Source organism: Vigna unguiculata, chromosome 2, assembly GCF_037176805.1.
Source record: "Vigna unguiculata cultivar grain cowpea cultivar isolate G323 ecotype 2 chromosome 2, ASM3717680v1, whole genome shotgun sequence".
Classification (NCBI taxonomy): domain Eukaryota; kingdom Viridiplantae; phylum Streptophyta; class Magnoliopsida; order Fabales; family Fabaceae; genus Vigna; species Vigna unguiculata.
Window position 1 is genome coordinate 10,306,204 of NC_140793.1, and position 72,089 is coordinate 10,378,292.

Genomic DNA, 72,089 nt, shown 5'->3' on the forward strand with positions numbered 1-72,089 from the left:
AATCTGGTCAATTGGTCAATGAAGCAGTCAACTTTGGTCAAACTCCGGTCAAAACTGCAAAAACGTTCAAATAAGAGGGGCAGAATTGGAAATTGGATAGAAGTTAAGTTGATAATTAATTAAAGGCTTAAATATACATTTGGTCCTTATTTTTCTTGATTTTATTCAATTTGGTCCCTATTTTCGTTTTATGTTCAATTAGGTCCTCATTTTCGTTAAATTGTGGTCAATTTGGTCCTTTTCACTAACTGTGTTTAAATAGTTAACGTTTTTTAACAGTACATGCCACGTGTCAACTCCTAGTTTTTTGATTTTTTTTAATTATTTTAAAATTTTTTAATTTCAAAAAAATGGTCCACGTGTCAAATCACAATTGTGCCACGTGTTAATGCTAGTGCCACGTGTCAGTTTGTGGTAGTATTATTTTTTTGTTCAATTTAGTTCCTATATTCGTTATTTTTGTTCAATTTAGTCCTAATTTTTGTTAAAATAAATCAATTTTGTCCCTTTCAAATTAACACTAAATTTAATATCTTTTATACAAATTATGTAACAATAAAACACATATAAATTTAAAACACATATAAATGGTTTAAAAGTTGTTAATAGAAAATAATGTTGATGGAAAAAAATTCATAAATTAACTAGTTCATGTAACAATAAAACACATATAAATTTAAAATTTGAAAACAATTTTAAGTAAAGTTAAATGTGAAACATAATTTTAAATAAACTTAGCTATGTTAAAAATATATAATAAAAATATCAGTTTGAATAAAAATATCAAATTTAATAAAAATATTTGTATAACATTTATATAAAAGTAAATTTGATTTCCATTTGGAGAGGGACAAAATTGCTAATTTTTACAAAAATTGGGACTAAATTGAGACAAATTAAAATAAAGGGACCAAATTGAGAGTAAGGAAATGACACCTGGCATAATACTGACACGTGTCACTGTCACTGCCACGTCACTATGTCACTGCCACGTGGCACGATGACAGCTTGACACGTGACAATTTTTTGATTTTTTAAAAAATTCAAAAAAAAAATAAAAAATAGAAAAAAAACTCAAAAAAAAAATAAAAAAATTCAAAAAATCGAGGAACTCACATGTGACACTCTCTCTAACAGCATCAACCTTGACTTAACGGAAAGGGCAAACGTAAAACATTTTAACAAAAAAGGGGACCATTTTGAGACTTTTAAAAATTTGGGTACCATTTTGAGATTTTGACTCCAAAATGGGGACCAAAGGCATAATTAAACCTAAATAATAAAACTACAAACTGACACGTGGTACTACCATTGACATGTGGCACAATTGTGACTTGACACGTGGACACTTTTTTTGAAATTAAAAAAATTTTAAAAAATTTAAAAAAATCAAAAAAAATCAAAAAAACCAAGAGTTGACACGTGGCATGTACTGTTCAAAAACGCTAACTATTTAAACACCGTTAGTGAAAAGGATCAAATTGACCACAATTTGACGAAAATGAGAATCTAATTGAACATAAAACGAAAATAGGGACCAAATTGAATAAAATCAATAAAAATAGGGATCAAATGTATATTTAAGCCTTAATTAAATAAAGATAAAATATTTTAGCAACCGAAAGATAAAGTCCAAGTCCAATTGAAGCCTATATAAAGAGGCCTAAGGGAGCAGAAGAAGGACACTTAGCAACTCTCTGGTTTTGGAGATACCGTCATCAACCACATATATCTATCTTCCTTTCATTTTCTTTCCTTCATCATATTATCATCTATTTCATCCAAGCCATAAAGGGCTAAGCTTTTAGAATTGATTCCACTGTAATTTCTTAACTGGATTCTGATGTTAGATGAATTAATTTATTTGTTCTTTTGATTCTTGTTGAGATTTATTTTTCATCTATGTCTTTTAGTTCTTAATCTTGTTAAAGTAATGAATTTTACATTATATCAAGTTAGCATAGTGTTAAATCTAAATAACATAACAATCATATGAATCTAAGGGTTTTTAAATTTTAATTAAGAAGTTACTTTGATTAATTTTTAGAAACTTTCAAATGATTGCATGAGTTTTTGCTAATAATTGAGAAGATATTTTGATTAGAGATAGAAACTTAGATTAAATTAATTAAGAAGTTACTTTGATTAATTAACTTTTTACTAGATATAAAAGTCTAAAAGAATAGACATGATTAAGACTAGTAATGTTTAATTGAGAAGTTACTTTAGTTAAATTTACTAGGACTAATCTACAAAGTTCTTGCTTTTAATTGAGAAATTATTTTGGTTAAAAGTAAGGACGTCAACAAATTAATTAAAAAGTTACATTGATTAATTTGAAATCTTAAACAAGAAGTCAATAACAATAATCTTTAGAAAACCAATGATGAATCTTATTTTGAAAGAGAAATGGAATTGACCTATTTACTATTATTGTGTTTACAATCTTTTATTTGTGTGTCATTTATTCTTTGCTTATCAAAACCCCATATTTTCATATTTACTAGTTTTAATTGCATTTTTATAAGAGTCATATTTGAAATCAATTTCGTATTCATTGAGAGACGACTCAGGGTTATCTTAACCCTAACTAGTTTATTAACTATTAATTTGGCAATACTGAAGTTGCTAAAATTAAGTAATGGAAATTTGATCGCGTCAACGACAACGATATCAAAGACCTATTGAGTTATGGAGAGTAGGAAACTCAACATATTATATTTCATCTCTGCATGTTGCATAAAAAACATTTATTACAATCATTATCATTTACAATATCACATGCAACTTGACAAATGTAGATCTTCTCAAAACTCATAAGAGATAGAAAACAACTTGCAACAACAATCTTTCAAGACCTAGATAAATAGAAATTATCTTGAAGAAGAAAGAACTTTTTCTCAAGAGCAAACTAACAATATTATCTCAAGTAAAAAAAAAAAAAACTTACAATTTAGCTTGTTAATAAACTACTCCAATGTTCTTTTGCAATTTAGCTTGTTGATAAACCAACATAAACCTTATATTTGTGTAAAGACATTATCCCCTTTTGATCACTTCTTTTATAATTGTTCCGACCCGATCCAAATTCGTCTAGCAGCATCGTTAGGAACAACCACTGCATTCTCAAAACTGTAATCATTATACAAACAATATTCTTAAATACATATACTTCATACACATATACCGCAATTCAATCTTTATCTAAACACAAATCAATGATAATTCAATCTGCACATACATGTTTATTAATGACAATATATAATGTTTTTCACACAAAAATTATTTATTTATTTAATATATTTTAAACTTAACACGCTACATTACATTAAACCTGTTTCTAAAAGATTTAATAATAATTCAAATTATACCTTAAAAGTTGATAATAACGTAATATTGTAAATTCAATTATTAAACTATTTATATTACTTTAAGACACACACTATAAATAGGAGTTTGAAATATAAATTTGTGCTAAAACACCACAACTTAGACACGTCAACCAGATATCCGATCATTGTATTTTTATAGAATTTATTTTTTATATTTGTTATTATTTGTTCTTATAGACCCTTTATTTATTTTTTCCTGCATTGTCTAACCTTTTTATTTTTACATTTTTATAAATAACATATCTTATGTAGTTTTATATGGAATACTTTTCACATTACTTTTATAATATTTGTACTTTACGATATTTATTCAACAATTTTTATATCATTCATTATATTATTATAGTCTATTATTTACTTTTTTAACATTGTCTGTAAGGCCCATTTATTTTCTACCTAAATCCTTAAGGGTTGCCCCAAGGTTGGTTGGGCCTAGGGCTGGCCCAAAAAGGAAACCAGATCCTAAGTCTGCCCTAGTCTAATCCATTCACTTCATTCCACAGAAAACGTAGCCGTCAAGTCCCTAACTTCTTCCCTAGAGCTCTGCTAGGGTTTAACCCCAATCTCGATCCAGTGAGCTCAGTTCATCTTCTTGATTCGTGTAAGTACTCTACGACTCATACATCCCTTTTCCGTTCGTTGTTCACTTTTCTAGCTAGGGTTTCGTTGTGAGCTTGTGTTAAGACTCGTTCCACTTTTCTGTTCCAGCTCGCTCATCCGTTCCTGGAACTGTTGTGTCCCGCTGTTGGAGTTGAACCCTCTTTCTAGCCAGTTCCAGGTAAGGGAAGTTAGGATTCATGTTTTAATTCCCTTTTTGTATGCTTTAGGTTCTGTTTCATGTTTCTGGTGATAGTGTATTGCTTATGATACTGTGAAAATGCATTGGGTGTTGTTGTGAATGAGTTCCTGGTTGAACACGCGTGGAACAGTGGGAGAGAACTGATATTCTTGCCCAAGCGAGCTCGTCTCGCCTAGGCGAGAATAGTAGGAACTTGCCCAGTTTTCTGCTCGAGCGCTCGCCCAAGCGAGGGGTTGTGTTTTTAAGCGACAAACTGTCTCGCTCAGGCGAGACAGCCTCGCCTAAGCGAGAGCTCGCGAAATCCTCTAGGGCCACTGTTGCAGTCTCGCCTAAGCGAGAGTCTGCAGATTGAGCGAGAGCACTCCTTTCGCCTGAGTGAGGGCTCCTAGCTTGAGCGAGACCTAGCTTGGGTTCTTGTTGTGCTTCGTTTCGTGAATGTTATTGGTTGTTTGATTGGCTGGTTCACTGATTTATTATATAAAGGGGGTGGATATGCATGTACTATGTATGTTATGGGTGGGAACTAATGAATTGGTAATGAGCTTGGCATGAGATATGGTTGATGGTTGGTCATTTATACTAAATGACATGTTAATGGTATGCATAGGAACTTCATGATTGGTTGATAATGTATGAGTAAGGTTTGTGTAGGACGTAATCCCATGACCTTTGTAGCGGGGGCTCGTGGTGGTGCCTCATCATATGGACATAATTTTGTGGGCCCTTCTAGGGGGAGTCCACGATGGTGCCTCAAATATTGGACCTAATTCCATGAACCTCGAGGTGAGAGTTCATGGTGGTGCCTCAAGATCAGGATGTAATTCCACGAGGGTAACGTGGTGGTGCCTCAAGGCCAGGACGTAATTCCACGAAGGCCACGTGGTGGTGCCTCATGTAAGGGTGTAATTCCGCGAAGGCCTCGTGGTGATGTCTTACTGCTAGGACATAATTTCATTGTCTCGTGGTGGTACCTCATTATGCATATACGGATAGTCTAGTCTTGAAGTTTTGAATGGTTTGGTATATCATGTGTGGTTTCCCATTATTTATGCTTGAATATGTAATTGTATGTTGAGTGTATGATATGAGGACTTTTTCACTAGCTTACCCTTTGCTTGTTTGTATGATTGTGTGTGGTTTCCTCCTTTGCGATGATCATGAATCTTATTGATGTGAGCAGATGTGAGAACCTCTGGCATTGGTAACCATAATAGAGATGTCGCAACTTGATGAATCTTGGATGAGTATCGGACTCACTTTGGTGGCCCACAGCTATTGGAGTTTTAGTAGTTTAAGTTTCTCTCGCTCTTGAGGAGACTATGTACCTTGTTTTAGGCCATGTGGAGCCTCTTCCTTTTGTTATGAATATGTTTGGGTACTGTGTACATCATATCCCAAATTTCCATACTTTCTGGATATTTATATATATGTGGCGTTTTATTAAATTGATTGTATCTATTTAATTGGAACATTACATTGTCTAACTAATGTTTCATTTAAAGTTAAAATCGAAATCCTAATTTTAATTAACTCAATCTTAATATATATTTTTTTAAATAATATATAATATATTTTTTTAAAAATATATTTATAAATAACTTAAATATATATTTTTACTATAAAAAAAAGTCAAACTATTATTGTTAAATTTTACAAAATTAAATATTTATTTTAAACTATAATTATATGTTTATAAAATTAAATTTATAATAATATATAAAGAGGATTCCCTCTTTTGTGTCTACATTTCAAAATTCCAATTTTAACCTTTAAAATATAATTATTTATTAAATTTTTTAAAATTGACCGTTACAATATAATTTTATTTTTAATAAATATAATTTTATTTTATATATTAACTTAATAACATTATAATATATGTAACATCCCAATTAAATAGATAAATCAATTTAAATGAACGCCACATATATTAAATATCCAGAGAGTGCGGAAAGACAGAATATGACGTACACAGTACCCCAACATATCCATAACAAAAGGAAGAGGCTCTATAGGCCTAAACGAGATACAGAAACTCGCCAAGAGCGAGAGAAACTACTACTACTACTAAACTCCAACGCTGAGGCCCCCATAATGAGCCTGATAGTCGTCCAAGATATCATCAAACCGTAGCATCTCTATTATTACCACTGCTAGAAGTTCTCACATCTGCTCATATCAACAAGGTTGATGATCATCGCAAAGGAAGAAACCACACACAATCATATGATACACTCAACATACAATTTCATATTCAGGCATAAATGGCAGACATCCATATATGAGGCACCAAACCATATAAGACACCAAAACTTGACTATCTGGATACGCTCAATGAGGCACCACCACGAGGCAGTGGAATTACGTCCTAGCAGTAAGGCGTCACCGCGACGCCTTCGCGGAATTATACCCTTACAAGAGGCACCACCGCGTGGCCTTTGTGGAATTACATCCTGGCCTTGAGGCACCACCATGTTACCCTCGTGGAATTACGTCCTGGTCTCGAGGCACCACCATGAACCCTCACCTCGAGGTTCATGGAATTAGGTCCTATCGCTGAGGCACCACCGAGGACTCCCCTTAGAAGGGTCCACGGAATTACGTCCATAAGATGAGGCACCACCACGAGCCCAGCTACAAGGGTCATGGAATTATGTCCTACATAAACCTTACTCATGCATTATCAATTAATCATGAAGTTCCTATGCATACTATTAACATGTCATTTAGTATGAGTGATCAACCATCAAATATATCTCATGCCAAGCTCATTTCCAATTCATTTATTCTCCCCCATACATACATAGTACATGCATATCCACCCCCTTTGTACATAATAAGTCAATGAACCAGCCAATCAAACAACCATCAACATTCATGAAACAAAGCATAGCAAAAACCCAAAAGAGGTCTCGCTCAAGCTGGAGTCCTCGCTCAGGCAAGAAGAGTGCTCTCGCTCAAGCAGCAGACTCTCGCTTAGGCGAGACTGCAACAATGGCTCCTGGAGAATTTCGCGAGCTCTCGCTTAGGCGAGATTGTCTCGCTTGAGCGAGACAGTTCGTCGCTCAAAACACAGCCCCTCGTCTGGGCGAGCGCTCGAGTAGAAAAACTGGGCGAGTTCCTATTATTCTCGCCTGGGCGAGATGAGCTCGCCTGGGCGAGTATATCAATACTCACCACTGAACCACGCATATTCAAACAGGGACTCGCTCACAACAACACCCAAAGCATTTTCCTACCATCAGAAACAACATACTATCACCAAAACACGAAACAGGACCAAAGCACACCAAACAGTGAATCAAAAGCATGAAGTCTAGCTTCCCTTACCTTGAATAGGAGCATTGAAGTTCACTGGGAAGGGGAAGGTACAGCGACCCAAACCAGCGCAGTAAAACTGGAAAATAGATGTATTACTATGCCTACTATTTTAGATTCAACCCAACAGAGACCAAGGCACGGGAATGGAAAGAGAAGGGTAAAGTCTAAGTTCAACTTACCCGAATGAGACCTTAGAGTGAAACAACGGTTGCTCGGAGAATGCCCTAGCAGAGCTCTACATTCAGCTGCAAGTGGGGGTAGGGGAACAATCTTCTCTGAAAATTAGCAGAATGAGGCGTTAGGTTTAGGTTTAGGTGTTTTGGGAACTTCTTGGGCTGGCCTTAGGCCCAACAGATTGGGGCAGTCCCTTAGTTATTAGGGCAGAGAAATAAATTGGCTTTACAATATAACCTACTAATATATTATCACGCATATTTAAAAAATGTGTATACATAGGCACTATCGCGTCTGTGTTTATGCTAGTTAATATAATAAATATATTGCAGGGAAACAAAACTGATTATATGGGAGGAAGCAACTATGATGAACAAGTTATGTTTTGAAGCTTTTGATAAAACCTTGAGAGATATTATGAGAGATAAAAATGAAGATAATGTTACCCTTTGGTGGATTGTTGTGTTGGGAGGTGATTTTAGACAAATTTTGTCTATTGTTAAAAAGGGATCAAGATTTGATATTGTGAAGACATCAATAAACTACTTTGATTTGTGACAACATTGCACAGTTCTAAATCTTTCAGAAAACATGAGATTAAGACTAAAATTTTAAATTAAAGTGCAAGAACCATAAAAGAATTTACTCATTGAAATCTAAAAATTAGAAATGGACGTATTGATTTGAGTGAAAATGGTGAAGGCAACATTTGTATAGCACCAATTCTTTTAATTCCAGATGATGAAAATCAAGAAATTCAATGTGAGTGGTTTACTTTATGGTTTCTCAATGATATTTAAATGCTCAGGGGTTTCCCATCATAGTATTAAATTGAAAGTTGGTGTACCTATCATGCTTTTAAGAAACATTAATCAAGAAAACGTATAAAGTTGGTGATAAAATAATGTTATTTCTACTACAGTAATAACAAGCAAAAATGTTGGTAATAAAATATCCATACCAATAATAAACTTGACTCCTTATTCCAGCATGCCTTTCAAGTTTCAAAGGAGACATTTCTATATGTCTATGCTTTGACATGACAACAAACAAAAGTCAAGGGCAAACTCTTTCTAAAGTTGGACTTTATATTCCTCGCTCCGTATTCATTCATGGACAACTATATGTAGCAATTTCTAGAGTAAAAACAAAAAAAAAATGATTGAAAATAATAATTTTGAATGAAGATGGAGATGTAACCACTATAACTACAAATGTGATTTACACTGAAATATTTGAAAATCTTTAATAAGAGGTGTACAAATTAATCTTACACTAATTATTTGTTAATTATTATATTGCATTCTTTTCTTTTTCAAATCCAATTTTCAATTTAATAAAATTGTATCGATTCTATATTGTAGATTATAATGACTTTCTGGACAATGAAATATGTATGGATGTGTATAATAGGTACATACATAAATCTTCAAAAAGTTCAAACTTTGTATTGGACAGAATGATGATTATTAAAACTAGTTGTACCACACCTAACCAAGCTAGACCAAACAAGTAAACAATATGCATATCAAGGCAGCCAAGTATCCAGCCTAGTCCGGCTTAGCCTAACCTACACCAACGTAAGCCATCAAGACAAATAGCCGGCCTAGACCGACCACTCCACAATATCTGCTAAGTTTAGAACCTAGGCCGACCACTCTAACGAACTCAACATAATGGAGACGTCCACTTCCAATGAACCTTAAGGGCCTGGGTTTGGGCCCTAGCCCACTCGCAAGCCCCACGTAGGGCCCAAGTCAAGGCCCAGCCCATGAAATGGTCAAACGTCATTAATGCTCTATAAATACGCGTGGACCCCATCATTTAAAGGTACGCATTCATATATCACTGATTTGACTTTAGGAGAACTTTGACTTACTTGAGCTTCGGAGACTCTTCTGCAGGTAACCCCTCCTGGGTCCAAGCTAACATGTATCGACCGGGAAGAGACCAACTGAGGAGATAGCGGACTACATGGTAAGGTGACGCTTGTGCCTAATCTATCTTATTTGTTCTCTGCAGGAACAATTGGCGCCCACCGTGGGGCACAAGACGAACACCTTTAGTACCCGTTTTTTCTCTGAAGATGGTTTTTACCCGCAACAGAGCTGGAGCGAAAAAGCAAGCGGATGTTGGTCCCTCTGGACCTCCCAGCATCACCCCTGACTTGGCCGCCATCCTAGACGGCCAAGCAAAGATGCAACAAGAACTCGCAGACTTGAAGAAGCGCAGTGCTGAAGAAATGGAGGCGCTGAGACAAGAGAACTCTCGCCTCAAGCGAAGGATCGAGGCGGATCCCAACCTGAAGGGAAAAGCCAAAGAAACCTCTGAAGCTGTGAAGTCTCCGGCTTTCCAGCCTACAGAGGAAGAAAGTGAATACAATCCCACCCCCCACACCTTCACCACCACCCCACAGACACCCGTTACCTCTACCCATCCCCATCACTTTCCATCCGGTCAACCGGGGCTCACCGCACCCCCAACTCCCGCCCCCACCATCCCCACCACCCACATCCCCTACAACATACCCACCGCCCTCCATACCACACATATCCCACCCTACAACCCACAATATCTTCCCACAACCCACATTCCTCCTCACAACATCACCTCCACCTTTCCCGCTATGATCAACCACCCACCCCCACCTCACATGCCCCCCCCTCACCAGCCCAGACGCCGCCACCCATTCACGGATTTTATCGCCAACACCCCTCTCCCGGCCTAGTGGGAACCATTCAACCTGGATCGCTATACCGGCGAAACCGACCCTGACGAACACCTGAAAGTCTACATCATCCATGTCGCCCTGTACACATCCCAAGACACAGTTTTCTGCAAAGCTTTCCCCACCACCCTCAAAGGCCCTGCCCTAGAATGGTTCACCACTCTCCCGCCCTACTCAATCGATAGTTTTGACATCCTCTCCCACATGTTTTCCACCCATTTCGCTGGAAGCCGCCCACATCAAACCACCACCATATCCCTACTGGGTATCAGACAGGAACCCAATGAACCACTCAGAGCGTTCATCGATCGCTTTAGTAAAGCCGCCCTTCGTACACCGCACCTCAACCAGGAGATGATCCTCCAATGTATGACTCTTACCCTACAACCTGGCCCCTTCGCCAACAACGTCTACCTCCACCCACCTGCCTCTATGCACGAACTCAAGCTACGTGCAGCCGACTACGTCCGCATGGAGGAAATGCAAACCCTTCACACCAAATTCTGCAACGACTATGCCGCCAACACCTCCAACCCCACCTCCAACCCCACCCTACAACCTCACCCACGCCCTGATACCCACCCACGTGAACCCCGCCAACCTCGCTTCACCAGATACGCCCCCCTCACAGTAGCCCGCTCCCGCATTCTAGACGAAGCCCTCCAAGCTGATCTCCTCCCCCCACCACGCAAGACAACCACACCTCCCAACGCTGACATGACCAAATATTGCCGGTACCATCGCAACCATGGTCACACTACGGAAGAATGCAAAGCACTCCAGGATAAAATAGAAGAATTGGTCCGTGCTGGCCACTTTCGCCGCTTCATCCATAGGGATGACCATTCCTCCTCCTCCCGATCCCGCCACCCCCCGCGACCTGACCACAGACGCCAACCAAACGACGCCCATCACAATAGCCACCCCACCTAACCCAACAATCAACAGCCAGAGCCCGCCCGCACCGACATCACCCCTATCGACCCCCCCTTACGAGGCACCATTAACACCATCTCTGGTGGCTTCGCAAGTGGAGGCTCCACCTCATCTGCCAGAAAGAGACACCTCCGCCATATACAATCCATCAACCATATCACCCATTCCCACCACAGACGCCGTATGCCCCCCATCGTATTCACAGATGACAACTTCCACGGCCTCGACTACCAACAGGATGACCCCATGGTCATCACGTTGAAATCGAAAATTATGCTGTTAAGAAAGTCCTTGTGGATCAAGGCAGCTCAGTTGACATCCTCTACTGGGCCACCTACCAAATATTACAACTTCCTGACACCGCCATGATCCCATATGATGAGCCCATATACGACTTTTCCGGCGAACAAGTATCCACCCGGGGCTACATAGACCTCCATACCGTCTTTCGGGAAGGAACCCAAACCAAAACCATCCCAATCCGCTTCCTTATAGTCGATGCGCCAACATCTTACAACATACTCCTGGGTCGTCCTTCCCTCAATACACTTGGCGCAGTCGTCTCTACCCCTCACTTAGCCATGAAGTTTCCTGCCCCATCCGGCGACATCCTAACCATACACTGTGACCAACGCTTGGCACGCAAATGCTACATGGCAAGCTTACGACCACAACTCCCAATCCAACAAACCAACCATATCGAACGACCCCCTGGTTCCCGCATAGCCCTATCCAGCGAGGACCTTGACCCCAGAATAGGCCGGGATGTCCGCCTTGAACCAGTCGAGGACACCACTCCACTGGAGCTCCCCAATGGCCACTCCATTAACTTAGGCACCGGTTTAAACTCTGATGAGCGTGCCACAATCACACCCATCCTCATCAACAACACAGATCTTTTCGCCTGGTCGGCCGCCGACCTCCCTGGGGTAGACCCCCAGGTGGCATCCCACAAGCTGTCCATATATAAAGAAGCCCGCTACGTGTCCCAGAAAAAGTGCAAGCTTGGGGAAGAACGCCGACAAGCGGCCAAGGTGGAGGCCGACAAGTTACTGAGCGCAGGATTTATAGAAGAAGCTCAATACACCACTTGGCTTTCTAACGTTGTCTTGGTAAAGAAAGCCAATGGCAAATGGCGGATGTGCGTAGACTACACAGACTTGAATAAGGCTTGCCCTCGCGACGCCTACCCTTTACCCAACATCGATCGACTCGTAGACGACGCGGCAGGAAACAAGGTACTTAGCTTTTTAGATGCATATTCAGGTTATAACCAAATCCCCATGGCCACAGCAGATATGCACAAGACCACCTTCATCACAGACGATGCCAACTACTTCTATAGGGTCATGCCCTTTGGCCTCAAAAACGCCGGGGCAACTTACCAGCGGCTAATGGACAAAGTCTTCATCCATCTAACATGACACTGTGTCGAAGTCTACGTCGATGACATGGTTGTCAAGTCCCAAGCCACCATCAACACGCTGAAGACCTGGCGGCAGTGTTCTTCACGCTGCGCCAATATAACCTCTGCCTAAATCCCGACAAATGCGTATTCGGCGTCGACTGGGGTAAATTCCTAGGTTTCATGCTAACCCAACGCGGCATAGAGGCTAACCCTGAAAAATGCAAGGTTATCATCGAAATGCGCAGCCCCACTACCGTCAAAGAAATCCAACGCCTAATCGGCCGCCTCACAGCCATCTCTCGCTTCCTACCCAAACTAGCTGAACAAACTCAACCCATAATCCAGCTCCTAAAGAAATTTGCCCGGTTCACGTGGACTGATGATTGTGAACAGATCTTCCAAAAACTCAAAACAACCCTAACCTCACCCTCCATCCTCCACAAACCAGACACCAGCCAACCCTTGTTGGTATATATCACAGCCACCGACTATACCGTCAGCGCAGCGCTTGTTCAAGAAGTAGAAGGCACACAACATCCTGTGTATTTTGTGAGCAAAACACTTCAAGATCCTGAAACCAGGTATCAGATGGTAGAAAAACTAGCCCTATCCTTGGTCCACGCAGCACGCCACCTCCGCCCATATTTCCAAAACCACACCATAACCGTCAAGACCGACTCCCCAATCCAAAATATATTACAAAAGCCAGATCTAGCCGAACGCATGTCATCATGGACTGTGGAACTGTCAGAATTCAACATCCGCTATGAACCCTACGGCCCCATCAAAGCCCAGTATCTCTTAGACTTCGTCAACGACCTACAACAAACACCCGTTGAGGACCAGTGGACGTTTCATGTAGATGGCTCCTCAAACCCAAGTGGTGCCGGCGTTGGCATCGTCTTAGAAGGCCCCAACGACATCCTCATCGAGAAATCCCTTCACTTTGCTTTCAAAACGTCAAATAACCAAGCCGAGTACGAAGCCATCCTTGCCAGCCTTTCCCTAGCCCGTGAAGTCGGCGTCAAGAAGTTAACATGCAAAACCGACTCCAAACTCACCGTAGGTCATCTAAATGATGAATTCCAAATCAAAGACCCCATCCTCCTACAGTATTACCATCTGGTCCGTGCGATTATTCAATCCGCTTTCGAACAAGTTCGTGTCGAACACATCCCGAGAACCGACAACGTCAGGGCCGACATCCTTTCCAAATTGGCCAGCACTAAACTCAGAAACCGTAATCGATCCCTACTACAGCAAACACTCTCCACACCTTCCATCACACACACTTGCCAAACATTAACCCACACCCCAGCAAGCAACGTCACCCCCTCTCAAACCCAAGACTGGACCACCCCCTACATTCAATACCTCAAAACCGGCAACCTCCCCTCGATACAGACAAAACATGGCTGGCTAAAGCCGCCAAGTACACTATGGTAGGCGATGACCTCTACAAACGCGGATACGGCCAACCCCTACTTAAATGTGTCACGGCAGAGCAAGCCCAATATATCATCAAAGAATTACACGAAGGAATTTGTGGTTATCATTCAGGCGCACGCACCATGGCTACAAGAGTTCTTAGAGCCGGATACTTCTGGCCCACTATAGAAGCAGACTGCCAGGATCATGTCAGGAAGTGCAAACCATGCCAGAAGCACGACAACCTTATTCATCAAAAACAGGAACAACTACACCACATACTATCCCCATGGCCATTCGCTAAGTGGGGAATGGACATCCTCGGCCCCTTCTCACCCGGCAAGGGGCAAGTAAAATTCCTAATCGTAGTCGTTGATTATTTTACCAAATGGATCGAGGCCAAGCCGCTAACCACCATCACGGCCCAACAAGTCCAGCAGTTCATGTGGAAGGACATTATATGCAGATATGGTGTACCACATACCATTATAACAGACAATGGCCGACAATTTATTGACAAGGAGTTAGCCAAATTCTACACCGGCCTAGGCATCAAATACATCACAAGCTCTGTAGAACATCCACAAACCAATGGGCAAGCAGAGGCAGCAAACAAAGTTATTCTCGTAGAGCTGCGCAAGAGGTTGGATACCGCCAAAGGCCGATGGCCTGAAGAGTTAATAGAAGTACTATGGGCTTACAGATGCACCCCTCAATCATCAACAAACGAATCCCCATTCAGCTTAGTCTACGGCGCAGACGCCATGATACCAGTAGAAATTGGCGAACCATCCCTGTGCCGAGAACTATACGACCCAACCCACAACCACCAAAACATGGCCTTACATCTCGACCTCATACCCGAACTCAGAGAAAAAGTCCAAATACGCAATCTAGCTGCCAAACAACGAGCTGCCAGGAAATATAATGCAAATCTACACCCACGATCATTTGTCGTCGGGGACCTAGTATGAAGAATGGCCAACAGTGCTAGAAAGAAGGATGGCAAGTTCTCCGCCAATTGGGACGGCCCGTACCGCATACGAGAAGATGCAGGAGGAGGAGCTTATCGCCTAGAGCAGTTATCTGGGGAAGAGATTCCCAACACATGGAATGTATCCCACCTCAAGTTCTACTTCAGCTAAATGTATATTGTAATTGAACCCAATACTTGTAACCCCGGGTGTACTCTTTTTCCTCACTTGGTCTTTTTTCCCTAAGGAGGGTTTTGGCCAAGGAGGTTTTAACGAGGCACCCCTATTCAATAAATAAAAAGAAGGGTTCCCTACTTTATGACTCTATGTTTTTACTTTTGGTTAATTCGTTTAAGATCCCCACCCTTACCCCAAGTAAGCGGCCTGGGTCGAACACCCTTTACTTTTGGTTAATTCGTTTAAGTTCCCCACCCTTACCCCAAGTAAGCGGTCTGGGTCGAACACCCTTTACTTTTGGTTAATTCGTTTAAGTTCCCCACCCTTACCCCAAGTAAGCGGCCTGGGTCGAACACCCTTTACTTTTGGTTAATTCGTTTAAGTTCCCCACCCTTACCCCAAGTAAGCGGCCTGGGTCGAACACCCTTTACTTTTGGTTAATTCGTTTAAGTTCCCCACCCTTACCCCAAGTAAGCGACCTGGGTCGAACACCCTTAAACATACAATCGCTTACGCCGTACATAACATACACCACAAATTGTCAAAATTCGATATACACAATGACATACAGAAACTAATCGCATTAAGCATGAACGCAAATAAATGAACCAACGAAACGAACATATTGTACCAGATAATATAGACATAGGCTCAATAATACTTTTACAAATTTAAAAAATCAGTGTCCTACTCTGCTAAATCATGGGCCACCTCTGCAGCCTCATCCGCTTTCCTCTCCCCCTCTGCCGCCTTCTCCTCCACCTCCTTAGCATCCCCCTTATCCTCCCTCACCAACTTTCCATCAACTATGTCCTTATCTACATCGAACCTTGCATCCGAGACATCTACATCTGGATAGAAGAAGGCCGCCTGCCGCAACCCCTTCTCAAACCCATTGATATGCTCCTGGATGACGCTGTTCTTCAGATCATCAAGTTCCCCAACAGCCCCATCATACTTATCCTTCAAGTCCTCATAGTCTTCCTCCAACTCCCCTATACGCTTGTTCAGTTTATCCTCAGAATCCAAGCAACGCACCTTCCATGTTGTCAGCCTTTTCCTCTCCGCTTCCCAGCCTTCTTTCTCCTTTTCTAAAGCCGCCTTCTCCTCCTCCAGCTTATCCACCTTACCCTGCAACTCCCCAACCTCCTTTACTTCCCTTCTGTAAAGAGACCCTACACGCCGGCTCAAGACTAAAGCCTTGCTCCCAAACTCTACCATGGTTCTCACAATATGATCCACGTCCATATTATCAATAGAGTTAACAACGGTATCCGGGAGGTCGATCGAGATATCCTTCCTAATGGATATCTCCGGCAACTCGATCAACCCGGCTTCAAGCCCCTTCTCCCCACTAGCCGACCCCGCCCCGCTAGTCGTTCCAAGAAGAGTCGCCCTTATCTTCTTCACATCTTTGTCCTTCCCAGGTCGAGGCGGAAGCTCAGCCTTCCTTTTCGTCCCGCCATGTACGTGCACCTCCACCACCGATTCCTACAGGTTGGGAACATCAGCTTTCCCAGCCGCCTTGGCCTTAGCGGCCATTTCTTTCCTCAATGATTGAAAGAGCGGCAGATTCTTCTTGCCAGATTGCGCCATATGCCCTGCAATAACATATCACGACTTGGATCAAAACAACTTAGCATTATTAACACAGCTTAAGTAATAAACAGATACCTTCAATATCTATTATCGGATGCACCGAATTATAAACCCTAACTAGGCCCTTAGTGGGCAACTTATCCACAAACTTCAACAACATCCCCACCACCTCCCTATCACCAGCCGACAACTCCTCCACTCTCATGTCTTTATATCGAGAAGGATTGTTGGTCCAGCTAAAGGGAAACTTGGTACTCCCATCCGCATTCAAAAAATGAGATTTACCCCCTTCCTTAACGACGACTTTGAAGTACCCGTCCTTGAAATGCTTGAAAGATTGGGAGAAGGCATCCAGTCTGCTGATGCTAGCGCGACTTATCAAGGACAGCCAAGTAACTGGCCGCCGAGGTCTAGTATCGTAGAAATACAAAAATGCGTAAGGAGTGGGCTCCAAGTATAAAGACTGGCACAGGATGTGGAAAGCCTGCAAATAAGCCCAACTGTTCGGATGCAGCTGTGTAGGTGCCACATTCAACGCCCGCAACACGCCCATGGTAAAATCGTCTAGCGGCAATCGTACATGAAGTTGAGAGAAATGGCACATGTACATGTAGAAGAACTTTTCGGTAGCCCCTTCCTGCCCGTGGCATACCCGGTCGATAGCGCTGACCCTCTCCAAAGAAACAATACCCCTACTAACACCCTTGGAGATAACAGGTGTGCAATTCAGCCAAGAGTTCAGTAAGCGGGACCACCTGAACAGAGACGACTAATCACGAACATCACTAGCCACCCACCCGTAGCCGCCTTTCACCGGCCAGTTGCTCTCCTCTAACTCTTCGGGGGGATCCTCCCGAACCTCCCTCACAACCTCTACTGGCATCTCACTGGTACCAGCCATAGAACTCGTACCCTCGTCACCAAGCAACCTATCTTTACTCCTCTCCGACTCAGTACTCTCGCTACTACTAAACGTAGACATGCTATCACTACTAGACATACCTGGTTTTGTTTTTTACGAGAAGATGTTGGTCGAAAGTGGGAACTAGTCGGACAGTATTACGTGCACAAGATCTCTGGATTCAGAATTCTCGCAAATGAAACAAGTAACCTCCCATCTGTTTTCAAATCCATATTTATAGTCCACGATCTCAAACGACGAAAATCGTCCCGCCAAAATGATACCCCAGACCAATCGACACCATCATTATGAAGGATATGACACTTCAAAACGACGGCGCCAAAACTTTTTCGATCTGACCAACTGACACCCCTTCAGCTACCTTCTGACAATTACAAATTCTTAGCCTTAACACTATTCACCACACTTAAAGACTGGGAGACTGGTGTATCACACCTAGCCGGTTCCGCTAGCATATTAACACATATCACCCTTGGCCGACAACTCATATCGGACAAGGCTGGGGGACTAGTGTACCACACCTAGCCAAGCTAGACCAAACAAGTAAACAATATGCATATCAAGGCAGCCAAGTATCTAGCCTAGTCCGGCTTAGCCTAACCTACACCAACGTAAGCCATCAAGACAAATAGCCGGCCTAGACCGACCACTCCAGCATATCCACTAAGTTTAGAACCTAGGCCGACCACTCTGACGAACTCAACATAATGGAGACGTCCACTTCCAATGAACCTTAAGGGCCTGGGTTTGGGCCCTAGCCCACTCACAAGCCCTACCTAGGGCCCAAGTCAAGGCCCAGCCCATGAAATGGTCAAAGGTCATTAATGCTCTATAAATACGCGTGGACCCCATCATTTAAAGGTACGCATTCATTAATCACTGATTTGACTTTAGGAGAACTTTGACTTACTTGAGCTTCGGAGACTCTTCTACAGGTAACCCCTCCTAGGTCCAAGCTAACATGTATCGACCGGGAAGAGGCCAACTGAGGAGATAGCGGACTACATGGTAAGGTGACGCTTGTGCCTAATCTATCTTATTTGTTCTCTGTAGGAACACTAGTGTTGCCATTATCCTCTTCAAAATTGCTACATTCACTTATCAACATGATAACATGATAAAATTAATGTCTCTTATTTTAAATCATATTTATCATCACTATTTAAAAATTAATATATATTTTTAACTTCTTATTTGTTTATACTAATTACTATAAAAAAATCATTTATCTCAAAAACATGTCAAAATATTATGTTGAACACATATATTTATATATTTTTTTAATGAAAATAAATAAGAGCAAATTAAATAAATCAATTTCTTAAGATGAACTTATATTCATAGTCTATGCACATGTAGTCACCTATCTATATATGTTTTTACAATAAAAGAAAAAATATACAAATTATTTCATATCATTCTTAAGTGGTTCTAATTGATCAAATGAAATTAAATTTATTGGGATAATTTAAAATTATAAATGTCAATAACAACTTCAAAAGGTGTGTAACAATTTAAGTTGATTTATTTCATTTTTCTATTTAAAAAACTAAAAAAAAAAATTAAAGTCATTCAATTATTAAAATTGTTTATTTATATTCCAAATACGTTTTGACAAATACAAATACTTTATTACTCAATTTGTTCAAAACGTATTTCTTATATTAAATTATAATATTTAAAAACAATTTATATTATTATAAACAAACTTACCATAACTTTTTATTATTCAATATTTTAATTAATAATTATTTTAAATAAATATCTCAATTTTATATATAATAAAATATATTATTTTAAATATTTAATAAATTTATATTTTATTAAATTCGTACGTTACACAAGCATATATATATATATATATATATATATATATATATATATATATATATATATATATATATATATATATATATATATATATTTCCAACACAACTATAAAATCACTAAAAGATTAACCTATTTCTTATATTAAATCACAATATTTAAAAAATTTATATTATTATAAAAAATTTCTCATAACATTTTATTATTCAATATTTTAATTAATAATTATTTTAAATAAATATCTCATAATTTTTCTTTTATATATAATAAAATATTATGATAAATATTCGATAAATTTATATTTTAATAAACCGTGCGTTGGACGAGTGAAAATACTTATATATATATATATATATATATATATATATATATATATATATATATATATATATATGTATGTATGTATATATCCTTACAAGAGGCACCACCACGTGTCCTTCGTGGAATTATGTCCTAACCTTGAGGCACCACCATGTTACCATCGTGGAATTACGTCCTTGTCTCGAGGCACCACCATGAACCCTCACCTCGAGGTTCATGGAATTAGGTCCTATCGTTGAGGCACCACCGGGGACTCCCCTTAGAAGGGTCCACAGAATTACGTCCATAAGATGAGGCACCACCACGAGCCCCGCTACAAGGGTCATGGAATTATGTCCTACATAAACCTTACTCATGCATTATCAATTAATCATGAAGTTCCTATGCATACTATTAACATGTCATTTAGTATGAGTGATCAACCATCAAATATATGTCATGCCAAGCTCATTTCCAATTCATTTATTCTCTCCCATACATACATAGTACATGCATATCCACCCCCTTTGTACATAATAAGTCAATGAACCAGCCAATCAAACAACCATCAACATTCATGAAACAAAGCATAGCAAAAACCCAAAAGAGGTCTCGCTCAAATTGGAATCCTCGCTCAGGCAAGAAGAGTGCTCTCGCTCAAGCAGCAGACTCTCGCTTAGGCGAGACTGCAACAATGGCTCCTGGAGAATTTCGCGAGCTCTCGCTTAGGCGAGGTTGTCTCGCTTGAGCGAGACAGTTCGTCGCTCAAAACACAGCCCCTCGTCTGGGCGAGCGCTCGAGTAGAAAAACTGGGCGAGTTCCTATTATTCTCGCCTGGGCAAGATGAGCTCGCCTGGGCAAGATGAGCTCGCCTGGGCGAGTATATCACTACTCACCACTGAACCACGCGTATTCAAACAGGGACTCGCTCACAACAACACCCAAAGCATTTTCATACTATCAGAAACAACATACTATCACAAAAACACGAAACAGGACCAAAGCACACCAAACAATGAATTAAAAGCATGAAGTCTAGCTTCCCTTACCTTGAATGGGAGCATTGAAGTTCACTGGGAAGGGGAAGGTACAGCGACCCAAACCAGCGTAGTAAAACTGGAAAACAGATGTATTATTATGCCTACTGTTTTAGATTCAACCCAATAGAGACCAAGGCACGGGAATGGAAAGAGAAGGGTAAAGTCTAAGTTCAACTTACCCGAATGAGACCTTAGAGTGAAACAACGGTTGCTCGGAGAATGCCCTAGCAGAGCTCTACGTTCAGCTGCAAGGGGGGTAGGGGAACAATCTTCTCTGAAAATTAGCAGAATGAGGCGTTAGGGTTAGGTTTAGGTGTTTTGGGCACTTCTTGGGCTGGCCTTAGGCCCAACAGATTGGGGCAGTCCCTTAGTTATTAGGGCAGAGAAATAAATTGGCTTTACAATATAACCTACTAATATAATATCACGCATATTTAAAAAATGTGTATACATAGACACTATCGCGTCTGTGTTTATGCTAGTAAATATAATAAATATATTGCATGGAAACAAAACTGATTATATGGGAGGAAGCAACTGTGATGAACAAGTTATGTTTTGAAGCTTTTGATAAAACCTTGAGAGATATTATGAGAGATAAAAATGAAGATAATGTTACCCTTTGGTGGATTGTGGTGTTGGGAGGTGATTTTAGACAAATTTTGTCTATTGTTAAAAAGGGGTCAAGATTTGATATTGTGAAGACATCAATAAACTACTTTGATTTGTGACAACATTGCACAGTTCTAAAGCTTTCAGAAAACATGAGATTAAGACTACAATTTTAAATTAAAGTGCAAGAACCATAAAAGAATTTACTCATTGAAATCTAAAAATTAGAGATGGACGTATTGATTTGAATGAAAATGGTGAAGGCAACATTTGTATAGCACCAATTCTTTTAATTCAAGATGATGAAAATCAAGAAATTCAATATGAGTGGTTTACTTTATGGTTTCTCAATGATATTTAAATGCTCAGGGGTTTCCAATCATAGTATTAAATTGAAAGTTGGTGTACCTATCATGCTTTTAAGAAACATTAATCAAGAAAACGTATAAAGTTGGTGATAAAATAATGTTATTTCTACTACAGTAATAACAAGCAAAAATGTTGGTAATAAAATATCCATACTAATAATAAACTTGACTCCTTATTCCAGCATGCCTTTCAAGTTTCAAAGGAGACATTTCTATATGCCTATGCTTTGACATGACAACAAACAAAAGTCAAGGGCAAACTCTTTCTAAAGTTGGACTTTATATTCCTCGCTCCGTATTCATTCATGGGCAACTATATGCAGCAATTTCTAGAGTAAAAACAAAAAAAAATGATTGAAAATAATAATTTTGAATGAAGATGGAGATGTAACCACTATAACTACAAATATGATTTACAAAGAAATATTTGAAAATCTTTAATAAGAGGTATACAAATTAATCTTACACTGATTATTTGTTAATTATTATATTGCATTCTTTTTCTTTTTCAAATCCAATTTTCAATTTAATAAAATTGTATCGATTCTATATTGTAGATTCTATATTGTAGATTATAATGACTTTCTGAACAATGAAATTATGTATGGATGTGTATAATAGGTGCATACATAAATCTTCAAAAAGTTCAAACTTTGTATCGGCCAGAATGAAGATTATTAAAACTAGTGATGTCATTATCCTCTTCAAAATTGCTACATTCACTTACAAACATGATAACATGATAAAATTAATGTCTCTTATTTTAAATCATATTTATCATCACTATTTAAAAATTAATATATATTTTTAACTTCTTATTTGTTTATACTAATTACTATAAAAAAATCATTTATCTCAAAAACGTGTCAAAATATTATGTTGAACACATATATTTATATATTTTTTTAATGAAAATAAATAAGAGCAAATTAAATAAATCAATTTCTTAAGAAGAACTTATATTCATAGTCTATGCACGTGTAGTCACCTATCTATATATGTTTTTACAATAAAAGAAAAAATATACAAATTATTTCATATCATTCTTAAGTGGTTCTAATTGATCAAATGAAATTAAATTTATTGGGATAATTTAAAATTATAAATGTCAATAACAACTTCAAAAGGTGTGTAACAATTTAAGTTGATTTATTTCATTTTTCTATTTAAAAAACTAAAAAAAAATTAAAGTCATTCAATTATTAAAATTGTTTATTTATATTCCAAATACGTTTTGACAAATACAAATACTTTATTACTCAATTTGTTCAAAACGTATTTCTTATATTAAATCATAATATTTAAAAACAATTTATATTATTATAAACAAACTTACCATAACTTTTTATTATTCAATATTTTAATTAATAATTATTTTAAATATTTAATAAATTTATATTTTATTAAATTCGTACGTTACACAAGTTAATATATATATATATATATATATATATATATATATATATATATATATATATATATATATATATATATATATATATCCAACACAACTATATAATCACTAAAAGAGTAACCTATTTCTTATATTAAATTACAATATTTAAAAACAATTTATATTATTATAAACAAATTTCTCATAACATTTTATTATTCAATATTTTAATTAATAATTATTTTAAATAAATATCTCATAATTTTTCTTTTATATATAATAAAATATATTATGATAAATATTCAATAAATTTATATTTTAATAAACCGTGCGTTGGATGAGTGAAAATACTTATTTATATATATATATATATATATATATATATATATATATATATATATATATATATATATTTCCAACACAACTATATAACCACTAAAAATTAACATATCTTTTATATTAAATCACAATATTTAAAAACAATTTATATTATTATAAACAAACTTATCATAATTTTTTATTATTCAATGTTTAATTAATAATTATTTTAAATAAATATATCATAATTTTTTTTAGGTTAAATATGTTTCTCATTCGTTAATTTTTAGTGAATTTTGTAATTTGTTCATTTAAAAATTTTGGACCAATTTAGTCCTTCATCTCTCGAAATACAAAAATTTGGTTATCTTAATCAAATTTTGTTAAATTTATTTAACATTTCAAGCATGTTTCATAATAGTATCGGACTTAATAATAAAGTAAAAATGTATCAAACAACATAGACAGCTTAAATACAATTCTGAATTCTAAAATGTATATGAAACATCAAATAAATCAAACAAAATTTGATTAAAAGAACTAAATCCACATATTTTAAAATATGAAGAACTAAATTGGTTTAAAGTTTCGAAATAGATTAATTTTAAAATTTACTGAAAGTTAAATAACTAAAATCGTATTTAACCTTTTTTTTTATATATAAAATATATTTTTATAACTATTTAAAAGATTTATATTTTAAAGGTAAATATGCTAAAGTATATATATATATATATATATATATATATATATATATATATATATATATATATATATATATATATATATATATATATATATATATATATATATATATAAAGAGGATTTTCTTTTTTGTGTTCATATCTCATAATACTAATTATATCCTTTACAATATAATTATTTATTAATTTTTTTAAAATTAAGGGTTATTTTTATCTATTTTCTATAATTTTTTTTATTCATCACCAATTAATTTCTCTATTCATTTTATTTTATTTTTAATAAATATAAATTTATTTTATATATTAATTTAATAACATTACACTATTATCACCTACTAACCTATTATAATTCATATTTAAAAAATGTGTACACAAACGTAATAGCTAGGGATGTCAACGGGGCGGGTAGGGTACGGGTAGTAGCTCCCTCGTACCCTACCCGTTGAATAAATATTCGCCCCGTACCCATACCCATATTCGTCGGATATCCGTTATGCGGGTACCTGTCTATTTTTTTCATATCCACAGGTATCACCCGCAGATATTTACAAAATTATTTAAAAAATAAATATTTAATCATAAATTCAAATAAAATAAAATAAAATCCATCATTGTCATAAATTTTAAATCAAGTTCAAACAAACTTAAGTCTATACAAGTTCAAATAATTATAAAAATAAATATAATTAGTGTTTTGATCAATAAGCTCACTCTCTCCGATTGATTCCTAAAAGATAATCAAATGATAAACCCCAATTACCACGTGCCAAGTATTGTTATTTTGATTCCATCATTTGACAACAAGCATACCATAAACGTCAAAGTCTATATAGGGTTTGATGTATATTTCCAATTTCAAAAAAGTGAAAAAAAAAATGTCAAGGAGTGTACTTGGAAGAAGACAACGTACCAATACTTGAAGCTGGAAGCTGGAAGAATGAAGACAAGAAAATAAGATGTGCAACTTAGAAAATATTAAATCAAAATGTTTTTTACTAATATATATATATATATATATATATATATATAAGGGTATTTTTGTGAATTAAAGTTTAGCGGGTACGGATATCCATAGGTACGGATACTATGATACCCGTACCCGTCCCGTTAACATGCGGATATCAAAAATACCCGTACCTGCAGGTAGCAAGTATCCATTTTTAATATCCGTTTCCTACCCATTGCGGGTTTTATCCATTGATACCCGCGGATACGGATATTTTTGACATTTTTAATATCCCTAGCGATAGCACCTTTGTGTATACTAGTGTGTATATATATATATATATATATATATATATATATATATATATATATATATATATATATATATATATATGTTCCCAACACAACAACCTATATAACCACTAAAAGATTTCTCAGCGGGTTGAATTAAATCAATTAGTTGTATTTCTTTCTCCCTTATTTCTTCTTTCATAGACCTTCTTAATAGGAGGTCATATCCTAACAGAGACTGGCAGAGAAAAATTGAAAATACGTTACAGCGATGGAGAAATGTTTATATAGAATATAGTAAGATGAGCCAAATAGTTCTTCCTCACCTGAGTGACTCTAGATTCGAAATACAGATAAAACCAGTGAATAACACTCGAACATTTTATAAACTGTACATAATGCATAAAAAAAGTGAAGCGCGAGAAAATTTCTGCCAAACAAGTGGAAATAGATAACCTACTCTAGTGTCACAGAAAACAGAAGACTAATACAAATAGAAATTTGAGTTAGAACTTACAAGGATTCTGACTCTTCAAATATTTCCTGTGACTTCTTACAATCATAAGCTGTCTGGTAGTTTATAAAGAGGCTAAGGTGGAGTTGATTTAGAAAAAGCCAGAGGTTTGATAAATGTAGTCATCATCCAAAAATTTATCATCTAAAACAAGAGCACGGCCTTGCTCAACAGCTTGGTCCAACAGCAGTAAAAGTACTTCTGTACAAGGTGCACACCTTTATAAAGAGGCTAAGGTGGAGTTGATTTAGAAAAAGCCACAGAGGTTTGATAAATGTAATCATCATCCAAAAATTTATCATCTAAAACAAGAGCACGGCCTTTCTCAACAGCTTGGTCCAACAGCAGTAAAAGTCCTTCTGTACAAGGTTCACACTTTGATGGCTCACTAACATCTGCTTCGGAACCATCAAGAAACTTATCTGAACGAGGATCTGCTACAGTGCTGGCAGAACTTTTATTAGTACCCGGTACCATTTGTGGTGTGCAAGAAAAGGCCATGACACCTTCTGTGATTTCAACTTCACATGTTTTCATAGGGAGTGAAGCAGCACCTGAAACATCAGACACAGGTAGCTTGCTATTTTCTGTGAGACAAGGCACAGTTTTGTGCAAACTCAAATCATGTGAATTAGATAAAATGCTTATGTCAAGAGGTTCATTGCATAGATGCTCAGCTCTATTCTTCTGTAGACACGCCGCTGACAATTTACGGGCATCTGGAGTCAGTTTACTAGAATTTCCGTTGTCAACATTAACTTTAGTGGCTTCCGTGTCATCATCTCTGGGATTTGGTAAAGAAGGCCTCCAATTCGGTCCTCTCCACATAAGTATGTGGTCATCTTCAAATGAAAGCAATACGCATGGAACAAGATCCTAGAGTCAATGAACACATGGAAGAAAAAGATGTTTATTATAGCACCATTGAAAATTTTACATTACATAAGTCAATGCCTATTATCTTCAACATTGAATTCAAAGTTAAGTGAACATGGTTATACCTTTAGTTTTGCTCCAATCTTTTTATAGTCACTTGTATTTAGTTCTTGGCAATTTATTCGCACAAGGTCACACTGTTCAAATGCCTCTCTGACATTAGTCACAAGGTCCCAATATACACCATTTTTTGCTGCAACAATAAAATGATAGGGACGTGTTAGCTTGAAGAAAGAACAAGAATCGTTAAATTGTAATGAATCTCCAAAAAAGTCTACCTAGTTTGCGGATGGGCATCAGGACCCTTCCCTTTTGACGCATTTCAGTTGCTTCGTCAAGTGTTAAACCTTCTGGAACTCGTTTAATCAGCTTAGGATATACCGGAGACACCGGTCTCCACCACATAAGAGGAAATCGTGGTCGTGTTTCATAGTTATAGTTTCTCCCCCTGAAAAGGTACACTGTGCCAAAATGTCGGTAAATGATTTCCCCCCCAGTTCTTTCCTGGCAAAACCAAGACAACATGACACAGGACCCAAGATGAGTTTCTTATTTCCAGTGGATTCTCAAAAGCGTAAAAGGCATATATTCATTTAAGTGGTAAGGGCACCAAGCAAAGTATAAGAGATTACAAACAGAAGAAACAAACCTCTAACTGCTGGCACACATTATCCATGTCAACGGTACACACTCCTCTGCATTTTATCTTGCACACACTGCTCCTCATCCAATATGTATGAATGTTTTCCAACATGTTATGTGTCAAACCATCCCTGCCTAAATCAGAAATTTGAGTGCATAGACAAAAGTTTATTTCCCATTCCTAATAACCAGTTAAGTGCATAAAAGTGATCCCCTCAGCCTCATCCAGAATAGACTATTTTCCACTCCTCATTCAGTGTTCAAATAATCTTCTACAAATAAGGTTTCTTGAAAGCACAAAGCTTAAGTTCAAAAGTTAAGATTTTACCACAGCATCAAACCAACTTTAAATATCACATTTTAGTGTATTAATGACAAAGGTAAAAACACTGCGAGAGAAACATACAAAGACTCTTCAACAAATTTTCCCGTATACCCTTACCAGAGAAAACGGAAAATAAAAATTCAATCATAAACTAAAATCAAATTAAGCACTTGCAGTTTTATAAAACTTCTGTCCTGAACTGTAACTCGTGAAAGATGCACAATTTTTTTCTATAATAAATAATTATGAAGAAATTTATTCGATTGACTTAAAACACTTGCAGAATTGGATCTAAGTATTATTGCTCATAAGAATCATACAATTTTTTAAAACAAAGTGATATAAACTGCAAAACACAGATGGTAAACACGAGGGAGCCCTCCATTAGGACTCGCATACATACACCAATAATAATCAAATTATCATATTTGTCATCAAAGGAAAAACACTAAAATAATGTTTAACTGAGGAATGATTCACATACACCTTGACTTTATGGACACTTATTACACACTAGTTTCACATAAGCGAGCCCCGTATAAGGGAGGGCTCCATAAGGATTCGCATACATACACCAATAACAATCAAATTATGATATCTGTCATCAAAGGATAAACACTAAAATAATATCTGTAATGATTCACATTCGCCTTGATTTTGTGAACACCTATTTACACACTTATTTTTCCTTTCTATTTCTCTTTTCATCATGGCACATAACCTTTAAACCTATCACTTTTACTCTTTCAATCAATGTGTATATTAAGTGGTGATCAACCTTTTCGGTGTAGATGAATAATCAGTAAATCCGGAACTTTATTTCTAACTGGTTGATCATTTTTACACAGACATCAAAATTAAATTATTTTATAAATTTAAAAACAAAACATCAGCCGTAATACATAAAAGAAAATACCAATATGCAGTTGGCGCGAATATTTCTCCGCCCTCTTAACCAAGCGATTGATCTCATCCTTAGTCAACGGTTCTCCCAACACCTTCTTCCTCGACTCCCAAATCGGCAAGGCCAAACGGACTAGTTCAGCTCCCTCCTCATCCGACAGCGGCGGATCGAGCAAGTGGAACTCCGTCACGGTCGTCTTGCTCGGCGGTACCGGGTTCCGCCCGGTCCACGGCCGCGGCAAGGTGGGCGGTCCGAACGGCGCGAACGGTGGCTCGCGCAATTTCACTGGATTTGCTTTCGGGGTCTCCGTGTAACTGAACCTGAAGTCGAACGGCGCGCCTTCGACGATATAAGACACTCCGTCCTCACCGATTTTCACGTTTTCCGGCCCCGGTCGAAACTCAAGTCTCTCGACTCGTGAAACCACCGGATGCCAATCGAGCAAGGATTTCGGTTTTGGCGGTGGTTTAGAGTATTTCGATTTTTTTCCCGGAATTGAAGGTTGCGACGGAGCGGAGGGGGTTCCGAGGGATTTGAAAGTTTCGGAAGTGGCGGAAACAGCGGCGGTGGTGGCAGTGTTGATGATGTTATCGGCGGCGATGTTGCGGCGAGTGCGGCAGATTTCGTCTTCGATTTCATGGAGCGTTCGGCGGCGCTGGTTGAACTTCTCTGCGTTGGCGTTGTTCCAACGCGAGAAACGTAGCTCCGTGGAAGAACGTTCGCGGGTCGGGGTGTGGTTAACGAGTGGGGAAAATATGGGTAATTGGATTGCCACCTTCAGTAACACATCCATCTCTTCTCACGATTCTGCAGTGCCATAAACCCTTCGTAAAACTCAAACACAAGGGGTGTTTTGGGAAATAAATCTCACTTCAGATAATTTTACGTATTTTGAGTTTTTTTTATAAAATAATATTGAGAAAATAAATAATAAATATTTTTTAATTTCAAGTTTTGAATAAAATCAACATGAAAAATGATGTATAAGTTTAGAAATTTAATATATCTATAAAAATATAATTTAATAAATTTTGTAAATACAAATAATAAATTATATGCAAAAAATAATTTTTTTTAAATAATATTGAGAAAATAAATAATAAATATTTTTAAATTTTAAGTTTTGTATAAAATCAACATGAAAAATGATGTATAAGTTCAGAAATTTAATATATCTATAAAAAGTATAATTAATAAATTTTGTAAAAAAACAAATAGTAAATCATATGCAAAAAATAAAGAGTACACTCTCTAAAAATAATAAGATTAAATATGATTTTTGTTCCTTAATTTTGAGTGAAATTTGGAATTAATCATTCTTTTAAACTTTAGTTCCAATTTAATCCTTAACTCAAAATATGTGTGAATTTAGCCATTTTAACCAAATTTTGTTAAGTTTATTTGATTTTTCAAACGAGTTTCTCAATTGACTTTGAAACGAAAATGTATCAAACCACACAAACAACTCAAATGCTATCATGAAACGCATTTGAAATATTAAATAAACTTAACAAAATTTGGTTAAAAAGACTAAATTCACACATTTCAAAAGATGAGGGACTAAATTAGTCCAAAGTTTCAAAAAGGAACTAATTCAAATTTTCACTTAAAGTTAAGGGATAAAAACGTATTTAACCCCTAAAAATATAAAGGATATGCATCTATATTAGACTCATTAAAAATATAAATTAGTGTATGAACATATTTGTCTAATGTGTACTAGTGTTAGACTCGTTTGATAAGTGCATTGACAAATTCGTCTAATATTTGTTATTAGACTCATCTAATAAGTATATGAACATACTCGTCGAATATGTATTGTTAGACTCATTTAATTAGTACATGGAAAAAGTTGTCTAATGTTTTCAAAACTCATTTAATCAAATAATGGATAGAGTTGTTTAATGAGTATTAATAGACTCATCTAATATATGTGTAAGAACACTCGTCTAATGTATATTGCTAGACTTGTATAATCATTGTATGGAAAAACTCGTCTAATGCGTGTTGCAAGACTCATCTAATCAACAGATAGACATACTCGTCTAATGTGTATTTTTAGACTTATCTAATCAATGTTTTGAATGAGTCATGTAATGGTTTTTTCTACATTAGTCTAATCAGGCATGAAGAGACTCTTCAAATGTGTATTGTTAGACTTGTATAATATTTTTCACTATACTCTTTCAATCGGTGTATGAAAAAACTCATCTATTTTGTGTGTGGAAAGACTTATCTAATGTATATTGCTAGAGTCTTCTAATCAATATAAGAATGACTCATGTAATATCTGTTATTAGATTTGTCTAATCAATATATCATCAAATTTGTGTAATGTTTTACATACTAAAAATATAAAAATAGAAATGTAACCTTTTGTTGACAATTTTTTGCAAGACAAAATCATTACATGACAATTTTTATATGACATTGTAAAAAATTTATAATATCAATAAAAATATGTTATTTTTGAAATAATATTGTTTTTAAGAAATAAAAGTAAAATATATTTTTCTAAATTTAATTTTAAGATGACCAAGTAATGAGAAATTGTAAGACCCGTGAAAATTAAATAATTAAATAATTAATTAATTAATAAATACGGGTAGGAAGAACATTTATGGTATTTAATTCTGATTTATATAATGTGGAAAAGTATTAACTCAAGTGGTTGAGAGTACTTTAATTGTGTGGGAAGACTTGAGTTCAAGTCCTATGTATGCTATTTATGTATTAATTAATTATTATTGTTTTAATAATATGTGTAATTATGTTGTGAAATAATATAATATGTGAATTATATTAGTTAGCAAGAAGCATGAATTAGCTTGATGGTTTAGCATTGATTTGGTATTGACATGGTTGTGGGTTCAAGTCTTGGAGAACCCAAATTAAACTTATTTTAGCCAAACTTAGTTTTGGATTGAATTTGAAAGGGTAGAGGAAAACCCTAGTAGCCAGAGGGTTGGAAAACTATCATAACCATTGGTGATCAAGGGAGAATTTTCAAAGTTCTAAGCAAAGGAGACCAGGTTAGGGGAGCTTTTACGCGTTAACTTTAATTTTAATTTGATTGGCATGTTAAATAGGGTAATTTCATGCGTCGATTAATTTAATTCTGATTGATATTCTGAATTTGGTAGGATTTTGTATGAATTATTGTATTCTAATTAAAGTGGTGATTTTGGAATATTTCCAGAAATTGTCTGGTCGGCAATGAACTGCCACCAGACGATTCTTTCCTCTCTTAGGCAATTTAGGGTTCCTATAGAGGAACCACCTGCTAAAAATAATCTGTTTGACCAACGATGACGAAGCCTTGCCCAGAGTTGACTGGTTGACTAGTTTGACTCTATGTCTGTCCACTAAGAAGCAGACATATGGTAGTGCATTTTCTCTTCCAAGAACTAGGGTTTCTTCCTCTTTCCTCCTTTCTCCACCGTCGTTTTTGTCGCTGGTACCTTCGTCTTCACGGTGGGCGTCAAGAATCTGGTTCGAACAGATGTGGCAGCTACAACTCCACAGACACGCGTCAATGGCGACAAGTGCATGGTAGTAATGGACTACTTGCGTGCTGCCATGGATGTGTCCTCGTGGTTACAGGTTCTACGACATCTCGCGAGAAGAAGGTTGTGTGATCAGAGCTATGATTTACAGAGGATAGAGGTGTTGCTGCGGTTACTGCAATGACAGGAGCGTGACGGTGGTGCTTCTAGTTCTCGCGACTAATGGAGGTGTAGATTCCACTGCAAATCTGTGTTGGTGAAGCTGAACGGAATAGATAGTGGTTTCCATGGTTGACGTCACGAGGAAGAGGGTGAGGCGTGAGCATAGGTGCGGGTGAGCGTTGGCGCGGGTGTTGTCGGTGGTTATGGCCGCGATTCTGGCGAGTTGCGGGCTCGACATAGGCAGGTCGTGAGCTCTGGTGGTGTTGCCATGGTGGTGGCAGTGAGATGAACGAGGAAGGAGGCGAGACAGAGGCGCGATGAAGGAGATGGTGGCTGGTTCACGGTGGCGCGGGAGTTTCAGGTTCGAGCTTGGTGCATGATGGTGGCTGCGGGATGCGCGGAGCGGAGAAGAAGAAGACGTCGCGGCCCACTGGTGCAGTAGCGGTGACGAGGTTTCCGATGAGGGCGCGATAGACGGTGGCTTTCCGTCGTGTGCAATGGTGGCCGGACGTGGTCATGGCGGCTGAGGAGTGGATTGGTGTGGAAGAGAGAGAAGAAGGAAATTAGGGTTAGGGTTTTGGTTGTGAAGGAGAGAAAGAGTGATGAGGTGGCATGTTTTGATTGGTGATTTAATTTAGTGGAGGATTGATGATGTGGCAAATTGTGAGTGGTTATTTTAGTGAGTGGGGGATTGAGGACGTGACAAGTTGTAATTGGTTAACTTAATAAGTGGAGAATTGCCACGTGCGAAATCTGGTGGATGGGAGTTTAAGTGACATTAGGGGTGCAGCTTAGTAAGAAGGAGGGGTGCAAAGTAGAAATTGAAAATTAAATTAGAGAATGGGTGTAAACCTGAAAACATGGGGTGCAGTTAGCTCCATAAATGTTTTTTTAGAAATAGATATTCCAATTAGAGAAAAGGGGGTGTAAACATGAGAATTAGGGGTACATTTAGTACTTGAACTATTTCTCTCCCAAATTCCTATTTTGGGACTTAATTTATGAATTAAAATATTCATTATTTACACTTTTAAGGACCTAAATTAAATTACAGTTGCATTATTAAGCCCAATAATATCCAATAATATAGTATGCAACTAAATACAATTTTTAAGCGCAAAAATAATATTAAATTCCCAAAATTTAAGTATTGAATGTGAGTCAAGGTTCGACTCATCATAACTTCCACGCGGTTTGGAAGTGGGCAGCGCTTGGCGGTACGTGTCCCCCGCCAGACGATTTTTTTACTGCAGCAATATTGGTGTGATTGTGTGATATATATATATAACTATGCAATATTTATATATATGTGTAATATGTTAACTCACCCTATCTATTTGTGTTTGGTGATGATCGTGTACGCGGTACAGGGAGTAGATGTTATTGCAGGTGGATCTGGTGAGGCCTAGAGACGGAGCGGGGCTAGTTTTGGGAGAAGATTTTATCAGAACTTTTATGAAGTTTTTTTTTTATGCTTTCAAATAAATTGTAATTATAAATATTCTGGACATTTGGATAATTACAATCTTATTTATACTTATGAATTTTGGTTTATTATGAAAGTAATAAAAGTTTTTTTTTTAACTTTCCCGCGTTTTGGGAATATCAGTTTTAATAAATAAAGTTTTATCATTTACTTCTTTATTTTATTATTTAAATTCGTAATATCCGGTCAAGATGTTATAGAAATCATAAAAGGATAAAAGTAAAAATAAAAAAATGCATAGAAGAAAGAATTAATACTTTAATTATAATTTTTTTTTGTCTAATGTTTTTTTATACTCGTCTGGTGTTTGTTGTTAGACCTGTCTAATTAATATATGCTAAAGATCCATTTCATGTTGAACAAATATGATATTTAAGTGATTAAACTGTTAGGAATCCAAGTGTGAGTCTAAGTCCCCCATTGACCAGAAATGAGAAAGTAGAGCACTATATAAGAATAAAGACCCATAAACCCATTGTCTTAAGGTTTTGGGTTGAGAGTGGTGTCAGTGTCTTATGTAGTTAGACTCAGATCTCACTGGTGTTGTATCTCCCCAGTGATACCCCCTCCTTTAAAAAACCTAACAAGTGGTATCAGAGCCGATGGTTAATACCGGCTCAGACGAGTGCAGTACCAGTATGGTCCTAGTATCAAAAGTCTTCCTGGCAAGGGTCCCAGGTAAGGGTTCCAGGTAAAGCGTGTTCCGTTAAGAATAACGACGGTACAAAAAAGGGTAGAAAAGGAGTACTCGTGGTTAGGAATGCTTCCGCTAGAGAGGCAGTGTACCAATGTGGTTGAAAGGACTCACCCTTGAGGGGGAGATTGTTAGGAATCCAAGTGTGAGTCTAAGTCCCACATTGACCAGAAATGAGAAAGTAGAGCATTATATAAGAATAAAGACCCATAAACCCATTGCCTTAAGGTTTTGGGTTGAGAGTGGTGTTAGTGTCTTATGTAATTAGACTCAGATCTCATTGGTGTTGTATCTCCCCAATGATACCCCCTCCTTTAAAAAACCTAACATAAACAAGCTCAAGGAAGATGCCTACTAAACATTAAGATAATCAAGGTTACCCAGATGTGAAGGTTCACTTTCAAGGCTCTAGAGAATGAGAGGAATTCAATTAATGGAAACTAAAAACAAGAACATAAAAGAAGCATAATTGCAGAATTAAAAAGAGAATAAAAGAAACCAAAAGTGAAGAAAAGATGATGTAAGAGATGGAAGACTTGAATGGGGGAGGGGATGAAGATGATGGCACGCCACTTGAGGGGGCACAAGGCTCACCAAACTCTAGGCTCAAGATAAAACAAGATAAGATGACACTATTAAGGAGAGCACTCTCACAAATGGTCAAATATAAAGTAATTTTACTCAAAATATTCAACCATTTTATAAGTCTAGAACAACTTGTTTCATAAGTGTTGGATGGGGTCTTTTCGCAAAAAAGACAAAGTTAAGGACAAGAGCACAAACACGAGATATTGTTCTAGAAGCTAGGTCAACTAAAGGAGGTGTCTTGAAAAGGAGAGTGACCTAGCTTAGTGGCTAAGTTTCTCCTAATGCTCCTATTGACCTTCTAGAAGAGAAGGTAAATTCCTATGCTATTCATGCTCATATGCGCTCCATGCTGGTTTAGCCTTAAGTTTAAGCCTCTTCTCGACTCCAAGTACAACTATTCTCCTCCAAGTTGACAATAACTTGACCTAAAAAACAAACACCCAAGGTCAAGGTCAATAAGTCAAGTCAACTCAACTTAAATCACCACAAGATAAAGTCAACATAAAGAAATGAAAAATAAAGACAAAGATAAGGGGTTAGAGGCATTCCTTCTAGTCATGCTTTTTGTGATCCTTCTAGGAAGGTCCTTTAAGCTTTCATAGTGAGTCATGGACTTATCATCCTCCCCTCCGTAGTGAGAATTCAACAAGGAATTTATAAAACCTACATCAAAAGGAGAAAGATCACCCACATTAAAAGTATGACTCATGTTATAGCTAGGGGGTAAATCTAACTCATAGGCATTTTTATTAATCCTCCTCACCATTTGGAAAGGGTCGTCCCTTATAGGATGGAGTTTGGACTTTCTTTGAGTAGGGAACCTCTCTTTCCTCAAGCGACACCATACCTAGCAAAGAAGGTGATGTATTTCCTACCTTTATTGGCAAACCTTTAGTAATGCACAACCTTCCTCTCTATGTTATCCTTAACTTGTGGATGCAAGTCTTGAATCATCTTAGCACACTCTTCTCCATATTTGCTAGTTCATGCCTTATGAGTAGGAAAAGGAAGGAGATCTAGAGGTGTTAAGGGGTTGAACTAATAAACAACCTCAAAGGGAGAATGGGAAGTAGTGGAATGCACCACCCTATTGTATGCAAACTCTATATGAGGAAGAATGTGCTTCCCGCTCCCTAAGATTTTTGGCTAGCATGCACCTTAACATTTCACCCAAAGTCCTATTTACCATCTCGGTTTGGCCATTGATTTGGGGGTGACAAGTTATACAAAAGAGAAATTTGGTTCTAAGCTTCCCTCACAAAGTCCTTTAAAAGTGGCTTAAAAACTTGTGTCCTTATCACTCACTATGGTTCTAGGTACACCATGAAGCCTGATAACGTTGTCGTTGACACGATCAAATTAATACTACTAAACTATAGCAATGTCAGTATTGCTAAGATAATAGTTAACAAAATAGAAAGGGTAAAGTAACCCAAAGTCGTCTCCCAACGAATAGGGAATTGCTTTTTAACAAATTAGTTCTTATAAAAACTATACAAAAGAGTTAGTCAAATAAAATAAAAAATATATAAGAGGATTAAGATAAACAAAGAAAGAGATAAAATTTAAAAGATAAAAAGAAATGAAAACAATAGTAAAGAAAATAGATTGATTTTATTGATTTTTTCAAAATAGATCCATAATCGGTTATCTAAAGATTATTGTTCAATTAATTATTATTGTAGATACAACCAAAGTACAGTCTCAATTAAAAGTGAGAACTTTTAGATTATCCACAGTAAATACAACCAAAGTACAGTTTCAATCAAAATTTACTATGCCTAATCATGTCTATTCTTTTATCTCCTCACCAAATAAAATGCTTAATTAATCAAAGCAAAGCCTCGATTAATTTTAGTTAGAGCAAATGATGGACGTCCTTGGAGTAAGATGAAAAACATCTTAGACACACAAAAGCACAATCCAATCGGTGAAATGGATGAAAAACAGTGAGGATTCAGGCCTTAAACATCCACACACTTCCTTGAAGGATCATAGTGTTTTGGTTGTGAGATGTGGCTCGGAAACTCAATCAAATCAGTAAGCAATGAAATTAAATGGTGGAAAAGATGAATTAAAGCACAAGCAAAGCATAGAACATGACTTAAACATAATTGAAATGATAAAATGCAAAGAAGGACTGAATTCACCGAATAAAAATGCAGAAAACTCAAGAACCAAAGAACAAGTGCTGGAAAAACGAAAATGGAACCTAAAAACAGATTTGCACCAATGAAGTAAGGAGTACTACAAGATGAATCAATGGAGATTCATGTAGCCTCAATGTCAAACGGTGGAGAACATAAAAAACATGAAAAAACAGCAGCAAAAGTGAAGAAAATAGTGGAGAAGAGAGACAAAACGGAAATTGAAAGAGGAGACAAGTATGGACCAAGAACCTTACCCAAACCAAGAGGATGGATGCACCAAAGGCTTGGATGGCTCTAGATACCAATTGATGGACGTCCTTGGAGTAGGAGAGGAAGGAAATCCATGGAGAATGATGAGGAGAAGATGAAGTGCAACGGAATTTGGAGAATTAGAGGAAAGTAGCTCTTGGAAATGGAGAATTTGGTGAAGATGAAGAGTAGAAGTGGAGCTATGGTATGGAAGGTGGTTGAGGAGATGAAGGAGAAGGTTAGCCATGTATGCTCTCAAATTAATAAAAGTGTGGAGTGATCTCAAACACTAGCATCTATTAGCAATTCAAGAGTAACCATTACAATATTTGAGTGGCTCTATTTATAGGCACATGGCCGACCAAATGAAGAGAAAATGCAACAAAGATGAAATGCAAATGTAGCTTGGAGAAGAAGCTTGATTGTAGACCATGTGATGTAGTAGATGAGTCTTGATGATGCCAAGTGGCGTATCACACTTTCCTTGCCCAAGTCACACGCACCATGCTTCCATCACATTCTCCTTGCTTAGTTCATGTTTTGCTTGCATCCAAATGGAGAGTCACTCAAGTCATTCACGACCAAAGGTAGCACATTGGGCTCGACCCAATTGATCCCAAAAAGTATTCTAGCTTTTATTGAAAGCAAAGCCTAAACAATGGCCCAATTTAAATCTAGACTACTTCTTTCATGCATAATCTCATATTTTAGAGATTTCTTTAGCCCATGTGAATAATGTAAAAAGCCCATGATTGACCTGATCATCTTGTGATAGGCCCATGTGAATCTTTCTCATCATGCTTCTAGTGATTGGGCTTTGATGTGGGCTTGGGCTTGTTGATGCATTTGAGGTTGGGCTTGTTGGGGTCACATCAGCAAATACCTTTAATCAAAGTAAAGTCTCAATTATTGGTAAAAACTAATTTAATCACATGAAAATTTCTAAAATATTTGGAAGATTTCCTTTGTCGACAATAAGATATAATCAAAGATAATTAATATAAAATATTTAATTAATTATTCATCAACTTAATTTCTGTCCAATTTCTAATTCTGCCCTTCTTGTAATCTTCTCCAATTATCTTCTAAATAATCCAATATTTTCAAGATATATTTGTTTGTTGTGGAGATCTAAAAAGATTCAAGAAGATCTTGTCATATTTAAAAAGATTTGGTAGTTATTATCTTTATATATTTTATGATATAATTAAATAAGATAATTATTTAAAAATATCAAATAAAATATCTAAAGATATATTTTCCCAAATTATCTTTTATCATAAATATTTATGAATTATCAAAGCCCCTTCTTCTGGAAAAAAGATATTGAAAACTACAAAGTCCAATTTTTGTTGCCTGTTCCCTCTTCTTGGCTTAGCCAAACTTTTTCACTTTTTCAAGTTTTTCTTGTCGTCTTCATGCAATGCTTGGTTTGGATTTTTGTGATTTTGATAATTTCTTATTCTTGGATTTATCTTTAAGGTGTCATGAAACTTTAAGCAATTTATTTCCACACCTCCATGAGCACAACTTAGTTGTAGCTACACTAACACACCTCAAAATATCCAAAAAACATTTATGCAACTAAAAAGTTATTTTTAACATCTTTTTGCATCTCATGCTCAATAAACCCTTATAAAAAATCTCAATTAAATCAATCTTTTAAGAATAAAATTCAATTAAAAATCTAGAATTAAACATTAAATGAGGGCAAAATTGCCTCACAACTTCCTTAAAGAAGAGAAATGCAATGAAGCTTGTATCATCTACCTTGTGGGATGGAATGAAATGAACCATTTTAGAAAATTTATCCATAACCACAAAGATAGAGTCCCTACCTTTCTTTGTTCTTGGGAGCCATAGTATAAAATCCATGGAAATGTTTACCTAAGGCAAAGAAGGGATGGGTAAAGAAATGTAGAGGCCATGAGGTTGAGCCTTAGACTTGGCCTTCTTGTATACTATGCAACTCTCACAATTTCTCTCCACATGCTTCCTCATGTGAGGCCAAAAAAGTTCTATTTTAAGACTTATAAAGTCTTTATGGCCCCAAAAGGCCCTATTAATCTTCCCTCACTTGCCTCTCTAACGAGTGAGGCTCTCTAGGGGCCTTTGGATATGCAAAGTCTCTTACCTTTAAACATATAGACATAGTAGATGTCAAAGTATTTGCTTGTCCCTAGGTGGTACTCACTATGAATGAAGGAGAAGTCATCATCCTTAGGATACAACTCCTTAATGTGATCAAAACTTAGAAATTTAGTTTCAAGAAGAGAAAGGAGGGAATGTCATCTAAAGAGTGTGTCGGCCATAAAGGATTCCTTTTGTAGAAGGTACTTATATACATAGGCCACCTATGTTTAGTGGTCTTAATTACCAGTTTTGGAAAATTCGAATGAAAATTTTCATTGAATCAATTATTCAAGGTATTTGGGATGCAATTGTGAATGAACCTTACACTCCTAACATGTTGATAACAAGTAGGTTGACAAGCCATGGAATCAATTGATAGAGAAGTAAATAAGGCGTGCTCAATATGATTGTACAACAAAGAACATTCTCACCTCTTCATTGAACATGGATGAGTTCTTTAGAGTCTCTTAATGCATAAGTGAAAAAGAGATGTGGGATGTGCTTGAAGTCACTCATGAGGGAACAAATGATGTGAAGAGAGCAAGGAAGCATGCCTTGATATAAAAGTAATGAGTTGTTCAATTGTTGAAGTGCAAAAAAGATTCACATATATTACCAACCATCTTATAGGCTTGGGAAAAGAGCTTGATAAAAAAGAGCTAAACATTTAAAATGCTAAAATGTCTTGATAGGAGTTGGCAACCTAAAGTCACGACCATCTCAAAATCAAGGGATCTATCCACTATGACCACAACTGCATTGTTTAGTAAGCTAAGGGAGCACGAAATTGAGAAGCAAAAGCTAAATAAGCAATAGTTAAGTGAGAAAAACATGAAGAACATAACATTGAAATCTAGCACTGAAAAGAGTGATGAACCCGAGGAGGAGGTGGCTGAATCAAGTGACAATGAGAACTTGAATCTATTGGTTAAGAGGTTTGGAAAGTATCTCAAGAGAAAAGGCAACAAAGGCAATCAAAAGGGGAACAATTATAAACAAAGTGATTCAAATAACACTCCTAATTTCTCTTGTTATAATTTTGCCAAACAAGGACATATCAAAATTGAATGTCCAAACATTAACAAAGAAAAGGAGAAAAGTCGTGACAAGAAAAAGGAGAAGAAACCCAAGGAAAGACACACCTACATTTCTTGGAAAGACAATGATAATTCAACAAGTAGCTCATCACAAGATGAAAGTGAAAAATCAAACTTGTCTCTCATGGCTAGATATGAGTCATCTTCATCAAGCCAAGTTAATTCTCTGTAATCTGTAACATCCTAGCTGAATATTACTTATAAAACAAATAATATTTAAAATAATTTGACATTTAATATTAATTCCCAAAAGCGCAGGAAATTTAAAACATTATCAAAGCGTCAACGTCTAAATCCATAATGTAAATCATTACAACTTTCGAGTTCCAAAACCAACTCCATTAAAAATTACAAAAAGTAATTAGAACAAGTTCATCAAATAAAACCCCAACTAGCCCTCACTCCGACTCTACGCATCTCCAACATCACCTGGAATTCATCTGCTCAATGTGATAAGTCACACGATCATCGCCAAACACAAACAGATAGGGTGAGCTCATAACAACTTAAACATACAAACTAATAATATAGAGATTCACCCAAACTACTTTATTCCATTTAATACTTAATCTTAAATCCTTACTACCCGAAGGTTTTTCTAATCATTATCTCATTATACAAACGAAACTACTAACTCAAGCACTCTATGCAATACTTGACCATGGACCTAGGATATATCATGCTTCCACGAACCTGCCCGGTCGTGGTCCAACCTCTACGAACCTTCTCACTCGTAGTCCAACTCTATGGACCTCCCCATCCATAGTCCAACACACGTGATCCATCCAGCTACGAACTTCCTCGCTCGTAGCAACCCTCAAGTGTGACACCGAACATATGAACCTCCATGCTCATATTAATCATGCGTTCATCACCAGTCATGAACCTACCTGCTCATGACACTGTCAAGCATATCTTAGTCCAAGTCCAACCTCTCAAACACACAAAAACGCAAGTCAAAGAGGACATTACCCTCTACGTTATCGCTTGGCACTGCCTAAGCGCTGCCAGGCAAATTCCCAACTCATATTGCTTAGTAGAAACCCCCCTACCGCCAGGTGCCAGGCAGATTCCAAACCCACTATTTTAAGGCTATCGCCTGACGGGTCACTCTACACCGCCAGGCACCATGTGCTCCAGCGACTTCCCTGGTACTCCTATTGCCTAGCGGCCTTCACTGTGTCGCCAAGTGCTATACCAATAATGTGCCAACTACTGGTTTAGCACCCCAAAATAGACTTTTCCACCTCAAATAGTTCACGTATAAGTCTAGTTTACCAATTTACATACAACTATTATGCACAACACAAGTCTACATTATCACACAAAATATACCTCAATCACAATTGGTAATATATACTACGCAAGTTGAAAACATGCCAATCCTTAATTCCAATCAAGGATAGCTCACACACATAAAACTGTAAAACATAACACCCCATAATGCAAAACTCATTCTCTTATTTTAATGCATTGTTTACCTTATACTCTAGTAACACATCCACACACACACACACACACACACACACACACACACACACACATATATATATATATATATATATATATAGGTGAACTTAACTTCATTTCTCATGCAACTAACACCTATTCTTAAAATGCATGCTCATGCTTGTGGAAGAGACACCAAAACTAATATCTAAAATTTCCATATTTCATACCAAACAACATACTCATTCCTAGACCACACAAGCACAATTCCTACATCCACCACTCCCTTTGATTCCATTTACACAACCATATCTAATGCCTTGACCCACATATTACAATTGTCCAATTTTCACTCCATTACCTCAAGTATACTTTCAGTTAATTTCATAGAAACCTCACTCGCAACCAATTCACAAAACCCCAAAACTGCATATTTTTCACTACTTGTCGCTTGGCAGCAAACAGGGTGTCGTCAAGCGGTGCATGAGTACTTGGGTAAAAACCCAAGTTTTTCTGCACCTGGAAGATACTCAATATTCCCTGGAGATCAATCCAAATACCCAAATGCACCATAATCACACCAATTCACCATTTCACATGTCTACACATCCAATCACATCATACAATTGCGGAATTATTGTAATTTAACTCTATTCATCATATTACAGATTATTCCCTAAACCCTAACATGAAACTTTCATGTTTGCACCTACAATTTAATCCTCAAAATATCACAATAAAAGCAATTATATAGCATCACACAGTCACACGTGAATAGAGACCTAACTAGAGACTCACAATATCATTAAATCCACAAAACACAGCAAAAATAGAGTTATCAACCGTGCACCGCCTAGCGGATCCTCATTGCCGCCAGGTAGTTCATAGCAGAACCCAGAAAACTAGGTCAACTAGGATGAGTCGCCTGGGGGGCCTTCATCGCCGCTAGGTGGTTTCTGGCTTCTACTGCCTAGAAACTATGAAAAACAATGTATCAAAGATGAAATTTCATGCATATTAGCCATGACATACTCGAAACACATCATTCAAATTAAATCAAGTAGGAACAACTCTTATGTGACCCCAATAAGGCTTATAGCATTGGGCCAATGCCTAGGCCCATTCCTTTTAATTCCTTATATTTTCTTTTATTTTAATTAAATAAAAATTGTTCTAATTGGATTTATTTTGATAAATGAGGACTATTTTTTCAAGCTGTCCAATCTTTAAGTATTGGCAATGGGCTGCGGCCCAATTCCAAAGGACACTTGCACGACACGATCACGCATGGAGGCTTTAATTGGGTTTCAGACTGAATCTTGGGAAGTGGCCCAATTCTTCACGTGGATACCAACCTAAGGGGGCTTCTCCCTGCACCTCCAATAATCTCTCCTATACCCCCAAAACCTACTTTATTTCCAACGTTGCCCCTGGTTAAAAAAAAAAGTTATTGTGTCTGTGTCTTTTCTCAATTTCACCGCGCACCCCAAATACCCTTGCACCCCTCACACCCCTCACCACACTGCACCCCCAAAACCCCTCCACCCGCACCCCAATAAAAAGCAGATTCCCTCTCTCTGCACGCTGCATGCACTGCACCACCCTTGGAATCTTTGACCTAGCCTCCCCACAAAGCATCCTTCTCCCCCACTGCACCCCACAAAGCATCCTTCTCCCCCACTGCACCGCACTCATTCTCCCTCTTCTCCCTCTTGTCCCTCTTCTCCCACAAACCATTCTCGCCACGCCATCCTTTTCTCCTTTTCTCCTCCACACACCATTCTTCTCCCCACCGTCGGCAACCACCTTTGATCCTTTCCCGCGGCTTCTCAATTTTTGCAGGTAAGTCATACTCATTTTTTAATATTAGACAGTGTATATTTTTATTTGAATGCATGTGTATATTTTTATTTTAATTGATTTTATATGTAGGTTTTTACATGTAGCTTTTTGTTAAACCTGGAACGGTGGGTTGTGTTGATGAGTGGTGTGCGTTTGAGAGGAAGGGTTATGGTGTTTTTATTTTTTTTAAGGAAACGGATTGTGGAATCCGTTTCCCCATTTTTCATTTTTTTTTCAAAACGGATTTTGGAATCCGTGTTTATTTTAATTTTTTTTTGGAAACGGATTGTGGAATCCGTTTCCCGTCTTATTTTTTTTTTTAGGAAACGGATTGTGGAATCCGTTTCCCTTTTTTTTTTTTTTTTTTTAGAAAACGGATTTTGGAATCTGTTTCTTTTATTTTTTTTTGAAACGGATTGTGTAATCCGTTTCACTTTTTTTTTTTAGAAAATGGATTTTGGAATCCGTTTCTTTATTCTTTTTTTGAAACGGATTGTGTAATCCGTTTCACGTTTAATTTTTTTTTTCAAAACGGAATGTGGGATCTGTTTCCCTTTTATTTATTTTTTTTTTCAAAATCCGTTTCTGTTTGCTTTTTTGGATGCGTTTAATGTTTTTTATTTAAATTCGTTTGATGAAATTGAACGTGCACTTGTGTTTGTATGAGGAAAAAAAAAAGGAAAGATAAGTGCGAGTATTTATTATTTTTTATTTATTAATTTGTATTTTATTTTATTATAGATATGGTTAGGACCCGAGGAAATATATCTAGACGTGGTTCAAATGATGCACCCGAGAGTTCCAGACAAGGTGCTGCACGAAAGAGACCGACAGCATCGGCTCGTAGAAGGGGTCAGCATGAGGCTAATGTTGTTGAGGATGACATTGTTGAGAATGAGGTTCCTAACGTTCCTCGGGAGGACGAGCAGGTCATTGATAACGATGGTGGAGGATTTCCTGGTGGGCCGTATGATACATCTTTATTGACGCAGTACCAGGATCATGTTGCACGCATGATATGGGATGGTCAGCTCAGTAAGAAGTTTTTATATAGGTTTAATTTTGTTGTTGTTAAGTATTTTTATTGTTGTTTGTTTCTTCTGGCAGGATCGAGATGTGAAAGTGGTCTCCCATATTAAAAAAGTTAAGAAATTAGGACGTCCTCACCCTGCTGTTGCACCTTTTGTGTTAGCTTCTGGATTATCGCCTTTGTGCGATATTTTATATGAATATATCGATCTTGGGTTAGTATTGGGTTTCGTGGAGAGATGGCATCCCGAGACTAATACTTTTCATTTACCCATTGGGGAGATGACCATCACTTTGGATGACGTATGGTCACTTCTCCATCTTTCCATCAGTGGAAACTTTTGCTCCACTGAAAATCTGGAATATGAAGATTCTGTTCAGATTTTGACGACACTTCTTGGTGTTGACCGGGCCATGGCATGTGTGGAGCTGAATCAAAGTCGGGGTGCACAGGTCCGACTGAGCTGGTTGAGAGACTTGTATCACAGCTGTTGTGAAAACGAGCTATGGGAGTTTGCTGCACGTGCATATCTTTTGCACCTTGTAGGGTGCACGATATTTGCTAACAAAAGCGCCACCTATGTTCGTACACATTATCTCGAGCTATTTAGAGATCTCTCCACATGTCGTACATATGGTTGGGGAGTTGCTGCTCTTGTCCACTTATATGAGCAGTTAGGAGATGCCAGCTTTGCAAATACAAAGCAATTAGCTGGATATCTACCTCTTCTGCAGGTACCCATTTATATAACATTTTATTCTTTATTTGACTTGTTTTTAGTTTGATATGACAATGGTTAAATGAAATATTATTTGATACAGGCTTGGATATACGAGCACTTCCCTACATTGGGAAGGAAGCAAGTACGGGATACATATGTGGAGAACGAACCCCGTGCTCTACGTTATGTGACTGGATGCGCCATTTTCGCTATAGCTGATGTTAGAGTCCAGTTGGATGGCTTGACATATGATGGGATGATTTGGAACCCATATGTAGCACACAGAGCTGCTCGACAACTGGTAACACATGGCATGTTTTCTGGCTTCCTGAGGGTTGGGACCGTCGTACAACGTCATTTGCCGGAGCGTGTGTTGCGACAATTTGGCTTCATCCAGCCTATTCCACGATCGCCTAGTTCGGTTCCCATGATGGACTTTGAGGCTATTGATGATCGGTGGAAAAAGCACGAGCAGTTTGTTGTACATCAAGTGGTCCAAGCACCAGCTCCTTTTTCATGTTCGGATGGATATTTGCAGTGGTTTAGGAGAGTCTCCCATCCATACATTTTACGTGGAGCTGAGGCCGACCGACCTAGCCTTGTGCTTATGCCCCGACTTCGTCGGGATTTGCCAGATGACATAACAGTTCAGAGGACGTCACCGTCATCATCTTCCAGTGGTTTATTGGTATGTAACACATTTAGTTGTTCATATTATTAGTAACTATTAATATTTGACATTAACTTGTTATTATCACAGGGTCTCGTGAAACGCATTGTAGGTGGTCTTCAGCGGATGATAGACTGTAGAGATGTTACTGAGGGCACAATTGCCTGGGATCGCACTCATGAGTTATTGCAGATGGCTCAAGATGGAGTTGAAGAGGAAGAGACTAGAGGAGGACGTAGAGTTCGAGGTCGACGACCATCTACGTCTGGATAGTCGATTTATTTGTATTTGATGTTAGAATTGACATTTGTATTGGATTTTATGTTAAGATATTTCATCTATATATGGTATTTTATATTAAGTTATTTAATGTTAGCAATGAGGCCAAAATATATCCGTCCCTTGGCCAAAGGAGTTAGAATTTTATATATTGGTAAAATAATTACAAACTACAACAGTGAAATACTTAAATACAATCAACAAATATCAGTCTTCCATGAGATCTACATAACTACGATCCACTATGTGTAAATCTAGGAATGCTTGCATCCTATCTCTATAAAATGATGCCCACCCTTTTGCCTTTGGGTAACAATTGCTAGATGATATGATATCCACTGTCGGTAATGGACAGCCTTCTTGTAGACGAACCTGTAAATACGCAATTAGTCAATAGAGAAATAAAGTTATTTATAAAAATAATATATATATATATATATATATATATATATATATATAAACATATATACCTGCACAAAATGAGAATTGTAAACATGTCCAATACAAATTAGTCGATGTTGACTTTGCGAAATAGGTGGGGATGTACGAAGTGGGAATATAGTCAAATTCTGAACTGATGACAAGCACACGAGGATTACATTATACCGATTAGCAATCGCATACCCCATGGTATAGTCATCCACTTGTCTCGATTAGCCTGTATATAATTAATTAGAATATAATAAAACAAAATCATAAAAAACTTGTAATACATAAATTTCAACACTAGTGTATAGAAGTTATACCCCTGATGGTGATTGAACTAGCAAAGACTTTCTCAGTTCTTCCAGACGATCATAGCCTCCAACTAACGTTGCATATTCATCTCGCCATTGACTAAGTTCTTTGTATAGATCATGTCTGATTAGAGGCCACGACTCCTCACCCATACCCAACAATGCAGCAATGCATCTATATCCACAATTACCGTCCGCCACAACATCGATAACATCGAGTATATAAGGATGAAAAACAAGATTGAACTGTTCTAGCATGGGTATTACTTTCTCTTCAATTACACGTTTGCTCTTGACCTTGTTTTCTGTTTTTGCAACACATGTGTCTTGTCTTGAGGACTCAATGAAGGCGTCCACATGCTCAAAATAGGAGGGATCACGTTTGGTTGACTTCTTTGATCTATGACTCTTAGCTGCACCTTTCGTCTTAACTTTACTCGGTGGTGGTAACATCGATGTCATGGAAGGGCTAACTATGTCAAGTAATTTATGTTTTATGGTCACTTTTCCTGCAATATCAACTTCTTTGAAAAGATTAAGTAGTAGATCAACCTCCCTCTGAATAGATAATTGCCCTTCAGATTGTGAAGACGAGACATTGGAGAAGCTCAACCTAGTCCACATGACATGAATTTCTTGGAGAGGAATAATCCCATGATCATATCGTGCTAATTCACACGCACATGGTAGACCATAAGTTTGTCTGAGAATGCAGCCACAACGACTACTATCGAATCCAATCTTCTTTACTCTTTCCAACTCTGGAGCAAGGAGTTCTAAGGCACATCTAGAAATATTTCCCAGTAATCTTTTATAACTCAATGCCTTGTAAGAGTCACTGATCAGATTTATACTTCTTTCAAAAGACGCTTTAATTTCGTTATGTTGCAAGATAATGACGTTGTGAATGCCATCCCAACACGAACAAAGGTCTCCCATACTACTGCCAAGAACTTTCTTCAGACTCCAGTGAGCAGACTCAACCCTAGTACAATTTATACAAGGAAATCATATAAACCATTAATAAATAAATTTAATTAAAAGCAAAATGCAAGTATACCTGTTTGATGTTGTATTCCCCAAATGCATAACTTTGTTCGTCCATGCCTTCACAAAGAATTTCTTGTAAGGAATGATCCACGAGTCGTTAACATATTCAAAGAATACAGGCCACGGCTGGCAAACAAGATCAAGACGATGAACACACTCCTTAAACTTTAATTCATCTTCACAGTCCATGACATTCTCCCAGGCTTGAAGTACAACATCCCATGCGTCAACAGAATTTACTAACATTTTGCACTTTGCCTGCACATTTTTTTGAATGTGGAAACGGCATAGAAGATGATAACACTCAGGGAACACAATGCCAACAACATTCATTAGAGGAAGATCCCTATCAGTTACAATGACTTGTGGACCACCCTCGCACGTCATAAACAGACCTCTGAGCCTTTCAAGAGCCCAAATGAAATTATTTTGCTTCTCACTAGATAAAAATACAAAAGTGGCTGAGAAAGTTAATCCTGTTGAGGTCACACCAACAATCTCAAGTAATGGCAACCGATATTTGTTGGTTTTATAGGTACTATCCATTAAGAACACAATATTGAATGAATTTAACAACTTCACAGCATCAGGATGGGTCCAGAACAAATCGCTAACCACATTAGATTCATCAAGACATCTACTAAAATGGATGTAGTGATCACGTTCCAACATCAACATTAACTGTTGTAACTCAGTTCTAGAACCTCTTATTGAACGTTTGTACCTATATCTTGCATTATACACTTGCTTCAGGGTTGTAACATTACACTCATCTTTTTCTTTCAGGGTGAGAAGTATATTTGCAGGTTTGACTTGACTTTTAGTCATATCAACAAGTAATGATTGTTCAGTAGACTTCAACCTACCAGCATAGGGGTGACCAACTAGAGTAGATGAGACATCGTGATTATGGTAACCACATTTTACGTTCAACACCCATCCCTCCCCTTGAGAGATGGGTCTCCCTCTCAATCTAAATGGACAATCACATTTTCTTGTCCCAGATAAACTCGGTTCTGCATCAGACTTGTATTTTCTATATTTTCCACCTCTTTCACAACCTAATAATACATGGGTCTTTCTTTCTGGTTGTCCATTATATTTATCTGATCTTAGAATAATGACAACAAATCCAAGATTATAAGCAACCCCTCTAACCCACTTAATCAAATCTTCACGTGTTGGGAAAATATCATCGGTTGTAAAATGAGATGTATAATCTTGTTCGCAGATATCATGAACAAAATTAGAAAAGTCCGACATGAGACTACAATTTAGTTGAGAATCCGCTTGAGAATCCAAGAAACTCAAATAACTAAATTGATGATCTTCCATAATGAACTATAATAAAAATAAAGTATTTTAATACGTAAATTACTCATTGAGGATAACCACATAATACATAAGAATATTAAAAAATAATGCAATTAAAAAAAATGCATAAAGAATGCAAGACGAATCACAGAAAAACAATGAATGCAACACTTACCAAGTATGAAACGAAATACCTATTCCGTTTCACAAACATATGAAACGGAATACCTATTCCGTTTCACAAACATATGAAACGGCTCCCCAGAACCCGTTTGACATAAAAGTACAGGCAACTTGGTGAAACGGGTTACAAATTCCGTGTCACATCTTTGAGAAACGGATTATGTAATCCGTTTGGAAAAAAAATTTGGTTTTTTGATGTTTGAGTGTTTCGTCCCGTCGCACAAAAGAACCATGCAAATATGGATTTCAACTCTATTTTTAAGACGAGGATAACACGTACATGCATGTCACCACCAATCTTATTCACGACTTCTTTTCATTAAACATTGTTGTCGGAACCGGAAATGGAATCAAGAAGAAAGAAATGGGGTGTGGGTGTAATTTTGAAGAGATTATGATGCAAAATTTATTTACAACTAAGGTTTAAAAGAATGAGGTGAGGGTGTAATTTTTTAATGAATGGGTGTAAGCAAAAAAACAAAATATATCAGAAACGGCATACTGTTTCCATTTCATAAATTTGTGAAAAGGATTCGGAAACGGCATACACTTTCCATTTCAAAAATTGTGAAAAGGATTCCTCTTCCCAGAGAAAAAGAAAATCCTTATTAAATTAACAAAGGTGACTTAGAGCATCCCAGAACCAGCTACGAACATGAGAGTAAGGTTTAAAATTAATGGGGTGGGGTGTAATTTTAGCATGGAAAAATCAAAATGCATGTGAAACGGATTACAGAATCCGTTTCACAGTATTATGAAACGGAATCTGTATTCCGTTTCCAAAAAAAATTGCAAATCTTTTTATGAAACGGATTACAGAATCCGTTTCATAATGCTGTGAAACGGATTCTGTAATCCGTTTCATAAAAAAATTTGCAATTTTTTTTGAAACGGATTACAGATTCCGTTTCATAATACTGTGAAACAGATTCTGTAATCCGTTTCATAAAAAAATTTGCAAATTTTTTTATGAAACAGAATACAGATTCCGTTTCACAGATTTATGAAACGGAATCTGTAATCCGTTTCGCATTATGATTTTTTTATGAAACGGCTTTTGTATTTCACACAAGTAAGCAAACAGAAAAAGAAAAAGTTTAACCTGGAAGGCTAACCTGATGGAAACTACCACTTAGAGAGAAAATAACGGAGTTACTTGCAACCACGTGCTTCAAAGAACGACACAACCTTCGATCACAAGATACACACAACGCAAAGTAAAGACAGTGAGTGAAGCGAGTGAGTGAGAGAATAAATAACATTCCTTAAAAAAGAATAAAGGAAAGTGATACAAACCAGGGACCACGAACCAGAGAGAATGAAGGAATGATAGAGAAATTCAAACTTTGAGGGACCACGAACACAGAGAATGAGAGAAAAATTTTAAATGAATGTTGGGGTGGAGAAGAAACGAAACGGAGCCGAAGAAATAACGTTTGGGGGTGCAGGAGTTGGTGACGCAGTAAATGAAATTTACTGCGTCCAACACACTTTCACCCACTCTCTCACTGGTAATCAATAAGGGTATGTGAGTCATTTTGGGGGGTACAAAAGAATCTTTTGGGGTGCAGGGAGAAGGCCCCCCAACCTAATGTGTTGCAACCCAATATTATTCTCGCGTAGGAAGCACAAGCTTTCAACCTTCACGCGTCTAACACTCCATTTCTGCTGCAACCAATCTCAAGTCTTTAATTGGGTCGAGACTCATCATCCAACAGCCAAGTTGAAGACCGCTCCAATATCTTTTCCCACACCTCCATGCGTTTCCAAGGTTATTCAATGTCATTGGGCTTAAGCCCAATCTGCAGCAACATTCACGCTCTCTTGCACTTACGAGGCAGCGGACCACACACAACGCTTATTTCCGCCTCAAACCCTTAGTTGTTAGGGTTCTTCTCATACTTCGCACCTTCACACCAGCCAATTTGCATTTGCACGGGTTTGACACCTTAGAGTTAGGGTTTATCTCTATTAAAGCTTCTGTTAAGATTTCAAACCCTAGCCTCTAGAGATCATATCACCGTTAGGATCCTGTTAGACGGTGTTTTCATTTCTTCTCTTCTGTTTTCTTTTTGGTTGCCTTCATCTATAAAAGGCAAGCTAAATGCTTTGTAATATTAGCTTTGATGAATGATAAATTCGGTTGAGATCACTCCCCTATTCATCAACTCACCCTAAACCCTAGATTAGGTTCTTACCTCTTCGGGTTGCCCGAAACCAGTGAGAAACCAAAGATATCTATGCGTAATCTTCAATTACTAAGTCTTCCGCTACGACCGATTGGAGAGGCTTTCTGGTGAGTACCGCGACGGAGGAGCCTTATCAAGTGGTATTCAAAGCCACTCATTCTTGGACCGTGCTGAGATAAGTGTTCTTCATCTAATCTCAGTCCTTTTTTAATTTTTGTTTTGATTTCATCTTGTTCATTATTGCTTGTGTTTGAGTTAACTTTCTTCAATTGAATCTGTGCTGAATTTTTCTCGCTGATATTGATTCAAATTCCTTGTTCTGATTGCCTTGGATCAATACTGATTATATCATGTCATAGCTCTCTGCTCATGCGCTACAATGCATGTCCGTAGGTTTATTTCAATTTTGTTTTACCTAGCTTTAAATTTTTCCGATCTATGTTTTGTCTTAGGAATTGTTTAGTTACTTTATATGTCACTGATTCCATAGAAGTTGTTCCTAAGATGTGTTTTGTTCATTGTTTTGTATTTGTTTTAGTCTCTATTCTGCTTTGAATGATTAGTTTCTATGTTTTGTGGAGTTCTTTAATTGCTATTAGATCACTAGCAATTTTCTGCAGTTCATGATTCTAGCTGTTTCATTTTAATTCGTGCTTGTTGTTCCATTCGCTGTTTCGCTTCCAAAATTGATCTATGTGCTTTTGAGTTTCTATGGCTGTTCTGCACTTTGAATTTGGTGGCCAATGATTGTTTCAGACCGAAGCACTTACTGCACATTCCATTACAACATATTCTGATTCATATAAGCATTTACATATGGAAATGCAAGTGTTATCATATGAATGCATAGGCTGTGTTTGCTATGTCTTGTGCAATTTTGTATTCTTTGATTGAGTCCATGTTCATACTTGATAAATGCTTTTTGGTGCTCTTACTGGCCTACTCTATTTGTTGAGTTTGCGCGTTGCATCAGTCTGTTTGAGCATTCACGGGTTTCATATTTTTTTTCTCTGCCATTCAGATTTGCTTTGATAAACTCATATTTAGATTTTGAAAATATTGCTTGGTTATTGGAGTTGTTTGAATCTGATTCCCAAACTGCATTTGTGTCTATTTGTTTTGAATACCAGTACTTCTATGTTTCTTCCTTTCCAGTACTGGTTTAGTATCTATTGCTTTGGTCATGGTGGAGTGAACATTGGATTCACTGTGAAACATTGGATTTGACTATATTAGTTTCAGTGCACCACATCTTTTCGTTGATTTTTGTTGCATTAATCTCCTCATGTCTTAGATTCAGTTCTACCATATCAATTTTGTATTACAGTTTCTGTTTTGGCAAGCTTCTGTTATCAGATTTTAACTGCCCTATTGCGCTTTGTTTCATTTTTGTGAAACTGTTTTGTTGAGTCTTATTGCACTACCAAAACCAGTTTCTTTGTTTGCCTTTTGCATTGTTTTTGAGTTGAATTAATTACTTATACTCTATCATATGCACTTGCTAGTTGAATTGGAATGGGAAAACTGAACTTGCTGTGACCTATGGCTTCAAATGCTAATAAGTCAAAACCACTTTGAGAGTTGAAAGAAAAGAAAAGAATCCCTGGAAAAAAGCAAATCTGCTTAGAAAAATCTGCCACAGAAAGTTATGGAATGAACTGAGTGTTTGTGTAAAAGTGGCCTAGTCACCATAACATATTTGTACTGTCCATTTCAACTCTGTTTGCATATGTTTCCATTCTTGATTCAACTTATATTTTTGAGTCTTTGTTTGCGTTTGGTTTTATTCATCTTATTCTAGACATATTCTTGAGGTTCTCTTTTGTGTGCCATCCTTTATTGCTTTTCCTTTTTCTTGCTTGTCTTGCTTACTTATTCCATTGAGTTTGTCATTCACTCTTTCACTTGATGTTGTCCAATTCTTCCATTTGAACTTTTCTTGCTTTTCTGCTTTATTATTCTTGTGTGGAAGAATGTGAGTGCTCTTGGTTCATTTTGCTTGCAACTAACTGATTTGGAAACTTTGTAGGTGATTTCCTTATCTTGAAGGTAGAGCTGAAGTGAAAGAGGAACTTTGAGGAAAAACAAAGTGAGTGGCTACCGAGAGGAAAAAGGAGTGAGCTAGGACTTCAAGAAGGAGTGCAAACACTTGAGGGATGTTCTTTTGGGGGGTTTAGGGTTTAGGGTTTAGGGTTTCTAAGCTTGTCCAAGAGACTCACCTTCTTTTCCTGGGAGTATTTCTAGACTATTTTCACTCCATTTTCTCTTTACGAATTCTTCAACTATCTTTTGTGAAATTTTTTTTTTGGATAAATGTGTTTCAAAAATTGTTTGCAAAAATGAGTTTTTCATCTTCTAGCCATGTTCATTTAGATAGGCATAGTAGTGTGCATTTAGGTAGGCATAATAATAATGAGTTGCATCATACCATTCATAGTGTCATTCCATTCTTTGGGGAAGATATAGGGCCGATATCATTCAGAGATTGGATGTGGGATACTGAAAAATTGGTGAAACCATTGTTTAGTAAATATAATCAATTAGACATTCTTAGGCATGTTACTTCTAGATTTGTAGGACGTGCCTCTGAGTGGTGGCAAGAGAGGCAGTATATAGTGAAAAAGGGGAGAGAATCATGCATTAATACATTTTATGAATTGAAAGCATGCATGTGGAAACATTTCATTACCCCTTCATTTAAGATCACTAGAGAGCAACAAGCTAGGATAGAAGACTTCATTGACATAGGGGATGCATTCATCCAAAACATTGCTAAGTTTTCTAGACTAGAAAAAAATTTTAAGCACAATTTGGACTTGCTCTTGAGTGAACAAAGAGAGAGAAAAATATAAGAGAGAGCAAGCAAATCTTAAAAAGCTTTGAGAGTATGAAAAGAAGAGAGAAAAAGAAAATCTTGAGAAGCTTTGTGCTAAAAAAGAACAAGAGGAAAAAGAGATAAAAGAGAGGAAGAAAAGAGATGAGGAAGAAAAGACAAAAGAGGAGTCTCTTAGAAAGCCAAAGAAGAGAATGAGAGAAAATAATTAGAAGAAAGAGAGAAAATAAGACAAGAGCGTGACCTTGAAAGACAATCCAAAGTGGTAGAGTTAAAAAACGTTTCAAATGAAAAGAGGGAATTCATGGTTAGGGATTTGGTGTTCCATCCTTCACCAATTCCTTCCATTAAATCTCAATTTCCAAAGAGAGTTTTCCCATCTTTAAACTCTTCTCACTTTGTTATTAAATCTTTTGTTTTGATTCCTTCTCAAATTTTTTGTTCTCCATCTCATTCACTTATTTTATCCTTCTCAACATCTTGTGTCAAAACACATTTTGACTCTAAATTTCTTTTCAAAAATTATCTAAGTCAAAGTGTAAGACACTATTTTTGTGAAGTGGGCTGGATATCATCTTTCCCAAACTTTAAAAGCCCATTTTCACACATTTCTCAAGCAATTATACTACATTGTCATTATGATTTTAATGTCATTTTGTTTGATGACTATTGCAGATTTGTGTTTGATCCAGGTGGACCATTCAATTTAGTTGCTGTGAGCCTTTCTCCACCTTCTTGATCTGAGGACAGAGCCTTTTCAATAGGCTGTCCAATCTTTAAGTATTGGCAATGGGCTGCGACCCAATTCCAAAGGACACTTGCATGGCACTATCACGCATGAAGGCTTTAATTGGGTTTCAGACTGAATCTTGGGAAGTGGCCCAATTCTTCACGTGCATACCAACCTAATATGTTGCAGCCCAATATTATTCTCGCGTAGGAAGCACAAGCTTTCAACCTTCACGCGTCCAACACTCCATTCATGCTGCAACCAATCTCAAATCTTTAATTGGGCCAAGACTCATCATCCAACAACCAAGTTGAAGACCACTTCAATATCTTTTTCCCACACCTCCATGCATTTCCAAGGTGATTCAATGTCATTGGGCTTAAGCCCAATCTGCAGCAACGTTCACGCTCTCCTGCACTTACGAGGCAGTAGACCACACACAACACTCATTTTCGCCTCAAACCCTTAGCTGTTAGGGTTCTTCTCATGCTTCGCACCTTCACACTAGCCAATCTACATCTGCATGGGTTTCACACCTTAGAGTTAGGGTTTATCTCTGTTAAAGCTTCTGTTAAGATTTCAAACCCTAGCCTCTAGAGATCATATCACCGTTAGGATCCTGTTAGACGGTGTTTTCATTTCTTCTCTTCCGTTTTCTTGTTGGTTGCCTTCATCTATAAAAGGCAAACCAAATGCTTTGTAATATTAGCTTTGATGAATGATAAATTCGGTTGAGATCACTCCCCCATTCATCTGCTCACCCTAAACCCTAGATTAGGTTCTTACCTCTTCGGGTTGCCCCAAACCAGTGAGAAACCAGAGAGATCTGTGCGTAATGTTCATTTACTAAGTCTTCCGTTGCGATTTCCTCGCATTCCGCAAGATTGAATCAGTAGAACACCGATTGGAGAGGCTTTTCAGCGAGTACCGCGACGGAGGAGCCTCATCAAGCTCCCCTTACTCGGATTTCTTGCTCCAAAAGTATTCCTATAACCTTCCTTGTGCAACTTCAATCTATCCTTGCTTTCACAACTCTTCCTAGCAGACGTACCAAAAGCCTCCACTCTCCAACTCACTATTTCTTTTCTTTTCCTTCTCTTTTCAGCCTTAAAATAATTATAAAAAAATTAAAATACAAATTTTGGGGTTTTTAATTACCTTCAATAGGCATTAATTTGAAGGTTTCATGTCCATTCACATCTTGTAACTACTTGTCCTCTACTCTATAGAGACAACTAGGGTTTTTCGTGCCTCTCCCTAATGGTCGCCATGTTCCAACCACATAAAAACAATTATGTTCGTGCTAACAAGGTTTCGAACCCACGTCCATACCGTTATCAAAGAATGCACAACCAACAACCCAATTCATGTTTTGTGATAATTTCTACACATTTACACGTATCATGGTCAACATCTTATGAAAATAATAAAAACAATTAAATTAACACACTAATGACATCAACAAGACTCAAACCTAAGTCCTTTCATAATGACCAAGTCCTCTCAACTACGAGTTAATATTGTTCCTTGCATAACTCTCCACATTAAATGCCATAAAGATTCCTTTACCCGCCTTTATATTAAATAATTATTTATTTAATTATTTAATTTTTTCGGTCTTACATAATTAAAAAACAAGAATGACTATAGTCAATTGTTGCATGACTTTGAAGAATTGCATAGTGAAGTTAACAGAATTGTTTTCATAAACAATCGATTAAAAGTATTAAACAATTGGCTAGTAAATAGAGTTAATAAGCTAGAATTAGAATTAGCCGATTTAAAACATGATTTTGAAAACCTAGACATGATTTACAGTAATTCAACCTATTGTTGTGAAAATTAGCTGGCTTCAAAACCTTGTGAAAATTGCACTATTTTGAAAAGTCAATTTAAATACCTTTTAACAACTTGTGCAAAATTCATAAGAGGGAAAGAAAACCTAGAAGTTATTCTTGGTTCTCAAAATTTTGTTTTTTGAAAGGCTGGTCTAGGCTACAACCTTATTTTTGAAAAGAAAGCCAAGAAGTTTACTAGTTTATTTTCCAGAAGTGAGCCAAATGATATGCCATTCATTTCTTGCAATTATTGTATGAAGAAAGGCCATGTTTATAAGAACTATTATGCAAGGAAATATGATGTTTCTAAAGGGTTTATGAAATGGATACCAAAAGGATCAAGAGAGGTTTAACCATGTTGGACCCAATCTATCAAAGGGTACCATGTAATATTAACTTGTTTTACAGGTCATAAAACACGAAAAGAAAGACTTGTGGTAGCTAGATAATGGATGTTCAAGGCATATGATAGGTGACAAAAACCAAATTTGCAAAGTTGGAGTTGAAGGATGAATGTTTCGTGACTTATGGAGATAACATCAAAGGAAAAAAACTTGGAAATGGAATCATAAGCAATGAATCTTTATTCAACATAAAAAATGTGATGCTAGTTGAAGGATTGAAGCATAACTTGATAAGTATAAGCCAGCTTTATGATAAGGGATTTAAAGTTGTTTTTGAACCTAATCATTGTCTCATCTTTGATGCATGTGGTAGCATAATGTTAGTAGGGAAAAGAGCTTAATATGCATCATGCATCAAATAGCATACAATGTCTTCTTACAAAAGATGATGATACATGGTTATGGCATAGAAGGCTTTGTCATATTCATATGCATCGTTTGAATCGACTGAATAGAAAACAATTGGTTGAAGGTTTGCCAAAACTTAAGTTTGAGAAGGATAAAGTATGTGAAGCATGCCAAAAAGGGAAAGCAAACCAAGGTTTCTTTCAAACCTAAAAACTTTGTTTCAACTGAAAGGCATTTGTAATTGCTTCACATGGATCTATTTGGACCTTCACAAACCATGAGTCTTGGTGGAAACTTTTATGCATTAGTAATAATTGATGATTATTCTAGATTCAAATGGATATTATTTTTAGATGTCAAGAATGATACATTTCATGGTTTTAAAAGGCATGCTAAGGTTTTGGAAAATGAGAAGTGTTTTAAAATTGTTTCTTTAAGAAGTGATCATGGTGGATAATTTCAAAATGAAAAGTTTGAACATTTTTGTGAAAAACATGGTATTAAACACAACTCTTCAACTCCTAGAACTCCACAACAAAATGGAGTGGTTGAAAGAAAGAATAGATCTCTTAAGGAACTTGTTAGGACCATGTTAAATGAAACTTCATTACCAAGATACTTTTGGGCTAATGTAGTCAACACAGCTAGTTATGTTTTAAATTGTATACTGATTAGGCCTATTTTAAAGAAAACCCCTTATGAGTTTTTCAAAGGTAGAAGGCCTATTTTGACTCACCTAAAAGTGTCTGGCTGTACATGCTTCATTTTAAATAATGGCGAAGAACAACTTGGCAAGTTTGATGCTAAAACATATGAAGGTGTATTTCTTGGTTATGCTACAAATAGTCATGCATATAGGGTATATAATAAAGGGTTAATGATCATTGAAGAGTTTATGCATGTGGTATTTGATGAAACTAACTCTAAATTGTAAGATCAAGTGTTACAGAATGTAGATGATGTAGATAAAATCTTGAAGAAGCAATTTGGTACAAGAAATGAATTAACTGAAAAGGAAAAACAGTCAACTAAAACAATAGTTCACAACAACTTACCCAATGGGTAGATTGAACCTAAAGGGCTATCAACTGACAACATCATTGGTGATATTAGTCAGGGAGTTATCCACTAGATGCAAACTTACTCACTATGAACATGTTGTATTTCTATCTCAAATTGAACCTAAGAATGTGAATGATGCTTTAAATGATAGTAAGTGGGTTATTGTTATGCAAGATGAATTAAACCAATTCACTAGAAATGAAGTATGGTCTCTGGTTCCTAGAAATTATGAAATGAATGTAATTGCTACTAAATGGGTGATCAAAAATAAAATGGATGAAGATGGAAATATAATTAGAAACAAAGCTAGGCTAGTGGCTAAAGTATCAAGAGGAAGGCATTGATTTTGATGAAACATATGCACTTGTTGCTAGGCTAAAAGCTCTGAGATTACTATTAGCATATGCTTGCATGTGTAATTTTAAACTTTCTTAAATGGGCGTGAAAAGTGCATTCTTGAATTGTTTCTTAAATGAAGAAGTGTATGTATCACAACCTCTTGGCTTTGAAGATCACCTCTATCCTAATCATGTTTTCAAATTGAAAAAGGCCTTGTATGGTTTGAAACAAGCACCATGACAATGGTATGAAAGGCTAAGCAATTTTCTTTTGTCAAAAGGATATGCTAGATGTGTTGTTGATAAAACACTCTTAATTATAAAACATGAAAGTGATGTCATACTTGTTCAAGTATATGTTGATGCTATTATCTTTGGTTCAAAAGGATATGCTAGATGTGTTGTTGATAAATGATGAAGGATTGACCCCAACCAAGGATGAAGGCACATGCTTAAGAAGACTAAGCATGTTTAGAAAGGAAGTTCACTAATCCTTCATCCCTTTCATTTGTGTTTGTTATTTTTGATTCCCTAAGTTGACTTAGTTGAATCAACTTTAGTTGACTTGTTGACCTTTGACTAGGTTTGACTTGTTGACTTTAGTTGACTTGACTTAAGCCAACATGCTAATCTATGTTTATTTGCTTTGTAGGTTAATTAGGAGTAAGAAAGCAATGCTAGGTGGCGCATGGTGATTGGGGAGCATAAATGATGTGGAGGAGAGAGTAAAGCAAAGGCATAAAGCATAAAGTAAAAGGCATGAAGCAAGTGTACCTATGTACCTTTGGTCTCATTTGTTTTTTAGCACACTTTGACCACTTTTTGGAGAATATGAGACACATTCTTTGTCTCCTTTTGTGCTAGAACGAAATTAGCCTTGCACACACAATAGTTAGCTCTTTTGTCTCTCATTTTTGTAACCTTATTTGACCTAGTTTCTAGAAGCTAGGGTTAGGTTTTTGTAGAGACATCCTTAGGTATCTTTTATTTGCTTAGAGGCCCCTACACTCTTCTATATAAGGGGTGCTCCTAGACATGTAAAAGGGTTGAACATTTTGAAGTTAAAACACTCTTGTGTCTCAACCATTTGTGAGAGTTTCCTCCCTTGGAAGTGAATACTTTTAAGCCTTATCTTGCATAGCAAGTGGTGGCACATATCCACTCATCTTCAAGGTTGCCATGGCTTCTAGCCTAGCCTTGTAGTGGCGTGCTTCTCACATTTTTACCATTTCTTTCCTTTCCATTTTATGTTTTCTTCTTCCTTTAATTGTTCTTGGTTTTCTATGGTTTATGTGCTTTCCATTTCCTTTTCATTTTGAATCAATCCATCATCTTCTTCTTTTGAGCTTTGTGAAAGGAACCTTCACATCTAGATAGCTTGCTATCTTAATGTCCAGTGGGGATTTCACTTAGCTTTCTTAATCAACTCACACCATATTCAATAATCTTAAAAAGGAACAAGATAATCCTTCATCAATAAAACACTCTTCATTAGAAAACATGAAAGTGATGTCATACTTGTTCAAGTATATGTTGATGATATTATCTTTGGTTCAAATAATAACTTTATGTGTGAAGAGTTTGTTGCAGCCATGCAGGGTGAATTCGAAATGTCTATGATGGGTGACCTAACCTACTTCCTAGGGCTGCAAGTCAAACAAATCAAGAAATAAACATTTTTAAGCTAGTTAAAATACTATTTTGATCTACTGAAAAAGTTTGAAATGAAGAATTACAAAGAAACCGCCACCCCAATTGCTACAAATCTTCTTATGGATTTAGATGAGGATGGGTAGCAAGTTGATTCAACCAAGTATAGAGGGTTGATTGGTTATTTGCTCTATCTATTAACAAGTAGGCTAGACATTCAATTTAGTGTATGCTTGTGTGCAAGATTTTAATCCAATCCTAAAGAGTCACATTATAAAGCTGCAAAGAGGATTTCCAAGTATCTGAAAGGGACAATTAATGTGGATTATGGTATCTAGGTAATTCTAAGGTATCTCCTAGTGGATTTTCATATTCTGACTATGTAGGGAGAAAATTGGATAGGAAAAGCACAAGTGGAACATGTCACCTACTTGGCTCAAGCTTGATATCATGGAATAGCAAAAAGCAAGCTTGTATGGCACTGTCCATCGCTGAAGCAAAATACATAGCAGTTGGTCATGGTTGTGCTCAAATCATATGGCTAAAACATGAACTCTTTGACTATAGTGAGAAGTTGGAGAAGGTACCCTTCTATTGTGATAACACTAGTGCAATTAATCTAACTAACATATTGAAATAAGACATCACTTTATTATATATCATGCATAAAAATGGTTATGAAATTTAGTTTGTCAAAACAAAAAACCAACTAGCTAATTTGTGCACTAAACCACTTGCTCGTGATAGGTTTAACAAGCTTAGAACAAAATTAGGTATTCTAGATATGAAGAATGTGATTTGGTACTTTTCTGGCTTGTTAATTTTATTGAATCATGTTTTAAATTCATTTAAAAAGTTAAAATATGCATAAGATGTGATCTGTCAGTATTTTAATCTATTAAATCTACAAAACAACGCATATATTTCATTTAAACTGTCAAATTTTGCATAAAGTGTGATCTGTCATTATTTTAATCTATTCACTTGTGCAAAACAACACATAGATTTCCCTTAAACTGTCACTACATGAATCACGTGTGTTCTAAAAAAAATTTAATCAGTTGATTCTACAAAACAACACATAGATTTCACTTAAATTGTTACTACACTCATTATGTGCGACCTAAAACATTTTTAATGTGCTGATTTTGTATTTTTATATGTTGATTTCACTTCTGCTGATATGTAACTTCATGAATTAAATTCAATTGATTGACCTAGTCAAATAACTCATCACATGATACTTTGTACACTATGGTAATAATAGATAACAACTATTGCATCAACTAAAACTGCCTTTTCAAATTGCATTGACCATAAAGACTTTTATCACATGATTTCCAATGTGGATGCATTTTTTGTTATATTAATTGAGTAGATAACATATAAAACGCATGGGAAACATCATGCTTTATGATCATACCCAGATTACAGTACATTTAATTGGCTTTGATTGCTTATGTTGCATTGAATACAAAATCAGTATGCAAATCAATTTACTGATTAAAAGAAAGTCAATACGTTGATTCTATAAATACATGCTTTGGCATCATGCATTTGCATTCATATATGCTGGTTAGAACCAAACCACAATACAAAATTCCTTGCAGACAGATAAATATCCAATCTGATGAGGAAATTTCCACTTCTCCTACACCATCCTTGTAAGAACTTGGAAAAATTAAATAAATAAATATTTGTTTAATATAAATGGAGTTAAAAGGATCTTGATAGTAATTAATGTGGAAAGTTATGACAAGGAACAATACTAGCTAAAATGGATGAGAGTACTTGGTTATGTTGAGAGGACTTGGGTTTGAGTCCTATGTATGCCATTGGTGGGATATTTAATTGTTTAATTTATTTTGTGTGCATATATGAAAACATGGCATGGTGTATAACTATATGTGTGCATGAAATATCATGAAACATGTAATGGCTTGTTGGTTTGCACATATGCTTCATATTGGGTGATTGTGGGTTTGAAACCTTGTTGGCATGAAAATGATTTTTGCGTCTGGATTGTTTTGACCACTTTGGGAGATGCTAAAAAAACCCTAGTTGTCATAGAGAGGAGCTAGAAGAGTAAAGAAACCACCAAGTTAATGGTAACTGATGGCCATTAACCTTGCAATTTAATTTTCGTTTTCTTTGTTTTTAAAGTTGAAAAAAGAGAGGAAAAAGGAGGAATTAGGGTAAGGAAAAAGTAGAAAATGGTGGGGTTGCATAGGGAGAGTTTTGGGAGCATTAGGTTTGAACCTAAGAGACGATTGAAAGCTAGTTATTGGTAGGAGCAAAGGAAGGCCATTCTGGATCAAAAAGATATTCTTGAAGGGCTTTCGGAGTAAGGAAATCCAAGTTAGGGGAGTTGCAATTCATGTATTAAGTTCATTATATATGCTTTTGTACTATATTGATGCATGGTTGCCTCTCATTGTTGTGAATTTACGTTATTTTTCATAGTTTTTGGGCTTCTGCCTAGCAGCCACATGAAGGCAGTCTAAGAGGCTGGAAAAACAGCCACTAAGTGATCTTGAATGGCAATTAAGCTAGCTTAATGACATTTTCGTTTTTCTATCATCATTGCCAATTAAGACAACTTTTAGTGACCAATTAAGGAGAAATTGAGAGTGTTTGTGGCTGCCTTTGTTCTGGAAAAATTGAGAGAGAATTCAGAGAGAGAATGTGGTATAGTGAGTCAAGCATAGAGGTGGAATTGAAGGAAACTAAGGCAAGCCATTGGTGATCAAGGGAGCTCTCCAAATTTCAAAATTTAGCTAAGGAATCCAGGTTAGGGGAGCTGGACTACGCTAATTTTACGTGTTTTGATTAAATGCATGAATTGTATGATAAATTGTATGCATAATTCCTGCCTATTTCATATGATTTTCGTGTTTCTGGAGTTTTCCAAAAACCACTTGGCGGGTGATGAACCATCGCCAGGTGACTCATCTTTTTATGGGCATTTTGGGGTTCTAGAGATGAAACCGCCTGGCGGGCAAGCTCGTGCCGCCAGGCGACACGGGATAGACCAACCTAGTTTCTGGGTTTTTGCTTGAACTGCCTGGCGGTGATGAACACCTGCTAGGTCACGCGAACTAAATTTTGGTTCGATTTCGGTGTTCTGAGTTTTGTGGGATGACTCTAATCGGAGGGAAAGCCAATTTTAATGGTTAAGGGGTGATAAGATGTCAAACTTCATTGATATTCATTTAATTGATGGCTAAATTGGATGAAATAGTAGGAATATTATCTTAGGGTTAATGAATTGGGAATTTCTATAGTGGTAGCAATCTAAGGGGAAAATGTGAATGAATTTGTGAATGGGAAGTGTTAAGGATGAACCGTAATCCTAATAACTAGGATTGTATCCTATGGAGTCTTAAATTGATGGAAATCAGAGTTGTTGTGAAGGGGGTAAGTTTCGTAGGTGCAGGAACCGCCTAGCGGCACCCAATTGGCCGTCAGGCGCCATACCAGAGATGTGCGTGGTGTTCTGTTCACGAAAATTGCTGTTTTTCGTACTTTTCGTGCAATAGGAACCGTCGGGCGGTAGTTTAGTCCCACCAGACGCCACCTTCCTCACTTCTAGGCGCTAGCCGCCACCATTTTTCTAGTTTGCGCAGTTTTCATAAAACTGCATTTTTTGATTTGTTAACCGTCTGATTTAGGTGAAATTTTGACAAGTGGTCCATAACATGTAGTTCTTCACTTTGAACAGTGGAGTTTATATTTGGAGGACAATAGCTAGAGATATACTTTACTCAATATTGCTGATTTTGGAGTCTTTGAAATACATGAATAACCACTTGATAATTCCTAGTAACTTCTAATGAAGCATGATTGGGTTATGTGGTAAGTCTCTATCAATTTGAATGTTCCTTTGGGTTAGTCAAATTTGGAAAATTGGTTATCGGTGAAGGCATGTGTCTCAATATTAATTGCCTTGATGCATATGATATATGGTGATACTTGTGTACGCGTATGATGAAGCCATCTAAGTTGAGATTATGCATGTGAGTCATGCTGATTTCTGGAAGCCTATATTCTTGATTGTGGATATGCTTATTTATAAGAGTAGGATTGATTTTTACCTTGTTTTGGGTGCTTAAAAAACCAACACTGCGTAAGTACTGGTATAGCGCCTGACAGTGGTGTTTGACTGTCAGGCGATAGCTAAAATACCAATAGAGTATTGAAGTGTGTGGCGCTTGGCGGTAAGGGTTGTCCCGCTAGACGATACTTGCTGAAACAGTAGCATCAAAGGCGCTTTACGCCTGGCAAAACGTGTCCCTCGCCAGGCGGTCTGGAAGTGGCAACGCCTGGCGGTACGTGTCCCCTACCAGGCGATTCTACTACAGTAGTATTGATGTTTCACTTTGGACATGTGTGATCTACAAGGCTATAGTGATGCTTCAAATGTGGGTTGCTGGTGTTCCTTGAGTTGAACTCAAAACATATCCCTTGAGTTGAGCTCGGGATAGGGGTTAAGCACGTGACATTCCTCGAGTTGAGCTCGAAATGGAATCCCTTGAGTTGAGCTCGGGATGGCACATGAACACCAGTAACCCTTGAGTTGAGCTCGGGTTGGCGAGTGTTGCCGGTGTGAGTGTGCTGGTTGTGGCCAGTACGGATGGGTCCAAATAGATGGCCCTCCTCAGTAGTTAGCTGACGAGTTTGATAGTCTTGGGACGTTGCGAACTATGTTCGTATTTGGGAACTCCACCTGACGTTACGGTGTATGATCCGTAGCTATGGTTTCTCGCACGTGCTCTATCGGTTGTGGCAGATAGGTATGGCAACAAGACATCTTTAGGTACTCACTAGAAGACGTAGAACACGATTAACATGGTAGCGGTCATGTGGCTTGAAATTAAAGGAGGGAATTCCTTTGGTATATTTGTATTGGCATATAAATGCTTTGTTTATATGATTGATGTTTTATTATTAGTTCACCCTATTTGCTTGTGTTTCGCGATGATCGTGTGCGCAGTACACGTGAGCAGATAATGTTGCAGGTGGATCTGGTGAGGCATAGAGCCGGAGTGGGGCTAGACTAAGATAAAGAGTTTTCTCAGAGTTTTATTGTTTTATGATTTGGACTAATTTTGTAAACACTTTGCGATACTTATGATTTGATCAAGTTTATGATTTGGATTTAGTTTATTTGACTATGTAATAAAGTTTTAAATTTCCCGCATTTTGGGAAATGAGATTTAATAAATGATGCTGACGTATTATTTCTATTTTATTTTATGTAAAACCGTAATATTCGAACGGGATGTTACAGGTGACACGAGCATATATGGTTCGTTTATGGGTTTTTGTGAAATCTGGGTTATTCTAATTGGTGAAAAATGGTCTCTAGCATTTGGTTGAGTGATGAATGCCATGAATTGATGAGTTGTGTAGTGTTTTTTATGTATTGGATGAATAATTGTGTGTATAAACATGAATGCATGTTAAGGTTTGGGAAAATGGGGAATAAATTGGATTATGATTTAGGATGATGAATGGTATGATATTATGTGAAATGGAATTTAAATTTGGTTACACATGCATTCTGGATGTATGTTTGAACGCAAATTGGAGAAAAGTGCAGGAAATTCTAAGAACTACCAATAACCTGATGCATTGCTTGGCAGCACATAGCTTGCTGTCAGGCGACCACGCAGTAGCAACTGCATTGGGGGTTTTGCAATGTGATGTTCGCGAGTTGGGGTTTTTGAATTTGGAGTTTAATTTCATAAGTCCCAAGTATTAATATAAAATGGACCTAAAACTTGATTGTGTATGAGCATTACATTGTTTAATGGTTTTTGAAAGTTCCTAAGAGTGAGATGATGAAGGATTATCTTGTTCCCTTTTAGAGTTATGAATATGGTGAAGTTGTTTAAGAAAGCTTTTTGAAAATTCCCACTGGACATTAAGATAGCATGCTATCTAGATGTGAAGGTTCATTTCTCAAGCTCATGAAAAGAAGAAGAGAGTTGGATTCAAGCTTAAACACACACGACAATAACAACACTAAAGAGCAAAATGAAAGAAGAAACAATAAAATTGGAAAGCATAGAAGATGAAGAATGGAAGAAGCACGCCACTCATAGGGGGGGATCTAAGCCAACCAAGCCCTAGAGATGAGTGATGGTGCCGCCACTTGCAAGCAAGATAAGGCAAAGGTGAGTTCACTTCTAGGAAGGAGAGCTCACGAAAATTTAAAGGTTGAAACACAATAGTTTAGAAACAAAATGATCAACCCTTTTACAAGACAAGGAGCACCCTTTAAATAGGAGTTCATAGGGGTCCTTTAGCAAATACAAAAACATGAAAAAGGATTAACTAGCAAACCCTAAACCTAATGTGAGAGTGAGTCTTGGCCAAGTGAAGGAAGATGATTGGTGGAGGCATTCCCATGAGGATTCTAGGCCAAAAGAGGAAGGAGACCAAGTGACCTTCTAAGGCATAAACCACAAAGGCAAAAGGAGACAAGGTACATGTCTATTTTTGCTTTTGCTTTATGCTTTTTGCTTTCCTCTCTCTTCCACTTCATCCAAGTGCTCCAATCACCAAGTGCCACCTAACCATGCTCTACTTTCTCTTAATTACCTACAAAACAAGACAAACAAGGATTAGCATGTTGGTTTAAGTTAATCTAATCTTGGTCAAAGGTCAACTTTGGATCAAAGTCAACAAGTCAACCAAAATAAATCAACTAGAAACCAACTTAGGGAATTCAAACTAAAGTAATGCAAAACAAAGATAAAGGTGATGGAATAGAAGACTCCCCTCTAGACATGCTTCTAGTGATCCTTCTTGATGGAGCTTCTAAGGAGGTGGTCATGCCTTCATCATCCTCCCCTTCTTGGAAAGAATTCGACCACGAATTCTTAAACCCTACATCAAAAGGAGAAAGGTCACAAACATTAAATGAGTTACTTATGTTGTAGCTTGGGGGTAAGTCTAACTCATAAGCATTGTTGTTAATTCTCCTAATGACTTGAAAGGGGCCATCCCCTCTAGGGAGGAGCTTAGACTTCCTTTGAGTAGGGAATCTCTCCTTTCTCAAGTGAAGCCAAACCCAATCTCCCTCTTGGAAGATGACTTCCTTTCTTCCCTTATTACCATCCTCTTGTTGTTTCTTAACTCTCCTCTCAATGGTTTCCTTAACTTGTGAATGCAAGTCTTGGATGTACTTGGCTTTGGTCTCACTATCTTGGCAAGTCCATGCCTCATGAGTGGGTAGGGGAAGGAGGTCTAAGGGAGTTAGGGGATTGAACCCATACACAACCTCAAAAGGGGAATGAGAAGTAGTGGAATGCACAACCCTATTGTAGGCAAACTCTATGTGGGGAAGAAGTTCCTCCCACTCTCTAATGTTTTGCACTATCATACATCTTAGCATTTGCCCTAGGGTTCTATTAACCACCTCGGTTTGGCCATCACTTTGGGGATGACAAGTGGTGGAGAAAAGAAGCTTGGTGCCAAGTTTACCCCACAAGGTTCTCCAAAAATGGCTTAGGAACTTGGAGTCTCTATCACTTACAATGGACCTAGGTAGGCCATGTAGTCTTACCACTTCCTTGAAGAAAAGATTTGCAATATAAGTTGCATCATCAATCTTATGACAAGGAATGAAATGGGCCATCTTAGAGAACCTATCCACCACTACAAAAATGGAATCCCTACCTTTTTTGGTCCTTGGGAGACCTAAGACAAAATCCATAGAAATGTCAACCCAAGGCTTGGAAGGGATAGGCAAGGGGGTGTAAAGACCATGGGGTTGGACTCTAGACTTGGCTTTCATGCATGCTATGCAACCTTTGCAATGCCTATCTACATGCTTCCTCATGTGAGGCCAATAGAAATGTTCTTTCAAGACTTCCAAAGTCTTGTTTGACCCAAAATGCCCCATTAATCCTCCCTCATGTGCCTCTCTAATGAGTGAGGCTCTTAAGGAACCTTGGGGAATGCAAAGTCTCTTACCTTTGAAAAGATATTGATTGAGGAGGTAAAAGTCTTTGTAAGCCCCTTGGTGGCACTCACTAAGAATGGGGGAGAAATCAACATCCTTTGGATACAATTCCTTAATATGATCAAAACTAAGAAATTTAGTTTCAAGAATGGAAAGGAGGGAATGCCTTCTTGAAAGTGCATCCGCCACAATGTTAGTCTTTCCTTGCTTATGTTTGATCACATATGGGAATTGTTCTAAGAACTCTACCCACCTAGCATGTCTCTTGTTTAACTTGCCTTGGCTTTTCAAAAATTTGAGTGACTCATGGTCACTATGTATCACAAACTCCTTTGAAAGAAGATAGTGTTGCCAAGTTTGCAAAGTTCTCACAAGAGCATAAAGCTCTTTGTCATAGGTGGATTAGTTGATGTGACTCCCCTTGAGTTTCTCACTAAAATAAGCTATGGGGTGCCCTTCTTGGAGAAGCACGGCCCCAATGCCTACATTGGATGCATCACACTCAATTTCAAAAGTTTTGGAGAAGTTAGGGAGGGCTAAGAGTGGTGCATTGATTAATTTTTGTTTTAAAGTTTCAAAAGCCTTTTCTTGATCTTTGCCCCACTTATAGGCCACACCTTTCTTGACCAATTCATTGAGAGGGGCAGCTATGGTGCTAAAGTTTGGCACAAACCTCCTATAGAAACTAGCTAACCCATGGAAAGACCTAAGCTCACTTACATTCTTTGGGGGAGGCCAATCCTTGATTGCCATCACTTTTTCTTGGTCCACATGGACCCCATGTTGATTTATTTTGAAACCTAGGAAGATCACATGATCCATCCCAAACACACATTTCTCCATGTTAGCATACAAGGATGCCTTCCTTAAGGTTTCTAACACACTCCTTAAATGATGCAAGTGGTCATCTTGAGACATACTATAAATGAGAATGTCATCAAAGTATACCACAACAAACTTCCCTAAGAACTCTCTAAGAACATGGTGCATGAGTCTCATGAATGTACTAGGTGCATTGGTCAAGCCAAAAGGCATGACTAACCACTCATATAATCCAAACTTAGTCTTGAAAGAGGTTTTCCATTCATCACCTTCTTTGATTCTAATTTGATTGTACCCACTTTTCAAGTCTATTTTGGAAAATATGGTTGCACCATGTAACTCATCAATCAAATCATCTAACCTAGGAATGGGATGCTTATACTTGATGGTTATGTTGTTGATAGCCCTACAATCTATGCACATTCTCCATGTTCCATCCTTTTTGGGGACTAGGATCACGGGCATTGCACAAGGACTCATGCTATGTTGCACCCACCCCTTTTCTAACAACTCATTCACTTGTTTTTGAATTTCTTTAGCCTCCTCGGGACTAGTCCTATAGGCTGGCCTATTAGGCAAAGATGAGCCTTGTATGAAATCAATTTGGTGTTCTATACCTCTTAGGGGTGGGATACCCTTTGGAGGTTCTTGAAAAACATCTTTGAACTCATCTAAGACTAATGACAAGTTTAAGGGACATCTAGAGTGAGGGTTTTGGAAGGAGGGGGAAGATTCACTAGGATAAGCTAGGAAGATGGGTTTTTGGGCAAGCATTACCTTCTTCACCCCCTTGAGAGTGATCATGCTCTTCTTGGACTCATGCCCTTGCGCCTTCTTTTGCGCCTTCTCTTCTTTTCTTAATCATTTGCAATTGGTCCTCATTGACTTCTCTTGGTGAAAGAGGTAGTAATGTGATCTTTTTGCCTTGGAAGCTAAAGGTAAACTTGTTAGCATGACCATCATGAAAAGCTTTTCTATCAAATTGCCATGGCCTTCCTAATAAAATGTGAGTTGCTTCCATGGGCACTAAGTCACATAATACCTCATCCTTGTAGTTTCCAATGGAGAAGTTAATAAGGACTTGTTTGTCCACTTTAATTTCACCTTCCTCACTAAGCCAAGAAAGCTTATAGAGCTTGGCATAAGGGATGGTTTTCAAGCCAAGCTTGTCCACAACCCTTGTGCTAGCCACATTAACACAACTTCCACTATCAATTATGAGGGAGCAAGTTTTGTTGTTGATTTGGCACCTTGAGTGAAAAATATTTTCTCTTTGGTTTTCAAATTCTTTAGGCACTTGGCCTAGCATGCGCCTAACCACCAACAAACCTCCTTCATTAGGTTTGATTTCATCCTCACTTGAAGATTGGGAAGAAGTGTGGGAGGAAGAACTTTTAGGAGAGGGGGGAGAAGAATGTTCACTTTCAACCTCTCCTTTAGGGTTCAAGATCATGTTCCTTTTTGTTGGGCAATTTGAAGCAATGTGACCATAGCCCAAACACTTAAAACATTTGATGGAACTAGTTCTTGAACTTTGAGAAGAGTTTGCATTTTCATGGGAGGTTCTAGACGAATTGGTCCTAGGT

General features: G+C 37.2%; 3 protein-coding genes across 3 annotated transcripts; all 3 read right to left on the bottom strand.

Moving 5' to 3' along the window:
* Positions 1-26,004: 26,004 nt before the first annotated feature.
* On the bottom strand, positions 26,005-29,799 carry LOC114174280 (CRS2-associated factor 1, chloroplastic-like). The gene is made up of 5 exons (XM_028059095.2): positions 28,990-29,799; positions 27,756-27,883; positions 27,385-27,610; positions 27,172-27,299; positions 26,005-27,046 (listed from the first exon to the last, which is right to left on the bottom strand). Exons 1-5 carry the CDS (start codon positions 29,768-29,770, stop codon positions 26,402-26,404), a joined length of 1,908 nt encoding a protein of 635 aa, XP_027914896.2. The 5' UTR covers positions 29,771-29,799; the 3' UTR covers positions 26,005-26,401.
* Positions 29,800-47,240: 17,441 nt separating this feature from the next.
* Positions 47,241-47,662, bottom strand: LOC114174442 (uncharacterized). Its single transcript, XM_028059284.1, has 2 exons — positions 47,504-47,662; positions 47,241-47,405 (listed from the first exon to the last, which is right to left on the bottom strand). The coding sequence occupies exons 1-2, from the start codon at positions 47,660-47,662 to the stop codon at positions 47,241-47,243; spliced, it is 324 nt and encodes a 107-aa protein (XP_027915085.1).
* Positions 47,663-47,915: 253 nt separating this feature from the next.
* Positions 47,916-50,083, bottom strand: LOC146888320 (uncharacterized). The gene is made up of 3 exons (XM_085670048.1): positions 48,831-50,083; positions 48,038-48,755; positions 47,916-47,945 (listed from the first exon to the last, which is right to left on the bottom strand). Exons 1-3 carry the CDS (start codon positions 50,081-50,083, stop codon positions 47,916-47,918), a joined length of 2,001 nt encoding a protein of 666 aa, XP_085526174.1.
* Between the last annotated feature and the right edge of the window lie 22,006 nt (positions 50,084-72,089).

Bases quoted from the DNA above. Each gene is read 5' to 3' on its own strand.
- LOC114174442 (XM_028059284.1), bottom strand. From the start codon at position 47,662: ATGGGGTATGCGATTGCTAATCGGTATAATGTAATCCTCGTGTGCTTG. The intron at 47,406-47,503 runs GTATATATGTTT...GCGTATTTACAG, and splicing joins ACAATTCTCATTTTGTGCAG to GTTCGTCTACAAGAAGGCTG.
- LOC114174280 (XM_028059095.2), bottom strand. From the start codon at position 29,770: ATGGATGTGTTACTGAAGGTGGCAATCCAATTACCCATATTTTCCCCA. The intron at 27,884-28,989 runs GTATTTTCTTTT...TTTCTGATTTAG, and splicing joins TTCGCGCCAACTGCATATTG to GCAGGGATGGTTTGACACAT. The intron at 27,611-27,755 runs GTTTGTTTCTTC...TGGTTTTGCCAG, and splicing joins ATGTGTGCCAGCAGTTAGAG to GAAAGAACTGGGGGGGAAAT.
- LOC146888320 (XM_085670048.1), bottom strand. From the start codon at position 50,083: ATGTCGGACTTTTCTAATTTTGTTCATGATATCTGCGAACAAGATTAT. The intron at 48,756-48,830 runs GTATACTTGCAT...AAATTGTACTAG, and splicing joins GGGAATACAACATCAAACAG to GGTTGAGTCTGCTCACTGGA. The intron at 47,946-48,037 runs GTAATACCCATG...TTGTGGATATAG, and splicing joins AACGTGTAATTGAAGAGAAA to ATGCATTGCTGCATTGTTGG.